Genomic DNA, 60,948 nt, shown 5'->3' with positions numbered 1-60,948 from the left:
CCAAGTGATTTTTTGATCGTTGAATTGTGTTTTTTTATTTAAATGTGTTAAATTTAACGGCTGAAAAATCCCTCGATCGGGTCAGAGGCACAATGATTTTCGGTACAGAGGATCCTGCCTCTAAAAAAAACACCAACGAATGGGACCAAAGGGATATACTATGATTTTTTTCAGCAACATCCATCCATCAAAAAAAAATCGATCGCTTGTAACATGCATGCTCTAAGCTTAAAGGAAAGACACGGTTCAGAATCAGGGGTACGGTGGTCCTTTTCGTCGGTGAAAACATGAATCTTTGGTAGCCACGTAGTGTGACATTCTTCCTAATTGCATATTCATGCATATAATTGGTTTCAGACCCCGCGTAGATGTGTGGTTGTGAAAATTATTAGGGCCCCATGTGACAGTGCCCGCGTAGATGTGTGGTTGTGAAAATTATTAGGGCCCCATGTGACAGTGCCCGCGTAGATGTGTGGTTGTGAAAATTATTAGGGCCCCATGTGACAGTGCATATTGATAACTAACTAGTAAAATTAAATTAAAATTTATTATATTTTTTAATTCAGTACTCAATATATTTATTAAATAATTTTTCAACTTAAAAAATTCAATAACCATCACCACTACCACAGCCGCCGCCACCACCACGTACATTACCACAATCACCATTACCACAAATATATGGTGACTATAAGTAAAATTAAAACAAAATCACTAGCATATATATACGTTGTGTACTTGTACAAAAGGCGTTGTGGACTCATATCAAAAGATTCATTCCTCAAGACATGAAGAATGTTTAGAAAGGAAAATAAATGTAATGTCTCCACAAATCCAGGCTTAGGGTTATCATTCCAGAAGACAAAAAAAAAATAAAAATTCAGGAGAATTTTTACCCCTACTTGAAAAGCCAAGGATATATAGTGCTTAGATATTTGTTTCGACCGGTCCTTGAAGTTAATTGAAACTCATGACTACATTGAACTGCGAACTGAACAGGGGTAATGGCCATATTTTGTAAAATTGTGAGGCTCATCATGTAATTAATTAAGTATTACTATAAATTATAATATAACCACCCGGGATGGTAGTGATCAAGATGGCAATGAGGTACCCCATTGGGTTTGGCTCTCATGTGGTCATGGGTTCGAGACGTGTCGGCGACCCCTCGCTCCTGTTCGAACCTCATAATCCATTAATTGCTTTATTCGGCCACGGGTGAGATAACGATCAACCATAAATTATAGGTCTCTTTTTGATCAAGGATTCCGTCGTAAATCTGGAGCCTTTATGATCACGCTTAGAGAAGTTCAGGTTGCTACCTCTAGTTGCCCCCTCGTTCACTCTTTTCATTAGCAGAAAGGACAACGAAATAATTAGCATGCACAACCACGGAGTCGCCCAACTTGACTTTACTATTATAACTAATCGAAGGCCCAACTTGATTTGTTTTTATATGTGCTACAAAACGGTTGAACATTTTTTGTCTTCTCGCGGGGCAATATTCCATTAGTTATAATTTCCCGTTTTCAACTGAATTACATTAAAAGTCATAACTGGAGGCTATGATCACACTCTATAAATTGAAAAAATTGCCGGCTGCGTTAACCTGCGAGACACGTCAGTAGTCTACGAAAATGATAACATGTCCCGTCGTACATGATTTGATTGTATTATCTGTGAATAATTAAGGTGAATGGTTAAGCATTGTTACGTGTCATCGAAATTCTCCAGCGTTTCCATATATATATTATTCTTTGAGAAACTTCTTAATGGTTGAATGAAAATACGCATTTAACAATCACTCGGACATCAATAAGGGCTCATATAGTTTTTAGTGTACCCATAATAATATTTTTGAAGTCTTCTCCATTTTATTTACGTAACAGTCTAACAGAACATGTATCACCTATTCTCAAAATATAGCATTTTTGAATAGCGACGTGGCTGGTCCAACATCAGAGTACGTAAGATCTTTGACTAATAATAATCCAGTGAGAAATTAAGTTTTAATTAAGGGTCACCCTCATGCATGAAAAAACAACCTGTAATTCTACGAGGCAACCAAATTTTGGAATTACGTACCCACCTTTGTTTTTTTTGCTAAAGCGGAAAAGAATAATGGAGCTGGCGAACTTTGGGTAATTAACGATCGACCTACTTTCTAGGCACCAAACAAGGGTTTTGTTCAGATGGCTTTTGGAGAATTTTTAGGTTTGGTTTTTGGGATAATGAGTAGAGAGATAAATTAGGATAATAATTGGAGATAGGAGTAGTGAGTGGAGAGAGAAATAAGAATAATGATTGGAGTTATAGGTAATGAATAGAAAGAAAAATGAGAGTAATAATTGAAAGTAGAAGTAATGAGTATTTTTGGAGTTAGATTTTTTTTTTTTTCAAATTTGGAACCAAACAAGGCATAAGCTACACGGATTGGGAAATCCTGTAGTGTAAGGCCCTGCAAGGCATACCGTAGGACACACACAAGCTATCGATCTTGACAATGAATGGTTGAGATATGATTTTGAATTATGACCGGTAAGAATCATTTATTACTGATCATAATTGATTTTTAATATGAACCATTGATTGATGAGATTAACGGCTGTGTGCCGCCTTACACGGGGTGCACTACAGCACCCCTGGATCCAAGTTGCACAAACACGACCCGCGAACAAGCTTAGCCAAAAACCAAGAGGGAATAGTTGGCAAGATGGATTGGCTTCTAATCTGCGTGGGTTTAAGTGTTCATAAGGTAATCAAAGTTATATACTCCTAAAAGAATCCAGGATCTATAATCTAAAGTTAATTCTACAACGATGTACTTCATACCCTTCTACAAGAATCCACTATTTGTAACGTAGAGCCCATCAGAAGCTATAGTAATGTCTGGTTCCGTTAAGATTCTTATTTTTTAAATACTTACTTTTTGTTTTACGAGACAGGTCATTCTCTTTCAATACATCAATACATCATCTTAATAAGTATTTATTTGTTTTTACGGAATGGGGCCCACTACCAGACTGCAGCCGTCTGAGTGTATTTGTGTTTTTATTGCTTTTTTCTTTCTTTTCTATTTTCAGTTTCAACTTGACAACTATGGTTACTCTTATTTTACTACTGCTCCTACTATTTATGACCACTCCCTTGACTATATGAGATAGAAGATTCCTAATTAAAGAAAAAAATGAATTAAAATGCAAGATTCCTATTTAACTAACAAAGCCCTGATTAACCATCAAAGGACAATCTTGAATTCAACCCTAAAAACGGAAGCACCCCTCTTTAGTCCTAAAACAACTGTCACACTTTCCCTTGTCCTTCCCCTCCTTCCCTCTTGGATTTGTACTCTAATTTGGGTGTCGGGAGGGTTTTTGCGCACACCATCCCTCCCTGTGGAATATCGAATGGAAAAACAACAATGTTTGGAGCACTTTTATGATAGGAGTTATTATGTACTTTTGCCTCTTAAAAGCTAATTACACCGTGTATTAAAAGTTGACGAGATTGGGGAATCTAGGAAATGGTTTCAGAACAAGAGAGGACAGTGAGTTTTTACAAATCTTATAGTAATACAGGTTTTTGCGTTAATTTGCCAAAGGAGGTAGATAAAACAGTAAAATTTAAGTATCCAAGAGAAGATTAGATCCACATATCTCATCAGGTTTTGGATCAACCCGTACGTTTTGAAGGAGTGATTGCAAAAGGAAAGCTTGGTGAGGGGTAATTACTTTATTGAAGGCTTCAGCAAAGTAATTACCCGGAGTTGAAATGGCGGGTCACTCTAATGAATGATCAGCTCCCTCCCAAATTGACCCGGAGTTGTATAGACGTCACATTTTGAAATTAGACTTATACTTTCCCCATTGTATTTGTCTTTGCGGGCCATAGGAACCCACAGCTGGTCGCAAATTAAATAGGTATGCGTACTGGAAGTTGCAAAAGTTTCGGTTGTTTCCTTTATTTTAGAGAGTTTAGAGCAAGTTTACCAATATTTAGTTAAAAAAATTTATGAACAGTATACATTTTTCATTTTACTTATTCATATTTTTTTCAACATTATACTAACACAATCTATTTAACTTACTCTCTATTAAAATACACATTTTTTCAACCTTTTTCTTTATCCTATTATTATAATATGAGAGAGAGAGAGAAGGGGGGAGAGAGGAAACAATAAAAAAATGAATTGCTTGTGAATAGTTGTAAGCTAAAAAGCTTACAACTCTAGATGGAGCCAAATTAGCTCTTTGTTTACCTACACTGCTGTATAGTTACTTTTCTCATTTTCGGGAGCTAAAATAGCTTTATAGCTATTTTACACAACCTGGTAAACTTGCTCTTAGCAGTGGTGCTACAGTTTCCGACCGTAGGATCCGACCGAATTTCCGACGTCTCGCCGGGCCCACTCCGGCCGGTTATATACAAAAAAATAGAGTGTTTGGATCGGCCACCTACACACATCGGATGCCGTTGATTCTCGCGTGGGACCCACTCGGTTTTTTTTTTAGAATTTTTGGTCGGCTCCGATCAGCCGTTCGGTGACCGGAATGGACCCGGCGAGACGTCGGGAATTCGGTCGGGATCCTTAGGCCCCGTTCCGGAACGTAAAAAAAGCTCTTATTTTTTAAAAAGGCAATTTCAAGCTAAAAAATTATGAATTTATTGAAGTCTAAAAATATGAAATATGGATCTTGTTTGAAAGATCTCATTGAGATCTTTTATACGATGCAAACAAAATTAAAAAAATATTTTTTTTTTATATTATTTTTAAGTTTGAAAATTTGAAATAAGCTGTTTATTTTTTAAGAAGATTTATGGAACGGAGCCTTACACTTTCTGTTTACAGAGAGACTATTTACAAAGTAGGCCAGTCACACATCATTTTACTAGGCCTATGGCAATGCGGATAGGGTCAAAGCAAAAACAAAACAAAAAGGCATATGACTACTAGTCTACCCACTCTATAAGGGAGTGTTTGGGAGGCAATTTATTGCATCTTCATTTTCTCATTTTCTACTTTTGGGGGTTTGGCACAACCCACCCAAAACACATTCCACCAAAATGAGTTCTCGTTTTGGTTGTTAGAGAAGAAAAGCCAAAAAAAATAAGATAGGAGGAGCTTTTTCCATTCTCATTTTCCCCATTCTTTTTTTTTTGGATAAATTATTTTTCCATTCTTGTTTTAGGTTGAAGCTAAAAGACTCAATTGTCCTCCTCCTATCTTGATAATATATATAACTAAAAGTTAAAACCCCTCTACTTTGTTGGGTGAAACAACTTTGATTTCATTATTTCTCTAGGAAAATAATACTCTGTAATGCACTGGGAATAATAATGAATGATAATAGTACAACCCTAAACTAAATAACGTGAAGATGCATTCTTTTTTTTAGTGAGATTTGAGAATAATCGTTATTTTAAGTTAAATCGTTTTCTTTTTCGCTTTTACTCGGTTGGAAATATGGAGTATGTGATTCTTCCTAATTAGCAAATTAATAAAAAAAATTTGAAGACTTTCAATTAAGGGATACATGTATTTGTTAACTGCCACACAATATCTCACAATATGACTTTAAAAAATTGCTAAAACTATTATTAATTCATACACATTTTAATACCATAATAAGAACCAAGGGCAACACAGTAAAAAACACCACATAATTTAGTTTGATCATTTATCTTCCAATTAAACACTACTCTTGTTGCAAAATGCATTCTGCATATATCTCCCAAACACTCTACCAAAATCAAAACATTTTTTAACCATAATCCAAAAAGTCTCAAAAAGCAAAAAAAAAATTAAAAAAAAAGGCCGAAAAGCCTCCAAAACACCCCCTAACCATTAAGGTACCCTTTTTCTTCTCCAATAAGTCTAGGCAATTTCCCTCAGATTTTACAACGGCTAGGGTTTCGGCTTTGGGGGAGGCACCTCCTTCTCCCCCTAGGCGTATTGCTTCCCTCCCTCTAAGATCCTTTGTTCTGCAGCGATCCTCCTTTTCTACCTCTTCTCGTTGCTCCTCTTTCCAACGTGTTTCCACCTTTGTTCTTCCTCGTCTCTCCCGTCGGTGCTTTCTCTTGTGTGTTCCGATCATTGGGCTTAACGGCTAGAGGGTTTCGATCGGTGGCAGATGGTGGTTATTTTGCTTGGGGGTGCTTGGTTTCCACGCCATTTCCTCTGTTGAAAGGAACAGTTTGCCTGCCTAACGGTGTTGTGGTTCTAATCGGCTTTTGCTCTATGCTGCCCTTCTCTTCGTTTTACTGTGTAGATCTGCTACGTCCATGGTTTTCGGTTTGTTGGGCGGTGGGTGCTAGCGTGCATCTGCCTTCTGAGCTTTGTTCTCAATTTTGGCGATGGTGGCTATTGATGGTGGTGCTTTGTGGTTGTTTGGGATCTTGGACGATAGCTTTATTGGCAGCTGAAGTTGGAGGGTTGCAAGTTTGCTATGGCCAGCATGGCAATAGGTCAGTTGGCGGCCGGGATGGTGCTGTTAGGATTAGGGTTTCTCAGAGGATTAGGGTTTTGGTGTTTGTTTGGGCTTGTTTTTGTTATTTAGAGTTTTTGTTTTTCAGGTGTTTGGGCCGGATTCTTTTTGGGTTTCTGTTAGTGCCTTACCAATTTTGGGTGTTTTATTTTTCTTTTATGTTTTATTTAGATGTAAGATGAGATGTAGTGATAGGTGAGGTACTACCATTTGTACATGATGCACCCTTGTGTGTCTTGTTTTATATCATTTTTATTATTGATATGAAAATCTGTCTTTGCTGGTAAAAAGAAAAAAAGGCATATCATTCTAACAAGTAATTATCGTATCTTAAGAGCAACTTCAACCCATCTCCAAAACTCTAAAATAGAGAATAGATATGACATATTAAAGAAAAATTTGTAATTTATCTCATCTTTTCTTCACTTTTTGTAGTATTTTTTTGAAGAATTTTGGAGGGACCCATTGTCCCCTAGGTCTCCAATTATGGAGACCACCTCCAAATATGGAGATCACACTTTTATTTTAGAGACCAAATCTCTAAAAAAAAATGATGGATCTCTTCAAAATTCTCTAAAAATTTACAAAAAGTGAAGAAAAGATGAAATAAATTATAAAATTTCCGCTTAACATATCGGAGTGTTTTGGAGATAGGTTGGGGTTGCACCTGCGATTTTTTGTGGGAGGCTGTGGGTTATCTATTTCGGCAAAATTGACTTTAAAAAGGAAAAGAAGAGAGCAACCTCTATAATCTATGTCATCTATCTTATTGAAGCACATTTCACCAATCTAATTCAGGGGCGGAACTATCAAGAGTGCCGCATCCAATTCAAAAATACCAACAACAAAAACAAATACACAGGAAACGTTAAATAAAAACATATGAACAAGTTCACAACAACTGTATGTAGGGGTTTGAATCTCACCTCACTCGTACGTGCCCATATATTTTTTCCGATTTTCAAAATCTCCGGACCAAACCGACCCATTGCCATCTCTAATCTGAATAAGTGCAATCATTGAATTGGGCAGTCCAAGTGACCAGGGGACATTTGTCCAGTCAAAGATAGCTGCTTAGATTTATCCGTATCTAGTGATCCTTCAGAATTTGAACTGTACTGTTCAGTTCAAACCTCATGTGCAGAAGTGATCCTTTCCAAAGAATCGCCTTGATTTTAAATTTATGAGGTCCCAACGTGACAAAAATATGGGTCCTGATTGAAGGGCACAGATAGTGTACAAATTGATTTGCGGAGTCAACTTTAGGGTCCCGCCCAAATAATTTGAACGGTTGAGTAATTAAAACAAAAAAATCTTTTGAGTGGCCTTGTAAGTAACTGTAAATGCTTCATCCAAATGTCTAATTTTTATTTAAAATTTAGCTTCTTTAACTCTAAATGAAATATTATAAGATTAGATCAAACAAATACATTTATTTGATGGAGCTATATAGTAGGAGTATAATTTTAGGCACTACAAGAAAAATGTTTTGTGACAAAAAAATCTTGGTGACAACTTAAAAATCGTCACTAAAATCATACTTTTGGTGACAATAGTGAAGTTGTCACTAAAATGTCGTGTATTCTGTGGCTGTATAGTTATAATCCTTAAACTTGCTTGCAAAATTGTGCTGTTGAATTTACGTTACGAACTTGGCTCGGCTCATTCAATCTCTCGGTCGCCTCTCTCTCCCTGCTACCAACATCAACAAACACGTACCGGTGCGCAAACAGATTGAAGTAGGCGAAATTGACAACCCCCAGAGCGGCAACGGTGAAGTAGAAGTAATCAAGCCTGTTAGCATTAAGGTCGCGGCCCCCCAACCACGGGGATCTCCCATTCCTCCCGCTCAACGCGTGAACCACGTTCACGAGCACCGAGTTCAAGTAACTCGCCATCGACAGGCTGAGGAAGAAAACGGACCCGGCCACGCTCCGCATGCTTTCCGGAACTTGGTTGTTGAAGAACTCCATTATTGCCACGGCTGCGAAAGCCTCCAGCAAACCTGACAACACAAACTGGGGCAAAAGCAGGGCAATGCTGACAGGGGAAACGAAAGATCCGGTTTCTAAAGCGGCTTCACGACGTTTTCTTTCCATGAAACCTGCCACAAGCATGCAAAGGATCGACATGACGATCCCGACTCTGATTTTCTGCTTTGTGGAGAACCTGACGTCCTCTTTTCCTGTTAATTTTCTGGCACAAGCGACGTATATGCACTCGTAGATGAAGATCCAAGTGGCGAGAGAGATCATCGACGTGAGCCCCATCCACCCGGGTGGGACTTTGAAGTTGTGGATTGTGGTGTTGGACTGGATGGCTTGGAGGATTCCGAACGTGTTCATTTGGTCCATCGCGATGAAACAAGCGATCCCCGTGAACCAAACGGGGACGATCCCGACTAGGCATTTCAGTCTTTCGACTTGTTGGATACTGCAGAGCCTCCAATTGTTGCCGGGAAAACCTTCAGGATTTAGTTCATTTGGATCAAGTATAATAGCCGCCTTGTCGAGGTACTTGAACCTATCGGTGGGGGGCACGGTGTTTTGTTGCTCCGATTCAGATTCGGGAGGGTTGTAGAAGGCGGATTCTGGTCCTGCGGTTACCTGTTTGGGAATGAATTTCCATGTTTTCAATTGGTTACAAGGTTCTGTATACCGTACCGGCTAAAGTACCGATTTTCCTACTGATACGGGACAATTTGGGCAACCAAAAAATCCATACAGCTTCAGTTTTTTGGGAACACCCAAACTGGGGCTGGCCTTTATGTGGGAGAGTAGATAATAGTATTAGAGCATCTTAAAATGTCGACATTACCTTCCTCTTTCTCCAGGCCGCGATGATAACCTTGCAAATGTCAACGAAGACGCTCCCCTGCGGCTTCATGCAAACGTAAACACGGCGTCCAAGCAAGAAAATGGTGATGGAGACGGCAAGACACGCGGTGGGAATGACGAACCCCAGAAACCAACTGACGTTAGTCTGGACGTAGACGACGACGGTGAGCGCTATCAGGAGAGCGACGGTAAACGAGAAGTACCACCAGTTGAAGAAGCTCTTGAGCTGTGTTCTTCCTTTCTCTGTTTTGGTGTCGAATTGATCGGCCCCGAAGGCTATGTTACACGACCGGATGCCGCCCGAGCCGAGGGCAAGTAGGGCAAGACCACCAAAGAGGACGCTGAGTTGCCATGGCTTAGGCTGGGTGCAGTCCGATTCCTCTGGACATGATGGGGGCCTAAGATTTGGTAATCCTGCTGTTAGGGCTACCATTCCCATGCCCTTTTGAGATACCAACTTGGTTAATTGTTTTGAAGTAAAATATTGATGCTCAAGACATTTACTATTGCATTCCTTTTTAAAGAAATTTGGGCTTCTCTGATTTCAGGATTAACTAATAAAATCCCCTAGAAACGTGCTGCACTTGGAGGTTCTAAGAAATGTGGTAAAAAAAACAAAAAACAAATCACTCATATAGTTTCTTACCATACTTGGGCCTATTTGAGTTCATTCTTGAACGAGTCACCTTCCTCTCTTATCTTTCTAAGATGGTGTGCTGACTTCTTGCTTAAGGTGCTTAGTTAAAGTCGAGTACCAAAATTTGTAGTGTGTAAAATACTTGTATTATTTGTAAGATACAAATGAAATTCAAATTACACCCAAATTCAAATGAAAATGAGATAAAGATGCCGGGTACACTTGATAGACCCCATCGTCACATGCTCTTATCTTTACACATAGCTTTGAGTGGCTGATATTGAGATTGATCATGGATATATCAATCCATGCGTCATTTCTCCTTTTTTGAGGACAACTGTTCTGTAATAATTTGGGTCATACTATCCCAAAAATCTCTAAGAGTCAGGCTCATTGAGCCCTTCAATTGTAATTTTATAGCTATGATAAACATATCTATCTGCGTTTACTAAAATCTACAATCTGCAGTAGAATTAGAAGTTAGAATCTAAAATCTGTATCCACGCAATACGCCAGTAGAATAATTACTTTCACAAATATGGAGTTCTGCCGTGTACGTCAAGAGAAGGAAAAGAAAAAGGAAGGGAGTGAATGTGAATGTATAAATATTAATCAAATAATGTTTTCAATTGGTAGCATTTTTGTTGTTTGTGAAACAAAGATATGAAGAAGTGCGTTCCTCTCAGCAAGATAAGAAGAACAATTAATATTTCCTAAATATAAAACCAGATGAAACAACTTACCAACCTTTTTTTTCACATTTCCGATTGAGTAATTAGAAACAAGAAATAGCAAAATAGAGGCAGAAAAGTTTTAAAAAAAAAAAACAAAAAAGAAGAAGAAGAAGAAGAAGAGGAGGAGGAGGAGGGACAGAAAAGAAGAAAATAAATAAAATGGTACCAGAAATGAGGAGATTGATCCAAACAGGAGGGTGAGGAACCTGCCTAGATAAGCATCAGAGAGGAAAGCACCGGCTAATGATGTAAAACTGGAGGAGCCAGACCATATGCTAACCACATTTACCAGAAATATCCCTTCCATGTTATATTCGGTACGCAGATACACTGTTATATTGGCTATCAAACTCATAGAAGCCAATTTCTCAAACGATTCGTTACCTTCAAAACACCACCAAATACAAAAATTCAATTACTTTCCAAATTATGCATACCTACATTTCGGACTAATTTAAAAAATGATTGATATTTTACCTAGAATATATGCGATTGCTTTCCATCCTCCTGGTTTTCTTGGAGAAGAATGGGGATTGAGAAGGAAGTTCTCCCCTTGTGACGGAGGATCTCTTCGATCCTCCCCCTCCATGTCCCTCATACTATCTTTTTCTTACCTTCCCTCTTCCAAATTTCTAAGTTTTGCGTTTCTTCCATATCTACAGAGAGAGAGAGAGAGAGAGAGAGAGAGCGAGCATCCATACACACATTTTGTAACTAATTTCCCCCCCTAAAGTAGGGCGGGGGGGAGGAATGATACATGATGTTTGTGAATGCTTATGATGTTGGTGATGCATAATCAATCCTATGTGGAGACAAAATTGAGCATTCCGCATCATACTGTAATTGCTTCTTGATGAAACAAGATTGATTTGTGCTGATTTCGTATTCCATTTGGTATATTTGCAGTTGGATTTGGAGTTTGAAGTTTGAGCCCATATGTGGCCCAGCAGCCCAAGTTATAGCAGTCTTGGGCATCTAGCCCTTTTAGTACTTGTGGAGGTCAGAGGCCTACACAAGTGGCCCAAATTTTCATTGAACTTGTCGTTTTCACATGTGGCTCTCAATCGACAGGCCCACTGGGGAGTCCAACCCGAATCCTGAAATCTCCGACCAAACAACTGGAGTACACCCTAGGCCGATCAAAAAAAAACTACACCCTAGAGCCCGTGAAAAATTTCATTGGGATCAGAATGCCAAATCCCTACCCCGAACCAACCGGTGTGTGATGGGTTCGATGAAAGCTGAACTCATCATGCACATTATGAGAGCCCCTCGCATTTCAATAGTCACGCCTAACTCCTCAGTTTTCTTTATTTGATTGGAATTTAAAACTAACTGACTATAATTTACATTACTAACTCTGCGGAGCCAAAAAAGAGAGAGAGTTCTTTTTTTTAGATCCAAAAGATTCACGTTTTAAGAAATTCTGAGTTGGTACGAGAAATTAAGTTGATTAGATGTTACCTCACTAGCTATAGTATATCATTGCCGCCCTAAGCACACATACTAGTTTGATTGGATGTTGCAGTCCTACCATTCAATATTGATGTTTCCTTTTGAACAAATAGACAATCAATGTAACGATCTGAAATTTTAGAATATTTCTTTCAATAAATAAATGTCGTAATTCAAATAATTATCGCTTCATTTAGCGTGGATTTCATTTTATAAAATTTTGTCAGTGTACAAGTATGCGCGCACATGAGAAAGTGTTCGTGTATGATAAACGAGTATATGTATGTGAGTATGTAGTTGTCTTCTATATATATATACAAACCTTACCCTGCATCTTTGTCGCACCCATTCTCTAACAGTTTTTCTCTAATTACTTACCTCTGCCTCCAATTCTTCTTCCCGAAGCACAAATGATTCCCAACCTCTTACGAGTACCTCTATCCCCTCCTTCACACTACACAAACCAGAGAGAGAGAGAGAGAGAGAGAGAGAGAGAGAGAGAGCATTTTAGAAGAGAAGTTGCAGAGAAGGAGAAGGAGAAGGAGTTCGGCCGCCGCTTGACGCCACCGTAACCCACCCGAATCCCTCCGATTCTAGCTTAATCTGCAGGAATTAAGGTAGGTTATCCTACCAAACCCTTTTTATTTGCTTAATCTAGTAGTTTATGGTATCCAGAAGCTTAAACGAACGAAAATGGAGTTTTCCGTTGAATTAGAATAGCACCGATCGACCACCTTCATTTTGGAGTGACCACACTTTGTCGTAGAATGACACCAATATTTTTTATCCTCTATTATATTAGATAGAGATGACACCTGTGTAGTTCAATTGAAACTTATTATTTGCAAAGAATTGTTATTTCTTTTCTTGGGAAACTGCCAACAATGCTCTTAGCTTTTGGTCAGATCAATATTGTTGAAAGCCTTTAGACACATGTAATGTTATCTACTCATGAGTGGCATAAAATGAAAGCCTTTAGATACGTGTGGGTTAAGTAGGAGTAGGATTTATCTATTGAGCGTTTTATGCTCATGGTAGTACATATTTCGGTGTTCAAATGCCAGGTATCGAAGGAGAAACAGGAGCACCGATTGATCCGACTGAAGTCAACATTGCGGAGGAAGAAGTTAAAGGGCCTTGGTTGCCTTATCCTAATTGCTCTGTTTAATTTAAATAAACTTTATTTTGAGAATTCATAGTATTCGAGAATTGTAATAATTGTGAACTTATTATATATATTCGGGGAACCCAAAAAAATACCTCATAGTTCTCGATCAAATTTTGATGATCTAAGCCGCTCAATGTGATCACAATGTGATTTTAAGGGTACTCGCGAGAAATCAGCAAAACAAATGACCGAGAAGGGCTTGATCTGAACAGTTTCGAACAGTTTTTTATTAAACGGTTCAAATAAAAACTGCTCAAATCAAGCCTTTTTCAGTCTTTTTTTTTTTGCTAATTTCTCGCGGGCACCTTTAAAATCACATTCTGCACACATTGAACGGTTCGGATCATAAAAATTTGGTCGGAAACTATGAGATTGAGATTTGAGGTGTTTTTTTAGGTGTTTTTTTGGTGTCCCTTGAACCTATATATATATATTGATCGTCGTATCTAAACCTAAAAATTTGTTTCTCGTTATTCGTACTAAATAAATGAGATCACTTTGGAAAAATGCATTCTTTAACGTCTTCGAAAAATCCGGGCGTTACAATCAATTTCCAAAAAACAGTCATTATGACCCCATTCGTTTAAGGGTTTTAAATTTTAAATTCTAATCATTATTTTATTTCTTTCCAATCATTACTCTAAAAAATGGTGTAACATTTGTAATTTCCCACGATGTATTTTTTGTTGAGATGAATATTCAAATACTTATTTTGTCTCATCTTTACTACCTTCATTCGAGATGTTGCTCATTCTGTCACATCCACACAAGAGTGAGGGTGAGCACCGTATCGCGTCATTTTGAGTACTTTGTATAGAGGCGTAAAAAAAAAAAACTACCAACCAGCTAAACTAACTTAACCCTACCTAACTTGCACCGACAGCCACGGTTGGAGAGGATGAACGGATTAGCTAATGTGGGTGATAAGTTTTGTGGAGAGCGATTGAGTTGACTTGCGGGTTAAGACCCGCAATGAATCCAACCTGTTACATATCTGTGTTGAAAAATACTATACACATTTCCATTGAACTTTTAAAATCTAATTTGATAATGCTGTTAATATTATTTTTTGGCATTCAATGACCTAGATAGTTTTTTTTTTTTTTTTTGTTAACATGACCCTTGTTTATCTCGTACTCATATTTTTGCTATTTTATTTGAAATTTCTTATTTTGTTTTGAAACTTTCCTCGATCCCGCCCAACCCGCCTTAATCTGTAGTTTGAAAATCGTTGACATACTCAACTGCCTCATCGATTTTGAGACTGCGTAGGTTATTTCGTGTTAAAACATATTCAGAGGGTGTTCCACTTTCTATTTAAAAGTTTTTTTTTGAAAAGAAAGTTTTTCAAGTTTAAAAATCATGTGTTTACGTAAATAATTTTTCTACCAATATGGATTTTGTTTGATAGATCTCATCGAGATCTTTTAAACGGTATAATAAAAAATTAAAAAATTATTTTTCATTTTCATTATATTTGAGTTTAAAAAACCTTCTTTTTACTGCGCATCCGGAACACCCCCTCAATTGTCAAGTGGGATTGGTTGAGAATTTGTCCCATGACCAACGCAAAATTTCTAGTTTCGTGTCATTTTGGGTCATATCAAAAAACCCATGTTAATCTTAAAACATATACTTTATATTAACCCGATTTGCTTAAAATCATGCCATTTTTGGTTTGATACTATTTACAACTTTAGTTAAAATTCTTTAGAATATATGTATATGAAAGAACACACGTAAAATAATATTGCACATGTACAAAATAAACTATATTATAAAATAGAACGGTATCTTAAAGGGAATATTTCAAAAATTATGTACACATACAAACAAGAGCACATTTTTAGCCGTTAGATTAAGTTTTCAATACGTTATAACCGTTGGATCTTACAACATGACATTTTGGTAAATATATTACATTTGAGTGGCATTTTAGTGAGGGAGGAAGGAATCTTAAATAAAATTCTCTCTCAAAACTACGTTCCCCCTTGCTTCGTGTAGGCTCTCTCTCTCTCTCTCTCTCTCTCTCTCGCTCGCTCTCTCTCTCTCTCTCCACGCAGGCAATAGAAAATGGGTTGGGTGTGGTTCGACGAAGTAGACGACGGCCATGACGTCTCTGCAAAATTATTCATACTGCTTTGTTTAAACCAGTGGTTCCTATCTCTAGCTTCCTTCCTTCTCATGTACTCGCTACCTTTTTTATGTAGCCAATAAGGTGTTTGATGGAATGCCCAACACATGTTCGGTGAATCTATAGCAGTGAATTGGTTTTTATAGTAAGTAGACTATTTTTTATTCAATTGTATGTGTTTTGGAAAATCTTTGGAAGCAAGCAATGGCTATTGGCTAGGGCTGTAAACGAACCGAATCGAGCCGAACCCTGTTAAGTTCGGCTCGGGTTCGTTAAGGTTTGAGTTCGGCTCGAGTTCGATTCGAGCCTGAACAACTTGGCTCGAGTTCAGCTCGTTAAAATTTTCAAGGCTCGGGTTCGGCTCTATTGGGTTTGTTAAGATACTAGTCTGGCTTGAGTTCGGCTCGGGTTCGATTCGAACTTGAACATCTTGGCTTGAGTTTGGCTCGTTAAACTCAAATGAATCGAGTTGAGCCGAATCTAAGCTCGAATTGAGCTCGTCAAGACTCAAATTTGATTCGGCTAAACTCATTAAACTCAAGCGAACTCAAATTCTCTCATTGATCGTATAGAATTTGGGAGAAAAATAAATATTGAATTATATATACAACCTTAAATTTTTTTACATTTACAAATAGACACCTATTGAATTATTAATTAAATTTAAGTATAGGTTCACGAACCTAACCGAGCCGAATACCATTAGGCTCAGGTTCGGCTCATTTACGAAACGAGCCTAGAATTGAGGTTGAGGTTCAGTTCGTTTAGCAGACGAATCGAACTCAAACGAGCTCTTACCGAACCGAGCCTCGAACGGTTCGCGAATGACTCAGTTCATTTACAGCCCTACTATTGGCCATCCATTTTAAGTTAAAAATGTGTAAGCGCATGCAGTGTGTGAACAATAGTTTATGACTGAGTGTTTCATCTTTTTTTCTCAGGTATAAGGCTGCATAAATCAAAAACACCCAATTTGAGGGATGATAATTTTCCTCCCCTACTCCTATTGCTCTCACATTTTTATAAATTAAATTAAAAGGCCAAAACCAGTACCAAAAAGAGTTTCCATTATTATTTTTCATCATTTACTGATTTAGTTAATGTAGAGCATTGGTTGGTATGTTTAAATTTTAAAATGTTGGCTCTTATAATATTACTCTTAGACAGAGGTTGATATATTGGATTCAATATCCAGTATTTATTTGCAGTGTGCTGATCGTGAAGTCGTGCCTTCAGGCATGCACTAGCAACGTGACTTTAGATACGTTGTGTCGTGCCTTCAGACACGAACATGCACTAGTATGGTAACAAAATTCAATACCTTTTGAATAATCTCATATATTACAAAATCAACTATCAATTGTTAAATCATGTCATTTAAAAAAAGAAAGTGATTTTCACTCTCATTTTAGTCATTCATATTTATTATTTTGTTTTTATCCACATGAATTTACAATATTATTCTTGAATGTGTGAAAAAGTGTGTTGATTGAAGGGCAAGATAATAAATTCAAATGAATTAAAAAAAAGTATGCGTAACTAAAGAGGAGTGCAAAAATCACTTCATTTTTAAACATTGAAACCACAGGAGATTCATTACCATCATTTCTCAAACAGCACTAAAGAGGTATCTTCTGTCATTTAAAAAAGGAGCTGGATTCTCAGCAGTTGGATAGCAAAGAGTCTCTGCAGTCCAATCACAATCATTCATCTTTGCATCTAACTGTTTAAACTTTAAAAAGCTTTCCCCAAATAGATTTTTTAAAATCTCGATCTTTAAAAATATTATCCGACGGTTGTGAACGCTCCAACCCATTTGGACTACAGATTATTATTTAAAAAAAATCGGGGGGTGGTGGGGGTGTTACAACTTTCAAAAAAGAAGGTTTTGGAAAAAAGAATGTAATTTCAAGCCCAAAAATCATATATTTACGCAAATAATTTTCCTCCAAATATGAATTTTATTTGATAGATTTCATTGAGATCTTTTATACGGTGCAAAAAAAATTAAAAAATTATTTTTCATTTTTATTATATTTGAATTTAAAATTTAAAAAAATACTTTTTAAAAAAGAAGTTTAGTTGGAACACCACCTAAGTGATATTTACCCTTGGGGCCCATTTGGATGTGGGGAAAAAATTGGGGGTATTAGTTAATAAGGGAGATAAGATAGTAAGAGGTATTAGTTAATAAGGGGTGGCCCACATTTATGTGATATTTATGGAGGGGAAATTAAATAGTAGGTTGTTTTGATGAGGTATAAAAGAAAAGGAATTAAATAATACTTGGTTTGGATGGAGGATTAATAGGAGGTATAAGAAAGGGTGGATGATATAACAAGCTGAATGACCCTTTTGTCCTTGTGCAGTCCCTAAATTAATTTATGTATTACGTTTTATATGTAATTGCAAATTTAATTATTCTTTCACAATTTAAGTCGTAATATTTATTTCTACTAACAAATTAACGAATTTAGTATTATTATTAAACAACTTTTTTTTATAAAATTTGGTTTTTAAAAAAAAAATTAAGTGTTTCAAATTTCACTCTGTTTGAACCGGTAGAAAGATTTTAGTTTTCTGATTATTTTATCTTAAATGGTCATAATTAAATTTTGACTCTAAGGCTCTCGTTGATTAGTCCTAAAAAAGTTGTAGAATCAAATATCTCTTAGGGCTAACCAACGAGAGCCATAGAGTCAAAATTTAATTATGACCATTTAGGATAAATAATCAGAAAACTAAGATCTTCGCACCGGTTAAAACGGATTAAAAATTGGAACACTTATTTTTTTACACCGTTTATATATTAACAAATATAGTTAAAAATTAAGTGTTTAAATTTTCAATTTATTAGAACGGTGCGAAGATCTTATGATTTTGGGTAGAATGAAAAGTAGAAGTTGGTTGAATGGTAAATGGGAAAAAGGGATAACGAGGGGTATTTTTCACAAAATACCCCTCCACAGCCGGATTATTTTTGAGGACTTCAAGAGGAGCCCAAAATAAATCCCGGACAATCCCTTAAACCGGTGAAAACAAAGAGAAGGTTAAATATAACAGGGGAAGAAATTGGAATGCCAAGCAAGGGAAAAAGAGTGAACCCTTCTCCATATACCCCTCTTATTTTTCCTCTCTCCTTTTTACTCCATCCAAGCAGGTCCTTGAAGTAATTTTTCTTGAAAGCTGCTACTTTCCCTCCAAAATGTACAATTTCCCTCTCAAATCAGTGCAAAATCCAGTGGGGGCCATCCCACTCATGCCTGTTCCATTGGTCGCTCAGAGAGAGCACTGAACAGCGATTGTATGTTAGCATTCCCCCGGCATATTTAAAGTTTCTCTTTGGTACCCTCTCTCTCTCTCTCTGACTTGGGGCAGTGTAGCTTTTCAGACTTTTGTCGAAACGGCAAAAATCCAAAGAAGCCGTACCTCCTTTAATGTTGAAATAATCTTCTACTACTACTCTCCGCTCCACGCTTCGCACCTGTCAAAGTTCAAAAGTCAGTGACGCGTGTCGCTTCTTCACAGCGAGTCTGCTTGTTTCTAGATACTCGAGAGTGGTGTTATAAATCCGTGTTTTGAATTTCACGGGGACAACGGCTACTCCTCTTTCTCTCTCCACAATTTCTATGCACATAATATATATATATATATATATATATATATATATATATATATATTCTTTTTTCTTTTCTTTTTTTTCGTTTCTTTTATTATCGGAACTATGCACATTTTCAAAGAGTCTTTTTGGCTTTGCCTAAAATAAGTATTTTTTTTCCAAAAATAAGTATTTATGTTTTGAATTAAATAAAATGTATCGTGAGAGAATGATTTGTTTGATAAAACGAAAAATAAGTACTTAAAAAATAAGAACCTAAATAGAGCCTCAGAGTATTAGATACCAGGGGAAAACCAATAAAAATTATTGCAACAATCATGAAGATCTTTCATGAGATTTTTTATATGATCCAATTTGGGATTCAATATAATTTTATTTAACGATCTAAATAGGTCATTTTTAGATATTAATGGGGTATTTCAATTAGGTTAATTGAACATAATAATCAATTTGAATAATTATTATGCAGTCTCTGCAAAATCGTGACTTCCTATTGTTCTGAAAATAAATATGATTTGAGTTTAGGGCAATGAATATTTGAGGATGAACCTAAATATAGGATGCCTATTTAATTTTTTTTGAGTTTCGGTGTTTAGGCTTATTATGCACTACAAGTTTTTGGGTTTGTCCTAATTTAATTTTTTTTTGCCCTTGTTAATTTTACGTCAAATTTTTATGTGATATGGATGAGAGGAATCGGAAAAGTAAAAAAATTATGACTTTTAAACAAGTATTTTGAAAAATATTCAAGAAAAGGTCTAAAAACTGACTTTTTAAGTTTTTTTTTAAATATTTTTCAAAATACTTGTATAAAAGTAATAAATATTTTTACTTTTTCGATTCATTTCGTTCTTACTCATCCATATCACATAAAAGTTTAACGTAAAATTAATAAATGCAAAAAAATTAAATAAAGACAAAATTAAAAAATTACCCTACTTAAATTTATCACTAGCATAAACATCCTTTTCAATACTCCTATTATTTTTGCATCATTCTCTATAAAATTAATAGTTCAAATCGTATAATGAATTTTATTTGATATCCACAGATGAGAATATCCAGACGAAAAGAGTAGTTTTTTCAACAAAAGTTGACCCCTCCTTCTCTCTCTTCGCGCCTTTACCAAAATTAAAATTTCAACGTAGACCCTACAATTATCACAAATCTCATTAGATGACCCCACCATTACCAACACAGGAGGTAAAGTGACTAGTAGTGACCAGTTCCTAGTAGTTTCTGCAAGAAACCCTAGCCACGGAGAGAACCCATCTGGATCAAGAAAGCAAAAATGGGTGTGTTGGTTTGGGTATTCTCAGCAATTTTGGCATCAACCCTTTTCAGCTCTCTCTCTCTTGCTCTCACTCAAGATGGTACATTTTATTCTCCATATCTCAACACACCACATTTTGAAATTTTTTTTTTTTCTTTTTTGCAAGCTTTACAGGACTAACGTTTTTGGTTCTCCTATTTGGTTTATAGGTATTACATTGCTGGAACTCAAAACAACTTTGAATGATACCAAGAACTTTCTGAGCAACTGGGATGATTCTGATAACACTCCTTGCAACTGGACTGGTATCACTTGCAATCCAGCTGACAGTACAGTTTTCTCTATGTATGCATCTCTCTCTCTCTCTCTATCTTTTTTTTTTTTTTTTTTTTTTTTTGTGCATTTAGTCAACATTGTTCGCTCTATTTTATTGCCTTTTTATATTTCTGAGCCTATTTCTTGATTTGGGTTTTGAAGAAATCTACCTTATATGCAACTTTCTGGGATAATTTCTCCAAGCGTTGGAAAACTCAGTAGTTTACAGAGACTGTAAGTGGAAGTACCAAATATATGTTTTCCCCAAATATAATTTCTCCAAGTTACCTGGAACAATATCTGATTTTAACTTTTTCTTCTTTTGTTTTTGTTTTTGTTTTTGTTTTTTCTCTCTCTCTCTCCTGTTTTGCCAACCTCAGGGCACTTCACCAGAACAGCTTACATGGCGTTATTCCTAGTGAAATTGGAAATTGTTCTGACCTCAGAGCCCTGTGAGTGAAATTGGGTTTTGCCTCTTTTGTATTTTTCTCATGTATAATGTTACAAATATTTATATGTATATCTACTATAATCTAATGTATAGGTACTTGAGGGCTAATTATCTCCAAGGAGGCATACCATCAGATATTGGGAATCTTTCTTCACTCACAATAATGTAAGAAATGTTCCTCACTTCTCCTTTTTGTTGGAAAATTCCCACTTCAGTTACTGCATAATATGTCGTAAACATGGAAATTCTTTGGATTTTGAGCTTTAGAATTAAGTTCATAGAAGTTCAATGCAGGGATTTGTCAAGCAACTTACTTAAGGGTGCCATCCCTTCATCTCTTGGCCGTCTAACACGCCTCCGGTCTCTGTAAGTCCAGTTGTGTCAGTGTTATCTGATTTTTTTTTTTCCTTTTACGCCCAATAATCTAATCCTTAAGACTCGCTATATGTCAATGTGGTGTTGTTTACTGCAGAAATATATCTACCAATTTTTTATCAGGTGAAATCCCAGATGTTGGAGTACTAAGCACTTTTGGAAACGATTCGTAAGTCTCCTTGTCATCAATTTCACTTTGTGTGCATAACGTTAATCATCATCTGCTTAGGGCACTTTCCTATTGGGCTGCTACTTAATAGCACTAAGCAATATCTAATTTCGCAAACTTGTATCAGCAAACACTCTTAACAAAGTTTGATCTTGAGGTTATGGAAATGTTTCATAAGCTACTAAAGTCGATTACCCAAGTTAGATTACAATTGAACATTTTTAAGACCTGCTCATTTCCACTGTTAAAGTAGTTCTCTTGAAAAAAAATTATAGTCTATTGAACATATTTTTTGAAAAATTTACAGTCTTTTGAACATACAAGTCATGCAGTGTAATAAGCAGAATCAAGAATTTATAGAGCTGATCAATAGTTTTTGAGTGGTTTGTAAAGAGACTATTCAAGATCCTATAAAATCTTGCATCTGCGTTTCCAATATGGTGTCCACATTCTTGTCATTGAATTGTCATAACAAAATACATCGTACAATTTAACCAAAAAAAAAGAAAAAAAGAAGTAAGGACATTATACATGTGGCTGGTTCAAGACTATATGGCAATTGGGGATGCTTTTCACCTTGTTGCTAATTTTCTTATTTAATTAAATGCAATGTTCTTCTGAGTTGCTGAAAGCAGTGCCAATGCCATTATTAATACAATATGCCATGATTTGTCTATGCAAGTCTTTTTTTTTTTTTTTTTCAACTGGTAAGGTGGTAATGCCAGCAAGTGATAATTTATAGATATTTATAAGGATTACATCAGTTAGGACAGAAGAAAGCGCCACAAAGCATACAGTTGTCCACAACAAACACAAATAGTCATAAATTCAATCCTTAGAAGGGTGTGAAAGCCCTACCGACCGAGTAACGGGAAATCAAACCCTTGACTTCATTGACTGCTGTAAACGTTCAGGACCACTATTCTAATCCAATGGGTTCATTCACTACAGTATTTTAAATTTTGTTAATCATCACTAACTTATTTCAAGTAGTTTTTCTTTTCCACATTTTATAAAGCTTTAAGCTTACTTTGAATGCTACCTCATTATGCCTAGGTTTATTGGCAATTTAGACCTCTGTGGCCGACAAGTGAACAAACCATGTAGAACATCACTAGGATTCCCAGCGGTGCTACCACATGCTGAAAGTGATGAAGCTACAGGTAAGAGATTGATCAACTCTTTTTGCACCTCAAACAAATAAGAAATAATGCAAGTAGTGCATTTTTTCACTCATAATGTTTATTTTCCAATTGTCTGATTTCTGTAGTACCTACAAAGCGATCGTCTCACTACATCAAAGGGATCGTGATTGGCGCGATGTCCATCTTGGGTCTTGTGCTTGTCGTGCTACTTAGCTTCCTATGGATATGGTTTCTATCGAAGAAGGAAAGGGCTGCTAAGAAATATACGGAAGTCAAAAAACAAGTTCATCACGATACCGGTTAGTCGCACATTTCTTAAAGTTTCATATTTCATTCTTTATATTGTGTGGCAGCCTTCTAAACTTTCGTTATGTTGATAGGCACCAAACTTATCACTTTCCATGGTGACCTTCCCTATCCGTCATGTGAGATCATAGAAAAGCTAGAATCCCTTGACGTAGAGGATGTTGTGGGATCCGGTGGATTTGGTACTGTCTATCGGATGGTCATGAATGATTGTGGTACATTTGCGGTTAAAAGGATTGATCGGAGCCGTGAAGGATCTGATCAGGTTTTTGAGAGGGAGCTGGAGATATTAGGCAGTGTCAAGCACATAAATCTTGTCAATTTGAGAGGGTACTGCAGGCTCCCTTCGCAAAAGCTCCTTATCTATGACTATTTGGCCATGGGAAGCTTGGATGATTTCTTGCATGGTATGTTTCACTTTTAACAAGTTCGTTTTCTGTCAGCCACTACAATGTACACGCATCACAGCTCGAGTTTTGTTTTTCATCCTTGACAATGTTTTCTAGGTGAGCTCAAAACCAATTCATCTTTTCTAGATTTTAAGGGAACCATAACTTGCGGGACGTTGGAGACCTAAATGGTGATCTAGGAACAATGCCAATTTTCTAAAATGATGCTCTTTTCCGAGGTTTATTCTAAGCACCAAATACCCCAATCTCTTACCTCTGGTGTTGCAATGAAAATACTTCCTATCCTAATGTCAAGTTGCACCATCACTTATATCAGGAAAGGCACAATCTCACATAATTATCTCAAGGGTTGCATGTTAGGTAATTTGACTGTTTCATCACATATAATGACCAGATTTTTCCTTTGTTTTTTGAACTTAGGTTGGGGATATTTTTTCCATCTTCCTTATTTTTGTTCTGTAACTTCTGTTTCAGTGTAGCAAGCTCTCTTTGATGATTGAGTTTTCTCACAACCATCCTCTATTATTTTTCCCTCTTTTCAAGATTCAAAAATATCAGTTCCACTTCCATTTTGGCTATAACCGCAAGTTCAGTAGCAAGTTTTGAACCAAACTCACTAAAAAGCTGCAACAGATTTAGACCACCAAAAAGAAAGGAGAAAAAAGGGTTCTTGTAGGTTCTGCGGCATAATGATTCCTGGTTTAGCTAATATCACCTTCCCTTTCTTTTAGAACATGGAGAAGGAAAACGATCCTTGAACTGGAATGCTCGTCTAAGAATAGCATTTGGCTCTGCACGGGGTTTGGCATACTTGCATCACGACTGCTGTCCAAGGATAGTTCATCGGGATATAAAGTCCAGCAATATACTCCTTGACGAAAACCTAGAACCTCGTGTCTCAGATTTTGGCCTTGCCAAGCTTTTGGTAGATGAGGATGCCCATGTGACAACGGTGGTTGCTGGAACTTTTGGTTATTTGGCACCAGGTGCGTTTTAATCTTTAGATTTACTATGGTGTCTGCTTTTTGTGTCAGTCAATTCTCCCTTTTTCTTACTTCCGGTTACTAAGATAATTAGAAGTCTGTGTTTGTCCAGAGCAGAGAGCCTCTTCGTTCTTGGACTTACCTTCGGTTTTCTAAGAATAAACTTCATTCATTCGTATTTTTAGATGATCAATCAACAATCAGTTCATCAAAAGTTGGACTGGTTGAGATAATTTATCAGGGAAAACAAATAGAGGCTAAAAAGTAGAAAGTCATTAGTCACATTATGACTAAAAATAGTTTAGTTTTTTAGAGCAAGGTTGGCACTAAAATCAACTTGATTTTAGCATTTGGACTATTTGAGCAGGCAGTTGGTTAAATGTTACAGTACCAATGCTTGTGATGCTTTGGACTGGGTGATTGTGCTGGATCAGGATCCTCTCTCCATTGTTTCCCTCTCCATATCCTCTGGAGGTTTCTGATTTTCCTATGGTAGATATCCAAGATTTGTAACCTGTTTAACAAAGTTGGTTTTAATTGCCATCACATTTTTCAGAACTTCTGCATAAATCAGGCCTTGACAATCTGGTCATTGTTTCCTGCAACGAGTATGTTCATTTTGATCTCCTTTAGTCACGCCTTTTGATCTCCGTTAGTCACGCTTTTCTGCTTTTGCACCCTCTGTCCCAAATTACAGATTCATTTTGGGATGTCTGGCATTATTAGTCCTCTTTTGAAGAGCCAACGTATAAGTTTAGTTTTCCAAAACTACCCATATGAGTCCCTATAATTGATTGCCATAGCAAATTTTTGGCTTTGCCAAAATGTCATTTTGGTCAGAATTAAGGGGCATTATTATTATTATTATTATTTTTCCAAACTGAGAATTAAGGGCCAATGCAATGCTGTTAATTATTGCCTTCCATTCTCAAATTTAATGCAGTAATCACATGTCTCATTCCAAAAATAAAAATACGGAAAAGGGGTGAGTGAGATTAGGGGATGGAGTATTTGCTCAACTTGTCCCCATTTATCAAAGGTTAAACTGACAAAATGCAATTAACATGTTGTTTGGAAACAGAATATCTGCAGAGTGGAAGAGCCACTGAGAAGTCAGATGTGTATAGCTTTGGAGTCCTCCTGTTAGAGCTTGTAACCGGAAAGAGACCCACAGATCCTTCTTTCGTTAAACAAGGCCTAAACGTTGTTGGTTGGGTAAGGATACTCTCACTTTCTCCCTTACATATGCTCAATATTTCCCTTCTAATATCTCCCATTTGTTGTTCCTCTAATAACGTAGTGTCACATCCTATTCCCTTGTCCTAAAAAATCCACAGATGAACACTCTGCTAAGAGAGAACAGATTGGAAGACGTAGTGGATAGAAGATGCACCGACACGGATGCTGAAACCGTAGAAGCAATCATAGAGATAGCAGCGAAATGCACCGCTGCAAATCCAGATGACAGGCCAGCGATGCAGCAAGTGCTGCAGTTTTTAGAGGAAGAGGTTATGTCGCCTTACCCTAGCGATTTCTACGACTCTCATTCCGATTATGCTTGATCTCCTTTTCACCTTTCCATGGGGTGTGTATATTAGAGTCTTGTAAGTGCATTCTTCTTGCACTTTTTTTTTTGTTGTTGATGCGGATGATTCTCTTGATATTGTGAAAGCTTTATGAATATGATCTGGTCCAAATTTTGCGCACGATTTGGTAAAATTTAGAAATGGTTCAGTAATGTTGACAAGAACTGATGCGAGAATGTACTGATGATCAGATTCAGGCTTTAGTTTTTTAAGCTACTCTAGCAAAACTCAGCTCAATTGAGTATTGTTAAGTGATTAATCTGAGCATTCAATTCATTCTCAAATCTGAGCAAAAGTTGAAGTGCTAGAGGAAATTCCACATTCATCGTTCACAAGACCACTAAATACATACAGGGCTCCATAGCCAGGGGCACAACACTGGCAAAAAGATGGAATGAAGATCAACAATGTACTAATGTGTACAAGTGATAAATTTGATTTTTCGACGGTGAAGATCACCTTACGAACCCACCGTCAACGATGAGGTCATGCCCGGAGACAAATGCGGATTCATCAGAGGCCAGAAACAACACGGCATCTGCTACGTGGTTGACTCTCAACACGATCCCTTTCAACGGAGTGAGAGCCTCGTAAACCTTCTCAATCTCCTCCGCCTCCTTCCTGTGTGCTTCCTGCAGCAACGGCGTGGCCACTGCGTACGGCGACACGCTGTTCACCCTTATACCGTGCTCCCCAAGCTGTTGGCTCGCGGCCCGGACGAGCCCAACCACAGCGTGCTTCGACATGGTGTAGTCCGTCCTCCTTTTCGACCCTTTGCTCCCCACCACGCTCGCCGTGCATATAATACTCCCCCTCACTCGTCGCTCCACCATCGCACGCGCTGCGTGTTTGACGCAAGCGGCCATACCACGCACGTTGATCAAAAAAAGGCGGTCGAATTGGGAGAAATCGAGGTCGAGGATCACCTGCGGGAACGGAATCAAGATTTTATAATTTCCGGAATGGCCAAGAAATGAATCATAACAGTTTGTACAACTTTATGCTCAGGAATTTACTGCTATTTACCATTTAGCATGAAACAAGTTTCGAATTATAATCATTTATTTCTCTTGTGACAAATATAATTAGTAATTAGTTGTGATGACAAAAGCAATTTTCAAATCGAAATATGAAAGTACTTCGTCCGTAATATTTTATATTTCTCAACACTAAATTAAAGTATTTATTGATATCTTTAATTAGGCGTCAAAAAATTAAAAATATTATGAACGTAAGTACTTTAATTTTTTTATTTAAAAACTGAGTATATGTCTTATTTGTTTCGTAGTGGACTATATTTGCGCGAGTAATTCGATCGAGGATCAAGAACAACCTGATCGGAGCTGCTCACGATCCCAGCATTGCTGAACATGATATCGAGCTGGCCATACGTTTTGACCGTCCAGTCCACCGTGGCTTGGACTTGGTTTTCGTCGGTGACGTCGCAGTGGACGTAGCTGCAGCGGTTTGCGCCGACGGCTTCGGCCACACGTCGGCCCTTGTCGTCTTGGATGTCGGCTACCACGACGGCGCGTGCTCCGCGATCGGCGAACAGGTGGGCGGTGGCCTCGCCGATGCCGCTCGCGCCGCCGGTGATGATGGCCACTTTGCCCTGTAGCTTATTCGTGGAGTCATGAGTAGGAATGGTTGTTGGGCTTGTGTCTGTCATTTTGTATTGTCTTTGCAAGTACTATGATTAACCACGGAATTTGTCAAAAGGCTACAAGGCAACCAATCCTGCTATCTTTGCTTCTAATATAGGCCAGATGATTCTTAGCTAGGATAATGTGGACCTGTCTCTTTCTTTTGATGTTTTGTTTCCCTAATGTAAGCTGTTGAGTTTGTTTACATTTATACCCCTTCTCTCTCATCCGACTGACTTTTCTACTGCAGAGTTGTACTTCATTCTCTCACCTCACCGACTTCTCTCGAGAACCCATTTCCCTATCTCATGTCCCTTGCGCCCTTCTCTCCCATTTGTTCCTCTTCTGCCCTTTACTTTCAATATGTTTCTTCAAATTTTCTAGATCGATTGTCGATGAATAATGCAACGCCACCATCCTTTACTTTCAATCTGATTCTTCAAATTTTCTACTGGTTGAGGAAGAGGTTCTGATTTTCTTTTTTCCAGCAATAGAATGTATTTTGATACACTTTCTTGTATGGGTCTCTAAAAGAAACAGATGAGAGAAATGATAAGTGAGAACTGGGTTTGTTCTCTGCGTCTGCGGTGGGGTAAAAAAAGGAAGAAATGAGTAGAGGAGAGAGAGAGAGAGAGGGTATATTGGTCACTAATTAACAAATGTCGTGGCCCTAGACAAATAAGTCGGAGGAGATGCCAACTGAACTAAAACCCATTAAATGTTTAGCCATTTTTTTTTCCTATACATAATTATAAATCTCAAACGCCTCTACCGAAACTTGAACCCTGATCTCCCTTACCGGAGGATCAGGAGATAATCATTGAGCTACAAAGCCCTTTGATTATACTTGGCCTTGGTGATTAATTTGTATATGAGGGTTGCCCCTCTTTTTTGACATCTTTGGGCTGTTTGTGAATACAAGAACCTGTTCCCAAAAAAACAATGGGCGGAGCTTTGAAGGACGGACCAGACTAGGGCTGCAAACGAGCCAAGTCGAGCCGAGTTTTACGGTATTCAAGCTTGTTTATTAAGTTTTTAACGAATACGAGCTCGAGCTCAATGAAAACTTAACGAGTCGAGCTCGAGCCGAGCAGGCCTTGGCTTGACTCGAGCTCGAGCTTGTTCACGAACCTTAACGAACTAACGAAAAATGTATATGTATATTCTCGCATAGACCTAATACAACCAAAAATATTTTGATTGTGAAGGTATATTTCTTTCATTTTCCTATGGAGCGGGAGTATACTGGTGTGCGTGTGCTCTCGCTTCCCTTGGTTGACTAGAAAGTGAAAACGGAAAAAAGAAATTATATAACAACAATAAAAATCCTAAACTTAAGTATATATACCCCAGCTCGCGAGCCGACTCGAGCCGAGCTTATCCTAGCTCGAGCTCGACTCGTTTACAAAACGAGCTGAAAAAATCGGTTCGAGCTTTTTCGTTTAACTTCCGAGCCGAGCTTGAATGAGCCACTAATGAGTTGAGCTGCGAGCCGCTCGCGAGCGGCTCGTTTCGTTTGCAGCCCTAGACCATACCACCCCTGACCGAGTCCTAATCTTCCTACCAAAAAGACGTTTTGTTGCGCAAATCCCTCTGATTTAAATGGCCTTTTTTTTTTTTTTTACAATTTTTGATGGCGATTAACGGATGAAAAACATGTATTTTTTTTGGAGTATTATGCTTGAATAATCTTAGGACAGGGGTACATTTGTTACGATTACATACTCCTTTCGTCATAAAAAGATTGTTCGATTCGCTAAACGAGAATTTAAAAGATGCATTTGGATTCAAAAGTTTTAATTTTATATCCGCAAGATACCAGATATTAACGAATTCTTTAATTTTTTTTAAATATTTGAATTTGTTCAAATAAAAACATGTTCTTGTTTAGGCTCTCGGTTTGACAGATTGGACATTATTTTGTAATTGATCTTTTTGGGTGCCACGTTCAAGTTAAAATCCTGGTTTCGCTAATGATTATAACTACATCAAGTGTTCGTTGGTAAATTCTACTTGGAGTTTTTTTGGTTTAAGTCTCTATAGTTGTTTGGTGATAATATACATACTCTTTTGAATCTGTAGCATGCTGTGAGACTTTAACTTCTTTTCTAACATTGATGTGGAACGGGACTAATGGTTACATAATTATGAATGAATGGAGTACAACTTAGGTGCAAAATCTTAGTTTCCGTCTAAAAAACTATGAGAATAACGTTTTCATTTTGATATCCGGTGAAATTGATTTTTCATTGAGATATTTTTTTGACATCTACAACAGAACAATTTCGACCAATTTTTTTGGAACATCGGTGGAAGCGGGATGATCACAACATCGAGTTTGAAGGGTCTTTTACAATGGAAATATGGGGTGATGGTAAAAGAAATAGGGAAATGATTTTGCCACTGTTTTTTTTTTTGTTAACGCCATTTCCCTGTAAGTATATTTTTGCACCAAAAATACGCTTGCAGAGGAGTGGTGTTAATAAAAAAAGTGAATGACAAAATCAACAGCCAAAATAATGGAAATTCATATTTCCAATATTAGTATTCGAGCTCACCATCTTGGTTGCAGGCCATCATAGCAAAATAATCCTGCTTCTCTTCAATTTTTTTTTTCAATCGTGGCCGTTCAAATGTATTTTTAATAGTGGAAATTTGCAAACGAGTTCTTTCCTGTGAGAACTTTGGGTATATCTTTTATTACGAAAGAGTGTCCACAGCAAAATTCCTTTCTCTAAGAATCCTGGGATCCGACCAAATGTGCACCGATGATGCAAAGATTGGCATGCGGGGCCAACTTCGGATTCCGTACGGATAATCCAAGCTGTCCAATAATTTGTAAATGGCATCGTGAAAAATAAATAAAAAATTGTTCTAAGATTCACTATAGCATGTTTTTAACCCCTCTAATCCACCTCTTAAGTTTGTAAAAATCAACTTAACCAAACAAGTGTAGGTGTTTGATTCAATCTTCCAATTTCTCATTACAATCTGAATAAAAAATCAGAAGATTGTATCAAGAACGTACGCTTATCTAATTGAGTTGATTTTTCACAAACTCAATCCAAAAATTATTTTAAAATTATTAAAATGACTGAAATTATCCGTTCAAGACAGCGGATGCACATTTGGTCAGTGCCTTTCTAATTGTCCTCCGACTCTTTGCCCTTTCCATCTCCCCAAAGGCCCAACCTCAACCACCCCCGAAGGCCCAAACCATCTTTTGAATCTCCCAACGGTCGCCAACAACACCCCCACCCCCCCCCCCGCCCCCCCCCCCCGTTTTGTGTGTACATGCCTACATGGGACACCATCTTTTGTATTTTTTTTTCTCTCTCTCTCTCTCTCGGATGGTCTCAAACACACGCTCAAAGACGGGACCAAAATTTTACCTTAGTAGTGGTGAAATATATACTAAAAAAATTAAAAAATACATTATAATATTAATAGTCATCGGCTCCAGAAAAAATTAAAATAACATAACAAAAACTAAACTAAATGATGTTTGTAATTTACACATAGAGTACGAAAAAAGACTAATTTTAATTTTGGGCATTGATAATGGCATAATAATTAAATTTCCTTAATTTTTTAGATTAAGTTGTTTTAGGGTTAGAGTGTGGAATTTTTTTCTTCTTAATTACACATTATCATTTATATTATTTTATTTTGGCCCATTGAATTTAGTTTTGAAATACATTTTTGGGTCTTCTTTCTTGAAAAAAAATAAAAAATTTATGACTAGTACATATAATAAAAATAAAAATAAAAATCTAACAGTGGTAAGACTATATAAGTTTGGAATAAAAAAATTGTCACATAATAATTACATTTTTTAAATTCTTGCTGCCACCGGGCCCACCACTAGACCCTGATTCCATCCTTGCACACACCTGCTTAAGAGCATCTCCAATCCATCCAAAATAGAGAATGGATGTAACATATTGAGGGGAGATTTTGTAATTTATTCCATTTTTTCTTCACTTTTTGTACTTTTTGAGAGAATCTTTGAGGGACCCATCGTCCTTTTTAGAGTTTTGGAAGAATTTTGTACTCCAAATTTACTTTTGATCCTCCATTTTTAGAGGACAAAATTTACTTTTAGAGGACCAAACTCTAAAAAGGACGGTGGGTCCCTCAAAAATTCTCCCAAAAATTACAAAAAGTGAAGAAAAAAGAGAATAAATTATAAAATCTCCCCTCAATGTGTCACATCCATTCTCTATTTTGGAGAAATAGAGGTGGATTGGAGATGCTCTAATTGTCCTCCGACTCTTGCCCTTTCCATCTCCCAAAGGCCCAACCTCAAGCACCCCCAAAGGCCCAAACCATCTTTTGAATCTCCCAACTGTCCTCTCTCTCTCTCTCTCTCTCTCTCTCTCTCTCTCGCCTTTTTGTGTGTACATGGGACACCATCTTTTGTATCTCTCTCTCTCTCGGATGGTCTCAAACACACGCCTGCTTATTTTCACCTCAACAGCAAAAAAACGAAGCAAAACTTAGAACCACTGAAGCATCTTGTAAAATGGGTATGCAACTCCGCACTAGTTACTGCCTCAATCACTTCACAATATCACCATTATTACCCTCGCTTGTGCACAAGCACACCAGGTGTTCGACGATTTCACAGCTATCTTTCAAAAACCAAATTGGCTATGACAACAGCGAGCGCGCGCAATTTTTTGTCGCAGCATCAAATAACGCAGATTCACCTTTCATTGGCTGGGATGAGTGGAAACCTGAGATGCGTTCCAAAGCTCCTTCTCTCAGCGACGTCCTATGGCCTTCTGCAGGTTAGAGGGAGTAATTAATTAAACCTCAATTGGGTTGTTGTGCTCTTGTATATTGGTTGATTGTATAGATATTAGTGTTACGTGTTGTCACTGCTGGCCCCCCGACATTTAGGTTGCCCAAGCCTGACGTCACGTCACGTCACGTTTGGTTGCTCAGTTAATATTAAGTTACAAAAAATAGAAAGACATACAAGTCAAAAAAAAAAAAATGCAATGTTACATTTTGCTTTTAAACTGGCTTGAATTACATCAAAATCAAAAGATAACTACGATTATACTGCTTTATGATTACCACGATCTGTTTCAAACTTTTCCTTGCATTTCTTGAAGCAACTTCTTTGATTAAGTCATCATACTTTAGCTTATTCATGCATTCATTTTTTATTGAGATCACATCAAATCTTCTTAATTTCTCGTGTGACATGGATGTCTGAATGTAAGTTTCTACCTACTTCAACTAAGAAAAACTACTCTCCGCCGAAGCAATTGTAACAGGAATATTTAACTATATTAATAAGCAACCACATACCATTTGGAAACTACCATCTTCCCAATAAAATCTTATAATCACACAATTGAAAAACTCATCTGAATGAAATTTGAACAACTTATTTACAAACTCTCGAAAAATTAAAGAAGTAAAAATCTTTGTTAGCAAAAAATCCTTCTAAGATTAAAATTAAATAAGTAAGATTAATCAATATAGATATTTTAATGTCTATATGAGGTATTGTAATAAAAAAATATAAAAGTAAAATAATTTGACCAACACATAAAAAGATTTATCACAACAAAGTTTAATAAACCCTTTAACTTTTAATAGTAGAAATCCCATGAAAAAATTAATTGAAAATAAGTAATAGCAGGAGGCTTAAGCAATTTTTTTTTTTTTAAAATGTCCTATGGAAAGACAAAGATGAAGGGGCTCCTTTGGGAGGATCAAAAATAGGATAGAAAGCTAACTATGGAAACCTAACTATGGAAGGAAAATCAATCTAATTACAATCAAATCATAATCAATTACAATAATAAGAGATCAAGAGAATCATATAATATCATAATCATATCATATCAGGATATGATTACGATATTATATATTTTGATTCTAACATCCCCTCAAACTCAAGGTGGTAGTGCAGACACCGGCTTGAGTTTGAACACCAAGTCATGAAAACGTCCAGGAGGATGAGCCTTTGTGAAGATGTCCACAGTCTGATCGGATGAGGAAACTGAGAGAAGGCGAACGCTACCTCGAACATCATGTTGTCGAATAAAGTGGTAGTCGATCTCAATATGTTTGGTGCGATCGTGGAACACATCATTACGGGCAATCTGAACAGCACTCTGATTATCACAACAAAGTGTAGTAGCGGTGGAATGAACAACACCCATATCACTGAGGAGCCAGCGAAGCCATATCAACTCTTGAGTAGCGTCAGCAATAGCATGATACTCCGCCTCAATACTAGAACGAGAAACAAGAGATTGCTTCTTACTTCGCCTAGAGTCACCAAGAAAGAAGCAGTAACCTGTGGTAGAACGACGATCAATGGGGTCACCAGCCCAATCAGCATCGGAATATGCACATAACTCAAGGGAGGAATGTGCTGAATAATAGAGGCCATGAAATAGAATGCCTTTGACATAGCGAAGAATTCAAAGAACAACATGAAAATGAGTTGATCGAGGAGCAGACATGAACTGGCTAACTATGTGAACGACATAGGCAATATCAGGCCGGGCCGGGTGACAGTAAGATACACAAAACTACCAACCAATTGACGATAAAGAGTGGCATCAGGGAGTGGTGTGCCATCTAGAGGAGTGAGTCGAGTGGTTGGCTCAAGTGGTGTAGATGTAGTCTTATTGTCGGTGATACCAGCACGACTAAGAAGATCCGAGGCATACTTAGCTTGAGTAAGATAGTAGCCATCAGATGTAGATGAGATCTCAAGACCTAAGAAATAGCTCATAGTACCCAGATCCTTCATCTGAAATTGCTTGCTAAGGAAAGCTTTGAGATCAGAAATACCAACATTATCATCGCCAGTAATAATCATGTCATCAACATAGAGAAGAAGAAAAATAACACCACGTGCAGACTTCAGGATAAAAAGTGCAGAATCATACTGGCTAGAAGAGAATCCAAAATTCTGAATGGTGGTGCTGAATTTGGCAAACCAGGCACGTGGAGCTTGCTTGAGACCATAAAGAGCGCGATTAAGTTTACACACTTTGTTCGGAAGATGATTATACCCAGGTGGAGGCCGCATATAGACTTCTTCAGTAAGATCACCATTGAGAAAAGCATTCTTGACGTCCATCTGATTTAGATTCCACTTGCGTACGGTAGCAACCGCAAGTAAACTGCGAACAGAAGTGAGACGAGCAACTGGCGCAAAAGTTTCCTCGTAGTCAATACCATACTCTTGAGAAAAACCCTTTGCAACCAAACGAGCTTTGTAACGCTCTATAGAGCCATCAGAGCGAGTTTTTATCTTGTAAACCCACTTAGAACCAATAGGAGTCTTGCCAGAAGGAAGGTCAACGATATCCCAAATGTGTGTTTTATCCAAAGCTTGTAATTCTTCTGCCATTGCTTGCTGCCAAAGAGGGTTAGAACTTGCCTCACGGTAGGAATGAGGTTCATGCTGAGAAAGAATAGTAGAGAAACAATGATAATCACGAAGATGAACAGGTACTTCCCTTACCCGAGTAGACCGATGAAGTGGTGAATCATCGGATAGAGGTGGTGCAGGAAGCTCAGTAGGAGGAGATCTGGGGAACGTGAAGGGCTCATTGGGAGCAGAACCAAAACGTGAAGGCTCGGGAAGGGACGAGCTAGAAGGTGTAGGAGTAGGGCCAGGAGGTGCAAGAGTAGGATCATCAGACAGAATCGGCGCCTCAAGATAGACCGTAGAAGAAAGCTCGGAAGAACCTGTATCAACATCATCAAGAAATATATCTACAGAAGGGTCAGTGAAGAACGATGAAGTAGACACAGGGGGTAAGTGAAACTTGGACATAGAAGAGAACATTTTGTGTTCCCAAAATATGACATGTCGAGAAATGCGAAGGCGTTGAGAAGAGGGATCCCAACATTTGTATCCTTTATGCTCAATCGAATACCCTAAGAAGCAACAAAGACGAGCACGAGGTTCCAATTTTGTGCGCTCATGGGGTTGTAAGAGAACAAAACAAGCACATCCAAAAACCTTAAGAAGATCATAGGCGGGCAATATACCATATAATCGTTCATAAGGTGACTAATTTCCATTGGTAGGAGATGGGACACGATTAATGGTATAGACACTAGTGAGAGCAGTCTCCCCCCAAAGTCGCCCAGGACAAGAGGAATCTATAAGAAGGGCACGAACAGTATCCAAAATGTGTCTATGCTTACGCTTAGCACGACCATTTTGTTGAGATGTGCCAGAACATGACCTATGTGGCAAGGTTCCATTTTGGTGAAGATATTTTAAAACTTCTGTCTCTTTAAATTCCATGGCATTATCAGCACGAAAAACTTTGATTGGGCGTGAAAATCGAGTTTGAACCATTTTGGAAAAATCATAATAAATCTGTTGTACTTCAGATCTATTCTTCATGAGATATAACCATGTAAAACGAGAATAATCATCTATGAAAATAACAAAATATTTGGAACCGCCCATGGTAGTGTTTGGTGAAGGTCCCCAGTTATTAGAGTGAACTAAATCAAAGGGAGCAGAGGACAAAGACTCACTCGAATGAAATGGCAATGCTGGTTGTTTAGCAAGTTGACAAGAAAGACAATCCACGTGTTCATCTTTTACATGTCCTAAATGTCCACTTGAAACTAGGGTACATATTCGACCAAAAGACGCATGACCCAATCGAGAATGCCAAATACCAAGAGAATTAGAAGTAACGGAACATTTCGATTGACTCACTGAATGAGTGGGAGGTGCAATGGACTGGGATGGAATATGAAGATTGATGAGTTCATACAGGCGTCCAACCTTACGGCTTATCCTAAGAGTTTTACCTGTTCGAGGATCCTGCACATGATAGCTAGTAGCAGAAAAGATTACGGTAAGCCCAAGTTCACACAATTGACCAACAGAGATTAAATTCAATGTAAGTTTAAGGATCAAATATGTATCAGATAGAGATACGGTGGAAGTAGATATATGACCGACATGACTGGCATGCATGTGAGAACCATCAGCTGTTTGGATGCCTAGAGTGTGAGAGGCATGTGACTTGGAGGAAAAAATTGGCAGAATCAGATGTCATATGGTTACAACAAGCTGAATCAAAGAACCCTGAGGATGTACCTGTGGCAGCAGACAAGGCAGTAGAATTCTTACCAAACCCGGATAAAATACCACATTTGGAGAGAATGTCCGCAAATACAAATGGCAATGAACTTTTGGTTAACCAAGTAGAAGAAGGATACAGTTTGAGACCTTCCAAAATGGCGTGGGCATACGGTGATGTGTCAAATGGTTCCATAGCAGCAAACCACAAAAAAATGAGTGCAAGATGCAGCCGCTCCGTGGAGAAAAGTAAATAACAATGTAGCGGACAATATAACTAGGATAAAAGGTAACCTGCTTTTTTTTTTTGTTTTTGGAAGAAATATGTGGCGATTTGTTGGTGCGGCAGTGGTTGACAAGGATGGACGATGTGAAGCGGTAGCAGTTGAAGGTGGTCGACGACGTAGAGTGTCGTCGAGTGGTTACGGCCGAAAACGTTTGCGAGTCACAAAACCGACGGTGCAAGTGAGCTGCAAGTCAGACAAGTTGAGGCGAACAGAACCAATACTTCGACGTATTAGGCATGTGATTGGGCTCATGGGTTTGATGGTGGATAATTGGGATATCAATGGTTTCCAGAGGAAAAATGATGGAAAGGGTGATTCATGTTGGTGGAAGAAATAACCCATGGTGGGATCTGGGCATCTGAGGATCGAAACAGAGGATTAAATCGTCACTGGAGAAGAAGAACGCAAACTGATTCGATGGTGGTTGCGGGTAAAGATTTGGTCACTGGTTATTGATTTTCTGGTAATTCAAGCGAAGGTAATTGATTTGGATGAAGATGGCGATGATCGGAGCTGTAGCTCTGATACCATGTTAGAGGATGAAGAGAAAGTAATATTGTATTGAATTCAATAATAAACTGTACAATGAGGTCCCTATTTATACAAGGTGAGGAAACCTAACTATGGAAGGAAAATCAACCTAATTACAATCAAATCATAATCAATTACAATAATAAGAGATCAAGAGAATCATATAATATCATAATCATATCATATCAGGATATGATTACGATGGTTGTGTTTGGTTGAGAGTTTAGTTTAGTTTAGTTTTGGTAGTGGATGGAGAGAGAAATAGAGTAATGATTGAAGATAGGGGTAATGATTGGAGAGAGATAGAGAGAGATGTGAAAGTAATAATTGAAAAAATAAGGTAATGATTGGAGAAAGAAGTAGGGTAATGATTGGAAAAAAAAACAAAAACAAAACTAAAATGGCAAACGAACGTTGGCGATATTATATATTTTGATATTCTAACAGGTTGATTGTATAGATATTAGTGTTACGTGTTGTCACTGCCGGCCCCGACATTTAGGTTGCCCAAGCCTGATGTCACGTCACGTTTGGTTGCTCAGTTAATATTAAGTTACAAAAAATAGAAAGACATACAAGTCAAAAAAAAAAAAAATTCAATGTTACATTTTGCTTTTAAACTTGCTTGAATTACATCAAAATCAAAAGATAACTTCGATTTTACTGCTTTATGATTACCACGATCTGATTCAAACTTTTCCTTGCATTTCTTGAAGCAACTTCTTTGATTAAGTCATCATACTTTAGCTTATTCATGCACTCATTTTTAATTGAGATCACATCAAATCTTCTTAATTTCTCGTGTGACATGGATGTCTGAATGTAAGTTTCTACCTACTTCAACTAAGAAAAACTACTCTCCGCCGAAGCAATTGTAACAGGAATATTTAACTATATTAATAAGCAACCACATACCATTTGGAAACTACCATCTTCCCAATAAAATCTTATAATCACACAATTGAAAAACTCATCTGAATGAAATTTGAACAACTTATTTACAAACTCTCGAAAAATTAAAGAAGTAAAAATCTTTGTTAGCAAAAAATCCTTCTAAGATTAAAATTAAATAAGTAAGATTAATCAATATAGATATTTTAATGTCTATATGAGGTATTGTAATAAAAAAATATAAAAGTAAAATAATTTGACCAACACATAAAAAGATTTATTACAACAAAGTTTAATAAACCCTTTAACTTTTAATAGTAGAAATCCCATGAAAAAATTAAATGAAAAGAAGTAATAGCAGGAGGCTTAAGCAAATTTTTTTTTTTAAAAATGTCCTATGGAAAGACAAAGATGAAGGGGCTCCTTTGGGAGGATCAAAAAATAGGATAGAAAGCTAGCTTGATGGAGACTCGAACCTCTCCATTCTCAATGGAGATTCCTGGCCTTACCACTGAACCAAAGACTCTTATCTATTTGATATGCGCTAACTTTTATATTTATTAGGGTTAATTCCAGATACACCCCCTGTACTTAGGTCATTTTTCAAGTACACCCCCTCTACTTCATTTCTAATCACTCGCACCCCTTGTACTTGAGACTAGTTTGGAACTGTTAGTATTTCCGTCCAAAATAACGAAAAGACTGAAATACACCCATTCGTATTCCCTTTCTTTGAAAAATCATAACTTATTCATATAAGGTCCAAAAATACTCAAACCAGCGCCCAAACTTGCGTAACAACCATATGTATCTGCTGTTAAAATTGAAAGATTAGTTATCAATCAAATATTGTCCAAATTTCAAAAGAACAAGCTGTTCTACAGAAAAACAGGGCAGCCAATCATGTCTTCGTAGAAAATCCATAACTAATTCATTTCAACTCCAAAAATATTGAAACCAACTCTAAAAGTTTCATAACGTAAAGTATTATTCTCAGTAAAAATATCAGATTCATAACTTAATAGGATAGTTCCCAGAAATAAAAAGAAGATGGCTCTGTCCAGATTTCGAAACATGTGTATCAGTTCATATTCCGAAAATCATTACTAATTCTGTGTTGATTGGTTTTGCATGTTCTTGGTATCAAAATTTTCGTCTTTAAACGTACTTTAAAAGTTATGAAGACTTCAAAAATTGAATCATAGCAGAAGGTTTCTCAAAATACGAATTTGTGATGGTCCAGAAAGCTGTCAAAAAAGTTTAAGAAGTTACCGGCAAGAAAATAAGTTTTCCGACGAGAAAATGGTGACGGGAGGTGGTGGCTCATGGTGGAACTGAGGTGGAGGGTGGAAGAACACCATCCTCCTCCTCTTTCTTCAAATTTCATAGCTCCCTCCCTCAAAAATTAAAATACATGTTTGACTAGTTTTTACCAAGATGATAAAAAAAATGTTATAACCAAATATATTTACACATGCATGAGTGTAATTCTAGGTGTCAAATTGGCCATGCCATGTGTCTATAAGCGTGACATGTGTACTTGCATGCGCAAGTGGTCCCAGACGCCCGAGCACACGCGTAGCCGAGAAGCTATCAGGGTTTCGGTCTCAGAAAAATATGAAATTTACACAATACCCTAAATAAATTATTCTTAGAATAACCCATTCTCGGAATTTCAAGAAAAAATCTAGAACACATAGATTTGAAATGTCTGGCCAATTGACTTGTAAAATATGTTCGTGACTCCGTCTGCGACCAATAATTAATGGCAGTGATGAATTATCATTGTAAATGGGTTTTGGGATCAATTTGGTCTTAGAGAAGATGTTTTAGAAGGGAAAATTCCCGCTAACAAGCCATTACCTGCTTGTCTGTTATTTTGGACGGAAATACTAACAGTTCCAAACTAGTCTCAAGTACAAGGGGTGCGAGTGATTAAAAATCAAGTAGAGGGGGCGTAGTTGAAAAATGACCTAAGTACAGGGGGTATATATGGAATTTACCCTATTTATTACATACTTCAGGCTTTTTTTTTTTTTTGGGGTTGCCCCGTGGTGGGGGGTTGCCCAAGCCCGGGGGCTTGTTGGGTGCTTGACGATTTCCTAGTCCTCAATTAATGGGTTGCCCCAAGCGTAGAACAGAGACCGACGTAGCACAATATCTGGTAAGACCGGAGTCGAATCCACAGAGACGGTGATGTGTGCTGACTAAAAACTCGGGTTGTTATTGATTAAATTAGCTATTAGGTAGCCACCCCTTGACAATTGATTGAGATTAACTAAAACCTAGAAATTAATTGTACTTTTCAAATAATTAAAAGGAAGGTACGGTCATAGGGTTCATAGCACTCACAATCAGTCCGAATTAACCTGCTCCATTCGGTGTTCTTAAAAACGTTCAATTTTAGATTGAAAAAGATACCCCACAAGATGCGAACCCTTATGGTCGCCGTTTACCCATGCGCAGCAGAGAATGAGTTTTGGACCCCCATTCCCCTGTTCACATGGGCTCCGACAATACCCAGGTTCGTTTATGGGAAGTATTTTACCAATCTAAAATTATTTTTTTAAACATTCTTTGTTTCGAAATAGGAGCTGAACGCATCCAATCCGGCTACGGTGTGCTAATCACCCCGCGACCCTACCCCGACGACTACTCACTCAACATTAAGCAATAAACAAAAGAAACCCTATATTGAAACATGCTTCTATTACGTGAGATGGAAAACAAACAAGAAATATAAACTAATCAAATACCAGCAAATAACTTTTATTAAGAACAAAAATTAAAACGAGTTACCGGAGTGCGAATAATTGAACAAAGCTTCAAAACTTGAAAGGAAAAGAAAATACTAAAAATATGTGCTGCAGCCCCGTCGGTCACTTTCTTCTTTTCCGTCATGTGCATGATTGCTTTTACATCTTCCTGTAGCTCCCTTTTTCAAAACCCTAACTCTTTGTTTATTCCCAGCCGAGAATTCCATTTAGAAAGCCCACAATTTAGTCAAACTAATTGTGAAGCATTGGGCCCACTTGTGTACCAAAGTCCAAGGCCAATTCCTATTTTTACTTCCTGAGATGGCTTTATTCTTTGGCCAATTGACTTGCAAATATTACTCCGTACAGCAATTCCACTTCATTGATCCGAACGGCCAAGTCTCAAACACCGTTTAATATTTTCATTTTGCATATTATTTTATCAAATTCTCCAAATACCTACAACACAAAAATTAAGCATTAAATCCCGAATAATAATATAAATGGGACTTAACAAATATAAATTAAGGGGCGCTAATGTGAACATTTACGCGCCTATCATTGGGCTCACCCAGGGGTCGGCCCTGCATGTTGTTGATATTTTAGAATAATTACTCAATAGTCTGGGAGCACTGCCACTTGGTGCTCCAATCAATCCATGAACCCACATTCATGCGGGATCCATGTTCTTAGTGGGGTTCACGAGGCAGTGCTCCCCAGACTGTTGAATAATTTCACGATGTTTAACTGTTTTGATTTGAAAAAGCAGGGGCATTTGCGGCAATGGCAATGTTGGGGAAGATGGACCAGGTGTTGGCACCAAGAGGAGTTTCAATGACAATTGCACCCTTTGGAGCTGTTTGTGCTGTCCTCTTTGCCACTCCCTCCTCCCCTGCTGCTCGGGTACTCTCTCTCTCTCTCTCTCTCGTGTAAGTATATGCATTGATTTAATATAGAAAGCCTGGGCCTTCAAAACATTAGATGGTATAGTGATAAACTGTTTGAAGTGTAAATATATTTTTTATCGCCGAAAATTACACTTGTATTCTGACCGTTGTTTGGCTAACTTTTGTTGGAAGGCTTAGGTAATTGTTTATGAAGCACTGAGAAGTCCAGAGGCCAACATGGGGACACGGCAAAACATGTATGGGACACATCATTTCACGCCCTTGATTTTCAACTTAATAATAAGAATAACTTTAAATGATAATCCAATGCAATATACATATAATTATCCCAAAAGGCTTTCCCATAAACCATTTCCACAAGTACTATCAAGTTCAAAGGATTACAACATTGGCACTCCGGCCTCAAATCTCATGATTAGTCAAAAGACGAGAAGTTTAAAGATTACATGCTCCCAAGTCAAAAGAATATATATAGAAATTATGATTACATCTCCAAAGAGTTTTACAAAACATGTCAACGTAATTTCCCATGTTAGCTTTCAAAAGAATGATCAAGCATGCACTCCAAGCACGTCATATCAATGTCCTTGTTATGTACCCGAAAATAATGATAGGGTGAGCTACACTAGCCTAGTATAGAAATCTATACTCAAGCTATATGCAAATGAGATGGTTAATGCATCGGAAAGAACATAGTCAACAGCAAGTTTTCCAAGTAAACAAAGAAGATGAAACTTGAAAACCAACACCGTTCATTTGCAAGTAGCTTGACAATCTCTAGTGTCCTCCGTTTTCATTATGTCACGTGTTTCGATTTTAATTCCGGGCATTGGGGACACCGTGCGTCCCATTTCCGGCATCACACCTTACGGCAGATCCGTGACTTTCTTGTGCACTTTCGGGCATTGGGGACCCCGTGCGTCCCATTTCCGGCATCACACCTTATGGTGGATCCGTGGCTTTTTTTGCATTGTTCTTAATAATTCTTATCATTCAATTTCACGTTTTCCATTTCACATTCCTTAATCACCTCATGCTCAACATATAATAAATCTATATCGTGCATAGTAACATGCCATAATATCCACATAATCATTCAAATGCAAAGACGACAAAAGAACACATCTATTGAATTCGATACTTTACTTTCTTACAACGAGAACCAAAGGAGATAGGATAATCAACGAATCATTTGAGATACCAACAATCAAGTCTAGAAGTGGTCTGAAGGTGTTTAAAGAGTGTTAGAAGTGATCGGGATTCAAACGAGCACGAAACGAACAACGTGACATAAAGCTGTCCAGAAAAGGGGGAGGTATCGATACCTGGGAGCTGACTGGTCCAGCGAAGGCTTGGGTATCAATACCACGGTGTTTTTCAGCGATTTTCAGACTTTCAAATGGTGAAACCCAACAACAAACAACGAACCAATGCACGATCTAAGTACATAATCAACTCACAAATACATAGAGAGAGCAAGAAATCCCTACCTCATAGAGAATAAGCAAAGATCCAAACCCAATCGAGCAAGCCCTAGAACTTTGAATTCGAAATCCTCCAAGAATACTCCTCTCCAAGCTCAATCCAACGAACCATAAGCGTATAATCACGTGTAGAAGGTGGAGTGGAGGTTAGACTTCATGGGTTTCAAGTGAGTGATGGAGGGAGTTTTTGGGTGAGAGAGTGGGAGAGCCGGATGAGAGAGGGCTAGAGAGAGAGAGAGAGAGAGAGCCGTGAGTTAGAGAGGGAGTGAGATATGGGATTTTGTTCTCCTACAACACACACACACCCCTTATATACTAGCATAAATGCAAATTGCACAAACACTCCCTCAAGTAACTATCCTAACACATTAACCCCGAATCTAATAAACTCAACAAATTTCACATTAAGCCCATCTTCTTGCACTTATATAACCTTTAAATAATTTCCGAAAATACGAGTCCTTACACATCATGTGGCTTGTCCATTAAATTTAATTAATTTTTTAGGGGGTCACGGGAGGAACACGTATAGGGACACGACATGGGTTAAATATGCAATTTTTTAAATTGTTTTGGGGTAAATGTGTATGACTTCAAATATTTTAGGTTAATAGTATAATGTGATGTTTATATGTATATATGATGCTTGTTTACACATATTGATGTTTTGTGCTTCTACATATAACTATGTTCCATCTAGTATAAAACAAATATTATTTTTTATTTATTTTTGCCGTGTCCCTTGCCCCGTGTCCGTATATGTATTTGTACCTGTATCCGTGGCCATGTTCGTGCTACATAGGTAATTGTGAATGATCTTGATTGCTTTAGGGTTTAAGTACGTGATAAACCTAAGTAACTAAAGAACCAAACCTTGTTTATAATGACCCAACTTGTATAAGATACCTGTATGACTTTTTTTTTTTTTGAATGGCGAAAAATACCTGTGTGACTTTAGTTACATCCCTTTGAAACTTTTGCACTTAACTAGTTAAGTCATTTACAACTTAACATAATTTTACTTGGCAAATGTAGAATAAAAGTTGCTTATTACCCTCTCAAGAAGGTTAATTATCACCTCCAAACCACGTTAAGAGCCTGAGTTGCCTATGTACTCATTCCTATTAGTTTTCACTTGAACACATGACCATGGTATCAGAGATAGGCTTTCGGATGCTTTTCAACAACACTCTTGATTGGTTAGCCTTAAGTGCGTATTGTTCATTGTGATCCCTATGTTTATGGATCTTTTGTTTACTTCTCTACTTGCAAGTCTGAGATTGCACAAGCGAGAGTGTTAGAGCTTCTTTAGTGTTGGTTTATTATGACTTCCAAATCTAGTATATGAGTTTGGGCGGCCTCTCCTCTCATTATCATTTCTCGCAGCACTTTTTCAACCAATTGCTCTAACAAAAAAGCCAAATACGGCCATTGGGAGAGTACTGGGAGCCCTATTCCGTTGTTGCTCCCAGACCACCCATCCCTTCTTTCCCCTTCACTTGGCCCGGTGAGGTCCGATGAGATCATCTTTTCAACGTAAAGCGAAAGTGCGCTCTTGCGCACCAGGTGAAGAAAGGAGCTTTGGAAGCTAACCTTATTAGTTTCATTATTATAAAAATGGCAAAAGGGTTCCAAACCTATCCATCGGGGAGAAGCTGACTGCCTTCGATACTAAAAAAGATAACCCAAGCAGTCTAACCCCCGGGGCCTTAAGGCATCGGCTGGCGGCATTTAAGGGTGAGGAAGTGGCAGTCACCCCGGCAAGAATCCTGAGAAGCAAATAACTACCACTTGAAGATCTTTGGAATATCTTTGTCTCAGTAGAGTCTGTCAGTGGCATCGGTTTAGGGCAGGAATGCTTGAGCAATTAAAAATTCAATCTGTACAGTTCTTCATGGGCAACCAGTTCGCTGAATCTTTCATCATGAATTTAACAGTATAGTTCTATATGGGTTTTTTTCCTACCTTCCTTTTGAATTCAAGCTTTCTTTCCTGGAGAACAGAGGTACCTTGGGGACTAGCAGAAGAATATAGGGTTTCCATGTGGCATGTCATACGAGTTGATCTTCCCTATTTGTTTGTAACTTTGCAGCTTCTGATTGCGTCACAGGAGCGGTGGTTTTTCGTTTCTTTTATTTTTGTTTCTTACGGGATTTGTGGATTTCATCTATGCTTATTCCTAGTGGTTTGGGCTGTCCATTTGTTGAGGTCCTCTTCCTTGACTGACACTAACCACGAATTGTATTTTGGATGTGCTCTGCAGTATGTGTGTATTGAGCTCCAGCCTCAAAGCTTGTGTCTAGGTATAGGTGGTTATGGCTCTTACTGAACTTTTGTAATCAAATCTCTGTGTTCGCCATTTGGCTTTGATGAATGAAATTTCTGTTTTCAAAAAGAAGAAGAAAATAAGTAGCTTAAAAATTAACTTGGAAGGGCGCAAAATGCATTGCTTCATGTACAATTTAGCCATAATAGATAGCGAAGCAAAGAGATGTTGTGGTCTTGAGATTTTTGTGGGAAACGGTTTAAAAAACTTAAGAGATTGATCCATTACACTGTTCAAAGTCCTCATACCATACTGATGATGCCTTATGCCTTGCTAGTGGTAAGTGTAGGAAAAAGAAGCTACTGCTCATCTATGTTATCTTTGAGACTGAAAGCAATGAAAGGTTCTCACTTGTCAGAGCATCTCCAACTCCAACCTTTGTACATTTACTCATATTTGAGTAAAAGCTTCATATGTTATGGAATACTCCAATGGGCATGCCCAAATCTAAGCACAAATTTGAGTAGAAGCTTCATTAATGACATTGTTATAAATTTGGGAGGGGAGAATAGCCTTTAAAATTTGAGTCTCCCTGGATTTGAGTTAAAAATTGTGTAAAACTCAATTTGGTAGAAGTTTGAGTAAAGGAGTGGAGTGGATTTTTGAGGCCTACGGCCTAATTTGCTTGTAGGCCAAGCAAATTGGTTTTGCTTGTCTGACAAGCAAAACACGGCACGATGGAAGCGAATATGCTCTTCATTCCCTACGGTCATTTGAGCATATATCGCTTCACTCTTTCACTTCGTTCAGTCGTTCGCTGGCCATCTGGTTATTGTTTCTTTTACTCGAATTTTGAATTGAGTAAAAAAGCAAGGAAAGGAGTGGAGATGCTCTCATATTATTTTTACATTGGACAAAGGCTTGTAGAATACATTTTAAGAGAATAATGACTGATTTACAAAGAGGAGGGAACACTTAAAAGAAGGCGGCATCTCAACGCCCGACGTGTGTCGGACACCGGCACTACTGGACACTCTTGCACACGTGTCCAATACTCTTTTTTTCGTGTCCATAGTTAAAAAATAAAAATCTTTATTCCGACACTTCTTCAGTGTATATGACTAAGAAATAAGTATATGATTGACACTTCTTGGACATTTGCTAGCATATGATTTTCAGAGATTTCAGAATTTGCATATCACTATGTTATACAAACTTGGGAAAATAGTAATATGATTTATCATATTATAGTTCAATAGGAATTTGTGAAGGATTTCTTGAGGATTCCTAAGGGTGCACATCTCTCATTTTTTAAGGATTTCTTGAGTCCCATGTCAATCTAGAGATTCTAGAGCTCTTCATAACTTATTGTATCTTGTTTATTACATAATTTGGGATGTATACTTATGTTGATATATACACTTAACTTATTGAATGTTCCCCAATGTGGCCGTTGTCCTACATTTCAATGAAACAGCATATACATGTGTCTGTGTCGTGTCTATGTCGTATTTGTGTCCGTATTTGCATCCGTGCTTCTTAGGTATCATTATCAAGCAAAGTGGGTGCGGAATTGTGGATGATACTTTTCTGGTGACATTGTGGCTCGAATATCTTATTTACAAAGAGGAGGGAACTCCTAGTCTGTGACTCTGAATGGGAGAAATTTACTCAGTCATTTGTTTTCATCTAACTGAAATTGTCCCGGAACTTTGCCATCGAATATCCATTACTTGCTGTGGTCTGTCAAGGAACTTAACCATCATATATCGCTTGCGTCCTGTGGTTTGTCATGAAATAACACTTGTTTGGGCTGTGCTTTGGTGTTCTTTCGGCAGCTAAATAAACAATCTCCCATTAGAAAGACAAAAATTGCCATCCACATTTTTGTTACTACCAATACCAATCTTCAAACAAAGCAGCGCATTTTTGTATCTGCTTGTGCTTATTTTTCTTTTCTGTATTACCATTTGCTTTTCTTTCAGTTTGTCAACTAAAGGGATTGCTTCTGATACCTAGTGACCATTTCCAATCTACTTTTCCACAATGGCTCATGACATGAATTTCGCTTTCCAATCTCCAATGCGAAAGAAACCCACCAACTATTTTGCTTGTGCTTCTGATGTTTTTCTCCTTCAAACTTGTTGGTGGGTTATGTTAGAATACTCTTCTCACATGCCTAACAAGTAACAACGTTCAGTGCGAAATCTCCAATGCAAAAGAAACCCACCAACAATTTTGCTTGTGCTTCTGATGTTTTTCTCCTTCAAACTTGTTGGTGGGTTATGTTAGAATACTCTTCTCACATTCCTAACAAGTAACAACATTCAGTGCGAAAGTTTGTTCAAACAACTGAACGCAAAATTAGGTATTGTTAACTAGCTCTAGTGTGTCTGGCTGTAGCTTGTTTGATCACCATGATTGCGTTTTTTCTTGAGACGGACTCAATTTCTAAGTGGCCTTCCCTTGTCTGCAGAAGTACAACATGTTTTTGGCTCAAATAGGTTGCGCAGTCATTGGTGTTTTGGCGTTTTCGATATTTGGTCCAGGTTGGCTAGCTAGGAGCACTGGTCTTGCTGCAGCCATAGCTTTCATGATCTACACACGAGCAATTCATCCACCAGGTAACCATGCAACAATAGGAGTGTTGAAACGTCTTTTAGAATCTTCTGAATCTGACAGTAACACTCTTCGTATTTTAGAATTCTGAAATGAAATCCACATGTATCAATCTGTAGCTGCGAGTTTGCCCTTGCTATTCGTCGATGGAGCAAAGTTGCACGGCTTGAATTTTTGGTTTGCTTTCTTCCCTGGTGCTGCTGGATGCATTGTCCTTTGGTTAATTGTGAGTTTCTTAGCTATGACCCTCACATACTTCATTTAACTGGCATGACGTTCAGGTTACGAGAATGAATGCAACCTTATTTCAGAATTCCTGTTCTGTTTGGATCTTGGTTTTGTCGATGGATTTGCAGATGGAAAGGAAAAGGCGAGGGAGAAAATGGAAAACAAAACGTAGTCGAAGCTAATTTTCCTTTTCTTGGCAGGTTTAGGAAACTCAGAGAAAAATGCTTATATGTTTGTCAAAAAATCCATTTTCCAGATCCTTTCAGGAATCCCCTGTACAGTCAACTTTGAAGGGAATGGCCTGTTCTAAAGTTTCGAACGCCTTTAAACTGAAGTTACTTGGATCTACTTCTCGTTTAGGCTTGGTTTGAACAATCTGTAGCTATTTTGACGCAACTTGAGAGAGGAATGGCATGTTCAAAAGTTGCAAACGGACTTCTGAAGCGAAGTTACTTAAACCTGCTTCCACTTTATGCTTTCCTCAACAATCTATAAAAATCTCTGTCAACCCCTGCAAAATACGAGCCAACACTTTGTTCCTAAAAGAAATGCCTAAGTTTGATGTTCACTCAGGACATGTCCAACCACTAACATGTTGCCTTCAACCTTCCCCTTCTTACATTTTCTGATCCGTGGCCTCTAAATATCATTATTCCTAAATTGCATCTCTACGATAGGATTTTGATTTCGATTGCTATGTAGGAATAATGTGTGCTGATTCATCTTTCTTCTTCTCCTTGTTCAACTTTTGCAGCAAGAGATTGTATGTTTCTTGAAGGACAACTTCAAATTCTAACTCATTCTAACTGCATCATTTTAAGTCCTGCAATGTAAGCAAGTAGCCACCCTATTAAAAGGTATGAAGCTTCTTATTTACTCTCAAAAGTGACTGGTCTCCAACACAGTTCCAGAAATGACCAAAATGAAATCTGCCGCATTCCAGTCATGGTGGAAAACGATTTAAAGATGTTTTAACTTGGTGTGAATTACTGGATTGCAACATTTCCTGTTTTGGTAGTGCTGAATTCAATTATTTGAGGAGTCTCAGAAGCACCAACAACAGAGAATTTCGTCGATACAGTATAGTGAATGAGAAAAGAATTTCTTCAACGATAGAGATGTTTGTAAAGTGTCTGTGCTTTCTTACCTGTGTCAACTACCAATTTTATATGCATGCCAATTCTTATCTTAATACAACCAAGGTCCATCTCTACTCATTATGAATTACTCCGTACAACGAATACACTACATATTTTCTTGTGTATAATTTTTTGGATCCTGGGGTTTCCTCTTTTTTCTTTTTTCAGTTTGATCGGACCATGTTAATTTATTGTGTGAGAATGCTAATTGTAATGCTCGTGTGACTCTTTGTTGTACATGCACCTCAAGATCTAGTGGGAAGTCCAAATAAAATTGACCTTTTGTTGCTGCTGCTGTTGTGTGTGAGTGAGTTAGATTACACATCAGGAATCAGTATTGTTTTGTTGCATCAAACTCAGGACCTCACACCTTAACTCCATCGGCAGTTGCCCCGGGTGCTCAGCACCAAATCATTTGTCCGTTTTAACGCAAAATGCAAGAATCGTAGTTTAGGGTTCTAACTTTTAAGAATTTCTAGAAGTTGAAAAACAAGCTAAATGTGGTGCTACCCGACCATTGGATCTACTAATCACACGAAATAAATCTAACATTCTTAACTTTCTCTATGTCAAATTCAGTCTGACCTAATTGTGTAACATGATCACAAACATGTGTATATAAATTGCCTATCAAAAAAAAAAAAAAAAAGCGTGTATATAAATGCATTAACAACAATAAGTACAAATTTGACACCAATCCACCAGAAAAGGAAGAAAGAAAATGGGCAACGATTTCTTCTCTCATTTTTATTTTTATCGAATCAACATCCTCTCCTCCCTTTTTTTGTGTTTGGCAATATTTTCTCTCTTTAAAACTTAATTTTTTCCCCCAAATTTGCATGATCAAATCCTTACCGCAAGTACCAAAGAATTATTGTGCCCCTTGTCTGATAGGTGACTCTAGGATTCATAAACCAACTGTGTTGACGTTCACAAAAACTAAATAAATAAATCAATCGAGTTGCGTGTAAATTTGATCGTAGATCACCAAACTTTTTATTTACTCTACCAGACAGCTGCTGATAAAAAATGCTCGAAAAATGCTCGTCCATAAAAGTGTCCAATCGGCATCGGCGCGCGGGCCCAAGATATATAGCAACCATACACGTGACATCTCTCTATTTTGGGTGCCGAATAAAAATTGGACAGAGCCACCATCCAGCCTCCCGGCATTCAGGGGTCCACTTTCAGCATAATCCAATCCCCTTCTTATCTCTCTTATCTATATATATATCATCACTATATATATGCTCAAACGACGTTACCCCATATATACTGAAGTAGTACACTATTCTTTCATTTTACTACTAGTACACCCGGATGTCTAAACGAATTTGTTCGAACTTCGACTAATTCTACGATTCTGAAATTTAATAACCGGAAGAAGTCTTTAGTAACTCCACGGTTTGAAAAGCTTAACCTCGTTGAGATTCGAACGTGCGACTTCGTGAAAGACAAAAACTCATTGAATTTTCTCCTGCGCACTTGACCAAACCCGTCGGGTTACTCAACGTACTATTCCTGATGTAGAAATAGAGGAGTGGTGGGATCCTACCAGCTCTTTTGACCTCATCCATCAAAACAAAAAAATGGAGGAAGAAGCAACGTGCTAGACCTCTCACCATCCGTCAGCTGCCGCGTCGCACCCCGTGCCCACGTCGAAGTGGTGCCGGGTGGGTGGGACCCCTCGAGCTGAGAAATCCATCTGAGGGTTGTTGCATGTTTCACGATGTATGGCTGCCCTCTAGCCCACCACTCTGGTTTTTTATAATATTTTTTAGTGCCGAGCGGATACCACGTGGTGTCTGCTCGGCGCATTCAGACTATCCATTTCGGTTTTGGACAGTTTGGATTTGGAGAGAGAAAAATGAGAGAGAAAGAGGAGAGAGAGTGTGTGTTTCAATCTGAGCCGTCCAATACACTTTTGAATGGCCCGAATGTGTTGCTCGGGCACCACGTCGGCCGGGTGACATGGTACCCACCCGGTACACAAAAATTTATCCAAATCCTGTATTATTTTCATTGCTTCGGAATAAATTACTATTCGTGCTCATTCCAACCGCAAACTTTGTAATATTTTTTTTTTGGAATAAATTACTACTCGTGTTCATTTCAACCACAAACTCTATATTTTATTTTCTGAAATCACTTTACGAATAAAAAACCTTACTTTGATGCTCTCACAAGGACATGGACGCGTGGATTCAGAAATCTAGCTTAGTGATCCATAACAGCCAAGCAAACCACTTGAGTTCGGAATCATGTGTAATAAAGCCGCCAAGCAAACTGCTAGAGTTCCGGTTCGTGTCCGCTCATGAAAACTCGGTCAAGATTGTTATTTACATACTCCTTTTTAATTTAAGTTTTTCAAACCAAACTTGAACTCTGCTACTAGGTCCTTTTTCAGTTTATGATGTAAAAGATATTCAAACTATTCAAGATCGAACGTGATTGGCTCGATTATGACATGGCCAGAACGGGAACAACAATTTCCCACATCCTCAAGATTGGCCAACCAAAGTGTTGATAGCTTATCTCACATGGGAGATGAACAAGAGGAAAACTTAGTGGTAACATATGAGTAAAACTCGTTTGAAATTGACTCTTCTCATCATACAAGTTAAGCCTTTACACGCTCATTAAATTGTCATACCAAACTTTAACAATCAACTGTTCGGCTATCTAATTTGGTTCGTTTATCGGCCGTATTAGTAGGAATTAATGATGTACTTCACATGTTAAATGGAGTACAATTTTATTGTTAATTTACCTAGCTAGCTAATCTCAGACTTTTAACAAAAATTACCCACTTGGCTCTTTTTGGATGGCTTAAGTCTGACATGTTACATGCCGTGAAGGAAATGCCGAACAGATAGAGACTGCAATTGAAAAAAAGAAAAACAAATAAAAGGTCACAATTAATTCTTTCACGCATGACGCGAAAAATTCTGCAAATTCGATACCTAAAGTCGAATAAGTTTGCCCGGATATCTAATTATGTGAAAAGATTGACTAAACTGCTTCAAGAACATTTGACTAACGATTTATACAAGTTAAATTTGAAAAGAAATCGCTTGCTTCACCGTAATAATATTTAATGTCCATTCATACTTAGTTCACCATATCATCTAGGTATAGCAATCAATTTTCAAATGTAGTAGCCACTACTGGAAATTGAATAAGCTAGGCACACCGAATTATTAAAAAAATTGGCTAAGTTGCTTCAAGAACACTTGACTATTTCTCCCCCCCCCCCCCCCCCCCCTTCCCCGAAAAAAAAAAACACTTGACTAAGACTAATGATTTATACAATTGTCAAACTTGAATACAAAGCTAACTTTTATATATATACAGTCGGTCTCTCGTAAGGACCACTTCATTTTATTAAAATGCGTACCTCTATTTTCTGATCAAATTTCGATAATTCGAACCGCTCAATGTGTTCAGAACGTGATTTTAAGGATATACACTAAAATTAGCAAAAAAAAAAGACCGGGAAGGACTTCATCCGAGCAATTTTTATTTATTTTTTATTGAACGGTTCAAATAAAAACTACTTAAATCAAGCCCTTTCCGGTCATTTTTTTTGCTGATTTCTCACGTGTACCCTTAAAATCACGTTCTCATCACATAGAGCGGCTCAGATCATCGAAATTCGATCAGAAAATGGGAGAAATATGGAAGTCTGTATTTTAGTTAAAATAAGGTGGTCCTTAGGAGTGAATGACTGATATACATACATATATATATACAGAGGCCTTCAGCTAAGGGCGACCTTAGCCAAGAAAAGTGTCAGCCGTTGGATCATGATTTCAATGGTCTACATCTGCTGATGGTTTATGACCAGTCACAATTAACTTTTCCTCGGAAAAATTTTATTAAAATCTGGACCATTGAAATCACAATCCAACTACTACCAGTGACGTCCGCATTTAACGAAAATAAGAGTGCCCTTATTAGAAGTATTTAATGAAATGACTGAAAATGGCTTGATTTGAGCAATTTTTATTTGAACCGTTCAATAAAAAACAAACAAAAACTGCTCGGATGAAGTCATTCCCAGTCTTCTTTTTTTTTTACTGATTTTTCACGAGTACCCTTAAAATCACGTTCTGAACACATTGAGCGGCTCAGATCATCGAAATTCGATCGAAAAATGGAGGTCCACATTTTATTAAAATAGTGTGGTCCTTATGGGAGACTGACTATATATATATACAGAAATCCTATGTGTACCGACCAAAGTGTAGGGAAACCGTACCGACCGCCGCGCGCGGCCGTCTCCGGCCACCAGACGGCCGATCCGAGCCGTCCAAAAATTTTAAAAAAAAAAACCGAGGGGCCCAACGCGGGAATCAACGGCATCCGAGGTGTGTAAGGTGCTTGATCCGAGCACCCTTTTTTCGTGTATATATGTATATTCCGCGAATATACATATATACACGAAAAAAGGGTGCTCGGATCAAGCACCTTACACACCTCGGATGCCGTTGATTCCCGCGTTGGGCCCCTCGGTTTTTTTTTTTAAAATTTTTGGACGGCTCGGATCGGCCGTCCGGTGGCCGGAGACGGCCGTCCGGTGGCCGTCGGTACGGTTTCCCTACACTTTGGTCGGTGCAGCTAGCACTACTCATATATATATACTGTTTTTCTTGGCGGTTCAGCGATATATTGATTCCATACCTGTTTTAAAACTTAAAAATGTGCGATGCTATCCATGTATTAGGTGAATCCTGTAAGATATGTGCACATATATATTAGGTTTTTGTAGCACTTAAATTTTATAAATCTAGCAAAACCGTGGTTCTCCCATTCATTTTGTTTTTTCGTTACTTATTAGTTTTTATCTAGCTTCAACCAAGTTGACATTTTTGATACGTTGAAGTAATCGTGTCAAATTATATATATAGATTTTTTTATTTCCAATAGTAGAAAACATAGATACAAATAATTACGACAACGAAATACCACAACAATCAAGTGAGGTCGGGAATAATACATGATCTTGGTTACTTTGTAGCTTAGTCATCATTCGATTTCATCATTCCCTAATTAATATTCTAATGTAGAATTGATCATCAGGTCATTCAATTTACAATTATTCTCCAATATACTCTGTGTCCAAAGTTCATGAAATTTCTGGGACCGTGTATGCCATGAACATGGGTTCATTATTTTTCTTCAGTAGTATGATTTGGTTGACTTTTTCTTTTCTTGGTAAGTTGACTATTTGGGTTCCAAATCAAAGAAAAACGATGGCTCACGATTGTAGTGGAATATTCACGAAAGTTCAACAAAAAATCAATAACATATTTCACGCGTGCGGGGAGGATGCAAATATGTCAAACCAACAAAGGTTTTCTTTTTCTCGGTTAGTTTCACCCATCATTTTTTTTTTTTTTTGAAATTCGTCCGCAAAGAATTACATTCAAACACGTCAAATGTACTACTATGAAGTTTTCAAAAACTAACTAAATTATCTCTAGGCATTCACAGTCAAGACTTGAATAACTCAAAATCAAATCCATTATCCTGCTTAATAAGAATATAAAGCATGTATTGGCTCCTTTATTAGCTTTTACTAATCTTGTGAAATTCATTACATTCTCCAAGGCCATGGGCCTCCTCCCATGGCCTTTCGCCTCTGAAAGCGGGGAGGGGAGACATGCATGCTCGAACTTAAGACTTAAAAACTAGGAGATACTATAGGGTGTGTATTTTTTTTTTTTTATTGACTATATAGTAAAGGCACACGTGCTTAATTTGTACGTGGATCTCATTTTAGGGTTAGTAACATTTTTTTTAAGTTAGGGTTAGTAACATTACATCTTGAATTAAAGAATAGACCTATACAAATTCTAGCAATAAAACAAATATGCAGTTAAATCAAATGTGAATAAATTCTTTCAGCTTGAGGCAGAAAAACCATCTTGATCTCCGGGTAGTGCTACAACCACACACACTTGTACACACAAGTTTTGTGTGTGTGTGTGTGTATTGGGCAAGCTTATTTGAAGAGTACGTATTTGCTATCCTTATGCCTACGGAGACATAATACTACATGAAATTGTTAACTGGAAACTGTACTTCGTATCTTTCCTGCATTACTATTTACTTACGAAAAGGCCACCATGACCCATTAACATGTTCAAATTCACCATGGTGCGCCTCTTCTTCTCCTAATTACCCAGAAATTTAATACGATACTCATGAAAAATCATGCAAAGGAAAAACCACTTTTTATATACGGTGTATATGTATATATGTATGTACGTATGTATATGTATGTATGTATATGTATATATGTATGTACGTATGTATGTATGTTGAGAAGACCGACCGAGTACTTCACATCTCATTAGATTTAACTACTCAATGTATAGCTCTCTATTTTGGGTTAATTAGGAAGAACCTGTCTTAGATATATAGGACTACAAATAAAGGAGATGACGACGGGGAAAGTAAAAAAAATAGAGTTGAGGATTTCAGCAATTACCATATACCAGTTAATAGAAAAATAGTTTCGATATGCCAAAGAAGGTGAAGAAGAGAAAGTAAAACACATATTTGCTGTTTGATTTTTTTATTCTTCTCATTTTAATTCTTAATTGGGATTTAGTTCTCGGACTATTAGGATCCACCACAGTTTTTATTTGCACGATTCAATCAATTCATTCCATCGGCACTTATAATCCCGATGCATAGATCACTTTAATTATGGAAAAAATTGATCTTGTAATCATATGATGATGACGATACAATAATAGGACAACAATGCTACTTACACAACACATATCTAAATTTATGTCCAACATGTCCTTTTCATTTGATATTATCTTTACAAATGGAAAATCAAGATATAAAAAGATGACAAGAAAACCACAGCATCGGGAAAAAATTATACGTAAATTTACGAATAGAAAAGGGAAAAAAAACTTAGATGTATTGGAAATAATTAAATTGAAAAACACTTTTACAAAATGCATAGATGAAACTCTGAGGAAATTAATCGATTCTTTACCTTTCCCTTCTACCAAAATTCATAGATGAAACTTGAAGGAAATCAAAGGCCAACACAAGCATTAACCCATGTATGAATGTATCAGAATGGAAAAAGGAAAAGAAAAGGAAAGGAATGAATAATAACCCTGAAGTGGAACCGATCGACTCCAATAGTGCTTGAACCAAATTATACTGTCGTGTGTGTCCTTATCCTCGGCAAAAGATCTAGGTGACTGGCAAGCAAATTACATGGGGAGATATTCGTGAGAAAAGTTAATTGTGCAATGTCCAAAACCCTCTGTTATCATTTGTCGTCGGTGTAATTAATTATCAATTGACTCTTACTATGAATGAAAGGTTACAACAAATCTGTATGGTCATGACTATTTGTGTGGAGAGGTTTCTTACAAGGCGGTTATTTCTTATTGTGTCGGTTGGGTTGGGAAGAGACCTAGGATGGAGCAGGTATTAGTTACAATTGTTTGAGGCATTTGTGGAAAGAAAAAAATAGAAAATATATTCGTACATTTAAAAGTAGTATAGATAAGTACTAGCTAGCTAGGGTGCTTGTTGCGTCCTAAGTGATGCAACTAATATATAGTAACTTTTTGAAAAAGTTATCAATTTGAATTGTCGTAGCTTCTACTAGTGGCTTTTGGGCCAAAAACAACTTTTAAAAGTTGACCTTATTTATTTTTTTTTTTTTTTATCATTAAAAAGTTGACCTTTGATAAGCTATATTTTGGAACATTTTCGCTTCTACGTTTTATTAATAAATGTTTTATTCAAAGTTCAATTTTCTCAACCATGATGCTCAACAGAAAGGAGTGTTGAAACATGTTTGTGAATCCCTCTTTAGTAGTTCAAGTAAGTGTTCTCTTAGTCACATAAATGTACACTAGTACGCCTAATTTTGGTTTTAGCTAACCGCCGATTATAATCCCAAAACCGCCGGTAAAAGCATTTTCGGCTGTTATAATGTAAGAATTCATACCGCCGGCAAAGCAAGTGTTGGGAAAGAAAAAAACAGCGGTAATATACCGCCGGTAAAAGTTCCATATATACTATTACCGTCGGTAAATGACACTTAAAAAAGTTCCCTTCTATCCGTGCTACGAAATTCTATATCCTTTCACCAATGGTACACTAGATAGATCAAACGTATCAAGGTAGGTTTCATTACCACCTCTTTCAAGGTTTTATTTTCAGATTTTGCAACTTCAACTTGGTTGGCTTGATGTTGATTGATCTGATCATGGATGTAGTACTTATCCATTCCTTTATGCATTTGAAGCCAAAACTTTGGCCCCCCAGGCAACCACTATGGCTATGGAGCTTCCTCAATACCTTTTATCACTAAAGCATCATTTGGAATCAAATTTGTTTTGTTTGATCGTAACTAGATAGACACAATGAATCAACACCAAAAATACTAATCTACTAATAGTTAGCTTAGAAGGAACGAACCAACGTCAACTTGCCAACTTTGAAAAAACGTGAATAGGAAGAAATAAATAGATTAAACAAGATGGATGAACCCGAAAGGGTAGCTCAAATGACAACATGAATGAATTGTAAACCCAGACAACATGAGTTCGAAACCTAAATCCCCTAGTCCCAACTTGGATGGCTTGCCTTTGACCGGACCAAAGAAGGAAATAGTTGAGGTGAAACTGGCTCGGACAGACCTGAACCATCGAACCAAAAACGCTGGTAGACGATAGAATTAGTCCTCTAAAGATTGATCGAAGCGAGCGTAAATTGAGCCGAACACCTTGAGTTGTCAAATAAAACATGCACATATCATGTAGAAGGTCACCAGTCAAAATATTCCAGCGGATCAGTGGCTCAAAGGCAATGCAATTTAAGCTGTGATTCTTCCCCAAATGACAAGAATTCGAGATTATAAAACTCGTCTCTGTATCTATCCGCATCTTCGAATTGAACACTACTAAGATTAATGCTCCTCGTTGATCACTTTAGCTTGAGTTACCAATTTATTATCAGCATGCCTAGCTACTCAAAAGCAGGTTTGATTCCCAAATAAATATCCGAGTAACAGGGCGTACCCCACGTGTTTTTTTCTTTTTCCATTGGCAGTGGGAGAGGGGCTCGATCCAGAGTACATGATCCGAATAGCGCTTTAATTGCTCAGCTTGCTCCACTACGCTATTAGGACCCACCCCACGCATTTTACGACTAAAATGAGGCTGGATAGTACGTGCATGCATTCATCTCCCAGATTTTTGAACCCATGTCTGAATTATAAACAACCTTTTTAGCAAAAGAGATAGAGAATGTTTCTGCTTAAGATACCTCACAACAAAAGTACAAGTTCACTTCAGCCCCATCTGAAAACACCATTACAAAGGGAGGCAAATACCCAACATTTCAAACCTTACCAAAACCACAGCACCACATCTGTTTAGGGTGGTGCCATGGGTTGGCTTTATTTCTTATGTATAGCTACGAGTACCATACGTAAAATAACGACAACAACGATAAACTATCTACATGAAACTAGTAAGACCAAAACCCAAAGGGTTGTTCTTCAACTGGGAAGCCAAAGTAACATGAATTTGTTGGTGGGTTGGGGTAATCATGTTCAACTTTCGGGAAAACGTATCCTGTTGGAGCCAACAGATTCTTGCTCAAGTTATCTTCCTCATCCTGAGATAGATCCGACTGTTCAGGTTCCAAAACATAGGAAGAATCACCTGGTTCTATGAGAGAGGAGTGACCTTCAACATAATGCGGGCTGTCTGAATCCAGCACATCACTTTTGGCTGAGCTATGATCTTCCTGATTAGAAGGCATGCCTGAATCAACCGATGCTTGTGGTTGTGCAAGCAATTGTTTGTTTGAATCGGATGGATCCGTGTTACCCTTATGTTTCTGCTTGAGAACCACCTTGTCTGTGAGGTGAAGAACCTGAAAGAAAATTGAACCATTGATTTCTCTAATCAACATATGACAAATGTTGAAGTATATTTTGTGAAATTAGAAACATGTTCTGTGGACTCTAATAACTGTATAAACTACATGTGCGGGTTCACATTCACAAGGATATGCGTGATATGTTTAGATGGACATTCACGAACAAGAATATTCGTAGATAGAGTTGACCACGGAACAATGCATGAAACTACCAGATTACGCAATAAGTTATCTATGACATCTCCTAAACACCAATTCACTCAAGGCGATAAAAAAAAATACTAAAGACAAGTGAATATTTTTCAATGTCCTTGCGATTGGAAATGATAATGAATCCAACACCTGGACAAATACACACAACAGACACCCCTACAAGAGTCCACACAACATATAAGATCAAGACAGACAAAACTATAAGTAAGCATTACAGAATCAGAAATACCATGATGCTTTGAATCAAAGAATGACAAAGAATCACATCAAAATACAATAGATCAAGCATTGTCTAAACCTCACAACAGATCTAATAGAATGTAATAATATGAGATAGGGTCATTAATCATTACCTCGGATTTTAGTTTCTCAGTCTCCTTAAGAAGGCAATCATAGTCGGCCTTGAGGCTGTTGTAGCTAGATTCCAATGCCCCGTAATCCTTCTCTAGTTGTTTTGTCTTCCACCGGGCCCGTCGGTTTTGGAACCATATTGCAACCTGGCGAGGTTGCAAACCAAGATCCTTTGCGAGTTGAACTTTCCTTTCCGGTTCAAGCTTGTTCTCCTCCACAAAACTTTTCTCAAGAAATTGGACTTGGTCAGCAGAAAGCCGCCTCTTCTTTTCTGGTTGATGCAAGTATTCATCGTATTCCTCATCTACATTCTCCTCTTGATCAAACGACCGGAAGAAGGGCCTTTCTTGTCTTTTACAACCATTAAAATCCTCAAAGCTAACCATGGACCTTGAACCTGATACAGGGACAAACCAAACAGTATCAAGACCATTTTGCAACCAATACTAATAATCACTCGTCCACTTAGGTAGGAAAACACTTCCTAGCAAACAAAAACATGCAAATCAGCTGTCAT

General features: G+C 37.6%; 5 protein-coding genes and 1 long non-coding RNA gene across 14 annotated transcripts in view; 3 read left to right on the top strand and 3 right to left on the bottom strand.

Moving 5' to 3' along the window:
* Positions 1-7,978: 7,978 nt before the first annotated feature.
* On the bottom strand, positions 7,979-11,376 carry LOC131298962 (protein NRT1/ PTR FAMILY 2.8). Of its 5 annotated transcripts, XM_058324473.1 has the most exons (5): positions 11,171-11,375; positions 10,983-11,077; positions 10,860-10,899; positions 9,303-9,764; positions 7,979-9,091 (listed from the first exon to the last, which is right to left on the bottom strand). In XM_058324473.1, the coding sequence occupies exons 4-5, from the start codon at positions 9,759-9,761 to the stop codon at positions 8,093-8,095; spliced, it is 1,458 nt and encodes a 485-aa protein (XP_058180456.1). In that variant the 5' UTR covers positions 9,762-9,764; positions 10,860-10,899; positions 10,983-11,077; positions 11,171-11,375; the 3' UTR covers positions 7,979-8,092. The 5 variants fall into 5 exon arrangements, with proteins under 5 accessions (XP_058180456.1, XP_058180452.1, XP_058180455.1 ...); XM_058324469.1 differs by having other exon boundaries at positions 10,860-11,077; positions 11,171-11,376; XM_058324472.1 differs by lacking the exon at positions 10,860-10,899 and having other exon boundaries at positions 10,904-11,077.
* A 1,123-nt stretch (positions 11,377-12,499) lies between these two features.
* On the top strand, positions 12,500-14,034 carry LOC131299006 (uncharacterized). The gene is made up of 2 exons (XR_009190588.1): positions 12,500-12,765; positions 13,213-14,034. It is a non-coding gene; the product is annotated as an uncharacterized LOC131299006 (long non-coding RNA).
* Positions 14,035-20,166: 6,132 nt separating this feature from the next.
* Positions 20,167-26,201, top strand: LOC131299019 (LRR receptor-like serine/threonine-protein kinase FEI 2). Of its 2 annotated transcripts, XM_058324548.1 has the most exons (13): positions 20,174-20,442; positions 20,552-20,687; positions 20,820-20,891; positions 21,038-21,109; positions 21,202-21,273; positions 21,403-21,474; positions 21,581-21,652; positions 22,709-22,815; positions 22,923-23,096; positions 23,178-23,510; positions 24,245-24,499; positions 25,578-25,711; positions 25,834-26,201. In XM_058324548.1, the coding sequence occupies exons 1-13, from the start codon at positions 20,361-20,363 to the stop codon at positions 26,056-26,058; spliced, it is 1,806 nt and encodes a 601-aa protein (XP_058180531.1). In that variant the 5' UTR covers positions 20,174-20,360; the 3' UTR covers positions 26,059-26,201. The 2 variants fall into 2 exon arrangements, with proteins under 2 accessions (XP_058180532.1, XP_058180531.1); XM_058324549.1 differs by lacking the exons at positions 25,578-25,711; positions 25,834-26,201 and adding an exon at positions 24,864-25,293 and having other exon boundaries at positions 20,167-20,442.
* Positions 26,202-26,334: 133 nt separating this feature from the next.
* Positions 26,335-27,840, bottom strand: LOC131299021 ((-)-isopiperitenol/(-)-carveol dehydrogenase, mitochondrial-like). The gene is made up of 2 exons (XM_058324551.1): positions 27,416-27,840; positions 26,335-27,008 (listed from the first exon to the last, which is right to left on the bottom strand). Exons 1-2 carry the CDS (start codon positions 27,749-27,751, stop codon positions 26,538-26,540), a joined length of 807 nt encoding a protein of 268 aa, XP_058180534.1. The 5' UTR covers positions 27,752-27,840; the 3' UTR covers positions 26,335-26,537.
* A 4,200-nt stretch (positions 27,841-32,040) lies between these two features.
* Positions 32,041-50,215, top strand: LOC131299022 (uncharacterized). 4 transcript variants are annotated; one of them, XM_058324552.1, is made up of 5 exons: positions 32,041-32,518; positions 42,054-42,187; positions 48,419-48,566; positions 48,681-48,787; positions 49,544-50,215. In XM_058324552.1, exons 1-5 carry the CDS (start codon positions 32,251-32,253, stop codon positions 49,583-49,585), a joined length of 699 nt encoding a protein of 232 aa, XP_058180535.1. In that variant the 5' UTR covers positions 32,041-32,250; the 3' UTR covers positions 49,586-50,215. The 4 variants fall into 4 exon arrangements, 3 of the variants coding, with proteins under 3 accessions (XP_058180535.1, XP_058180536.1, XP_058180537.1); XM_058324553.1 differs by having other exon boundaries at positions 32,087-32,518; positions 48,681-48,738; positions 48,843-49,559; XR_009190595.1 differs by having other exon boundaries at positions 32,088-32,518; positions 48,645-48,738; positions 48,843-49,559.
* Positions 50,216-59,221: 9,006 nt separating this feature from the next.
* LOC131299020 (homeobox-leucine zipper protein HAT5-like) overlaps positions 59,222-60,948 on the bottom strand; it is a 3,198-nt gene continuing 1,471 nt past the window's right edge. Inside the window, exons 2-3 of the mRNA XM_058324550.1 lie at positions 60,434-60,828; positions 59,222-59,861 (exon numbers count right to left, since the gene is read on the bottom strand). Coding sequence (XP_058180533.1) covers positions 59,451-59,861; positions 60,434-60,828 — 806 coding nt within the window. The 3' untranslated portion in view covers positions 59,222-59,450. The remainder of the gene's footprint in view (positions 59,862-60,433; positions 60,829-60,948) is intronic.

The sequence above is a fragment of the Rhododendron vialii genome, chromosome 8a, assembly GCF_030253575.1.
Source record: "Rhododendron vialii isolate Sample 1 chromosome 8a, ASM3025357v1".
Taxonomy (NCBI): Eukaryota; Viridiplantae; Streptophyta; class Magnoliopsida; order Ericales; family Ericaceae; genus Rhododendron; species Rhododendron vialii.
This window is presented reverse-complemented; position numbering and strand designations above follow the sequence as displayed.

Coding starts and splice junctions, on each gene's coding strand:
- LOC131299021 (XM_058324551.1), bottom strand. CDS start 27,751: ATGACAGACACAAGCCCAACAACCATTCCTACTCATGACTCCACGAAT. Junction 27,009..27,415: donor TCGTGAGCAGCTCCGATCAG/GTTGTTCTTGAT, acceptor CCGTTCCCGCAG/GTGATCCTCGACCTCGATTT.
- LOC131299019 (XM_058324548.1), top strand. CDS start 20,361: ATGGGTGTGTTGGTTTGGGTATTCTCAGCAATTTTGGCATCAACCCTT. Junction 20,892..21,037: donor CTCAGTAGTTTACAGAGACT/GTAAGTGGAAGT, acceptor TGCCAACCTCAG/GGCACTTCACCAGAACAGCT. Junction 23,097..23,177: donor ACAAGTTCATCACGATACCG/GTTAGTCGCACA, acceptor TTATGTTGATAG/GCACCAAACTTATCACTTTC.
- LOC131299022 (XM_058324552.1), top strand. CDS start 32,251: ATGGGTATGCAACTCCGCACTAGTTACTGCCTCAATCACTTCACAATA. Junction 32,519..42,053: donor CGTCCTATGGCCTTCTGCAG/GTTAGAGGGAGT, acceptor TTGAAAAAGCAG/GGGCATTTGCGGCAATGGCA. Junction 48,567..48,680: donor ACGAGCAATTCATCCACCAG/GTAACCATGCAA, acceptor ATCAATCTGTAG/CTGCGAGTTTGCCCTTGCTA.
- LOC131298962 (XM_058324469.1), bottom strand. CDS start 11,291: ATGAGGGACATGGAGGGGGAGGATCGAAGAGATCCTCCGTCACAAGGG. Junction 11,078..11,170: donor AGCAATCGCATATATTCTAG/GTAAAATATCAA, acceptor GGTGTTTTGAAG/GTAACGAATCGTTTGAGAAA. Junction 9,092..9,302: donor CGGCCTGGAGAAAGAGGAAG/GTAATGTCGACA, acceptor ATTCCCAAACAG/GTAACCGCAGGACCAGAATC.